The sequence below is a fragment of the Sciurus vulgaris genome, assembly GCF_902686455.1.
Source record: "Sciurus vulgaris genome assembly, chromosome: 5".
NCBI lineage: Eukaryota > Metazoa > Chordata > Mammalia > Rodentia > Sciuridae > Sciurus > Sciurus vulgaris.
The window spans coordinates 110,358,722-110,430,652 of record NC_136465.1 but is presented as its reverse complement, the minus strand read 5'-3'; the positions used below and the strand labels follow the sequence as shown (position 1 = coordinate 110,430,652).

The 71,931-nt window shown below is 38.7% G+C and overlaps 2 protein-coding genes across 4 annotated transcripts in view; both read left to right on the top strand.

The window, feature by feature from the left end:
* ENDOU (endonuclease, poly(U) specific) overlaps positions 1-9,805 on the top strand; it is a 20,791-nt gene extending 10,986 nt beyond the window's left edge. The window contains exons 4-10 of the mRNA XM_079139631.1: positions 199-336; positions 893-1,064; positions 1,434-1,633; positions 5,478-5,591; positions 6,194-6,300; positions 6,995-7,137; positions 7,996-9,805. Of these exons, the coding sequence (XP_078995757.1) occupies positions 199-336; positions 893-1,064; positions 1,434-1,633; positions 5,478-5,591; positions 6,194-6,300; positions 6,995-7,137; positions 7,996-8,116 (995 nt within the window). The 3' untranslated portion in view covers positions 8,117-9,805. The remainder of the gene's footprint in view (positions 1-198; positions 337-892; positions 1,065-1,433; positions 1,634-5,477; positions 5,592-6,193; positions 6,301-6,994; positions 7,138-7,995) is intronic.
* Positions 9,806-13,403: 3,598 nt separating this feature from the next.
* On the top strand, positions 13,404-50,560 carry RPAP3 (RNA polymerase II associated protein 3). Of its 3 annotated transcripts, none has more exons than XM_079139582.1 (18): positions 13,404-13,549; positions 15,214-15,316; positions 16,062-16,242; positions 16,963-17,103; positions 26,103-26,225; positions 27,062-27,189; positions 29,780-29,901; positions 30,574-30,644; positions 32,006-32,131; positions 33,884-34,011; positions 38,453-38,574; positions 39,975-40,045; positions 40,157-40,258; positions 44,457-44,695; positions 45,979-46,165; positions 47,008-47,105; positions 47,561-47,661; positions 50,253-50,560. In XM_079139582.1, the coding sequence occupies exons 3-18, from the start codon at positions 16,093-16,095 to the stop codon at positions 50,336-50,338; spliced, it is 1,995 nt and encodes a 664-aa protein (XP_078995708.1). In that variant the 5' UTR covers positions 13,404-13,549; positions 15,214-15,316; positions 16,062-16,092; the 3' UTR covers positions 50,339-50,560. The 3 variants fall into 3 exon arrangements, with proteins under 3 accessions (XP_078995708.1, XP_078995707.1, XP_078995706.1); XM_079139581.1 differs by having other exon boundaries at positions 15,145-15,316; XM_079139580.1 differs by lacking the exon at positions 15,214-15,316.
* The last annotated feature ends 21,371 nt before the right edge of the window (positions 50,561-71,931 follow it).

Here is a 71,931-nt window from a genome sequence, read left to right as displayed (position 1 = left end):
AACAGGCCAGAAAATAAAGTTCAGCCTTAGAAAGGACTTCCTGACTGTGAAGGGTGTGCAGGAACTAGGCTTGTTTGTTTTCCTTCCCTGGAGACCTCTAGCGAGAAGGATCGGAGCCGGCGGGTAGGGAGGGAGCGATGGGGCGCTCGGTGCGTCCTCTAGCTGTCGGACAGGGACACGCCTCTCCTTGGCTCTCAGGCTTGTACTCGGCACCCAGCTCCTGCCAGGGCCGCTGCCGCGAAGCCTTCGACAAGCACCACCCCTGCCACTGCAATGACCGCTGCCAAGAGTTTGGGAACTGCTGCAAGGATTTTGAGAGCCTGTGTGCCAACCACGGTCAGTCTGCTCCTTCAGCGTAGCCCCAGATACACAAGGACTCTCTCTAGTGCAGTGGTTTTCAAAGTGTGGTCCCTAGGCCCGCAGCACCAGCATCTGAGAATCTCTAAGAAACGCAAACTCTAGGGCTTCACCCCAGACCTACTGATAGAAACTTTGGGGTGAGCGCACCACTCTTTTTTTTGGTAATGGGGATTGAACTCCGGGGCACTTGAACACTGGGCCACATCCCCAGTCCTATTTTGTAGTTTGTTTAGAGACAGCAACTCACTGAGTTGCTTAGCACCTCACTGTTGCTGAGGCTGGCTTTGAACTTGAGATCCTCCTGTCTCAGCTTCCCTGGGATTACAGGTGTGCACCATCGCTCCGAGTTCAACACTCTGTTTTAACAAGCCTTTTGAATGATTCTGATGCCTGCCACAGTTTGAGAATCTTCCTAGGGAAGGGTGGACATTCTGTAGACATTCATGACAATGACGTGCTGATTTGAAGGGTCTTTAGGCCTGCCCTTCCTTCCTTCTGGCCCTGAGGTCACCCCTTCCTCAATTCCTCCCAGAGGGCTTCTCCCACAGCAGTGATGCCATAACCAAAGAGGAGCTTCAGAGCATCTCTGAGAAGATCTACAAGGCAGACGTCAACAAAGCCCAGAAGAGTGACATCGTTCTCAACAGCCAAAATCGCATCTCCCCTTCAGAGTCGGGAGACCAAGTGGATCGCTGCCCAGAGCCGTGAGCTCCCCTTGTCCTTTTCCTCCTCCCCCCAGAGTCTCTCCCCAGTCTTTTCTTCTTCTGATGCTTCAACTCTTTTCTCAAATCAGGCAGGATGAAAGGGAGAGGAAAAAAATAGTTCTCCAGAGACAAGAGTCCTCCTTGAAAGACTGTGGGTATACATTGGGAGGGTTTCTGGAATTGGCTGGGTTGAGGTCAGGGCAGAAAGTCCAGGAGATGAAGTGGAATAAAGGTGGCCTCATGCATAACCTTCAAGAGCACCTGAAGTCCCCCTCCAATCTGCGTGTACTGCCCCTGGGCTCTCTGGAAGTTTCTGGAAGAGTTTCTGCTGCATGTTCAGGCCCCTCTGTGGTCTTCCTCCTGCCCCAGGCTCTTCACCTATGTCAATGAGCAGCTGTTCTCCAAGCCCACCTATGCAGCCTTCATTAACCTGCTCAACAACTACCAGCGGGCGACAGGCCACGGGGAGCATTTCAGTGCCCAGCAGCTGGCTGAGCAAGGTGTCTTCCTCAGCGAGATCATGAAGACAGCAGTCATGAAGGAGCTCTACAGCTTCCTCCACCACCAGAGTGAGTGAGCCATGCCAGGCCCCATGAGGCACTGCTGAGGATGTGGGTCTGTCTGCAAGAGAGCCAGGCACCTCTGAGGACTCCACAGTGGGGGAGTTGGGAGAGCAGGTGAGGAAGCAGAAGGACCACACGGAGGCCAGTGCATACCTGGGAGGGACTGAGTAAGGCCAGAGGGGAGCCATGGAGAGATTATGGATCCCACTAGGGGCTGAAGAATCCTCTGTTTGGCTTAGAGATCACCTTCTTCCTTTTTCCTTCCCCTTCTCCTCCTCCTCCTTTTTCTTCCTCCTCCTCCTCCTCTTCTTCTTCTTCCCCTCCTTCCCCCTCCTCCTCCTCCTCCTCCTCCTCCTCCTCCTCCTCCTCCTCCTCCTTCTTCTTCTATACTAGGGACTGAACCCAGGGCATGCTAGGCAAGTGCTCTATTACTGAGTTACATACTCAGTCCTTTTCACTTTATTTTGAGACAGGAACTTGCTAAGTTGCCAAGCCTAACCTCAGATTTGCGATCCTCCTGCCTTAGTCTCCCAAATAGAGGGGATTGCAGGTGTATGCTACCATACCTGCGTCACCCCATCTTTTGATTCAGTGTTAGCAACCTTGTGGATCCCTCAGGCTTCAGGCTCAGGGTCTTCTGCAGGGCATGAGGCCCCCGATCCCCCCACAGGGCACTTCTCAGCTATCTCTGTGGATCCAAGTCACTTCACGTTTCAGGTATAGTCCCTGACTCTTTTCCCTCTGTGCACTAAGTCCAGGAAGGGCTTGGCTGACTCCTCGTATTTTTTCTGGGGAACAGCTACAGAAGATCAACAAAGGCTCAGAGAGGACCGTCCTACCAGAAGAATTCTGGTCGGAATGCCTCCAGATACAAATACATTCAAGTCAGACCAAAAAAGGTTTTGACCGCAGGACTTCTTGGCTGGGGTTGTGTTTGTCAGTGTCCTCAAGATTCCTTCCCTGAACTCCAGGCAGCTGGGCTTCTCAGGGGTGGCGCTGTCCAGGTCCCCCCGCCCCCCCCACCCCCCCATCTGTGGGTCGGCCTTAGCACAGCCCTGCTACTTCTGGTCCACTGTCTGCTGTTTTTAGGTGATGACCCTGACATGGGTGATCCCAGGAGGTGATGCGATCCTGTGCTGCCCCCTGGTGTTCTCTCTGTAGTAAACACATGGGAGTGGATTGAGCCCTTGGCTTTCCAATGACAGAAATGGAGGCCCAGCCAGGCTAGACACTACTGAGGCCACAAAGGAGTTGGAAGCAGAGTTGGCTCTGGAACCTGGGTTCCCGTGTGAGGTCAGGCTCTTCATTATTCACTCTCTTCTCAGCTGTCTTCCTTCCTGTCCAAATGCCACTCCCCTGACTCTCTTGCTAAGTTGCTTAGGGCCTCACTAAGTTGCTGAGGCTGGCCTCGAACTTGATATCCTCCTCCTTCAGCCTCCAGGAAGCAGAGAGAGCTCTCATTCCCTATGGACAAAATATAAAACCCGGAGTCACACCCCCAGTGACCCATATCCTCCAGTCACACTCTACCTGCCTACAGTCACCACCCAGTTAATCCATTCAAGTTGATTAAAGCGCCTATTAGGTTGAAGCTTTCTGAATCCAATCATTTCACCTCTAAACTTTCTTGTGTTGTCTCACACATGAGCTTTTGGGAGACACCTGATATCTAAACCATAACACCTTCTCCTCAGCTACCACTTAGTGTACACCATCTCTAACTTCTTACCTGGACAAGCATGAGCTTCAAAATTGGCCTCTCTACTTCCACTCATACAACTGCATTGGCCTTTTTACACACACAGAGTGATCCTTTAAAAGCAAAGCTCTGATCACATAATTTCTGTGCCTGAATTCCTTCTGTGTTAGTCAGTTTTGTGTCTCTGTGACCAAACCACCTGACAAGAACAACTTAGAGGAGAAGAAGTTTATTTTGGCTCATGGTTTTAGAGGTTCAGTCCTTGGTGGGTAAGTGCATTGCTCTATGTCTAGAAGGTCAGGATGGAAGGGTGTGTCAGAGGAGCACTGCTCCACTGTGGGCCATCAGGAAGCAGAGAGAGAGGGACGAGGGAAAGGGGCCAAAGAGAAGATGAATCCTTGCAGGGTATGACCTCAGTGACCCACCTCCTTCAGCCATATCACACCTACCTACAGTTACCACCCAGTCAATCCATTCAAACTAGGATGGGCTGATGAGATTACAGCTCTCATCATCTAATCAGTTCACCTCTGTATATTCCTGCATAACACAGGAGCTTTTTGGGTATACATCATCTCCAAACCATAACACTACAGTGTCTCTCTACTGCCAAGAAGCTATAGAGTTTTCAGAGGTGGGTCTCTGGAGCTAGGCTGCGTAGGTTTGAGTGCTGTGTCTGCCTCTTATGAGTTGTATCATCTGGTGTAAGTTTTATAACCTATATTTGCTTCAGTTTGCTCCTCTCTAAATTGGAAATAGCACTTATCTTACTAGCATGAGGTTAGTACTAATGTAAAGAGTCAGTATGAGAACTCAATATTATTATTATTATTATTTTAGTACAGGGACAGAACCCAGGGGCGCTTAACCACTGAGCCACATCCCCAGTCCTTTTTAATATTTTATTTAGAGACAGGGTCTTGCTGAGTTACTTAGGGCCTTGCTAAGTTGCTGAGGCTGGTTTTGAACTCACAATCCTCCTGCCTCAGTCGTCTGAGCCACTGGGATTATAGGCATGCACCCCTATGCCTGGCGGAAGGAGTCAATATTATTATATGAAACCCTTTAAAATGGTGCTGGGCACACATAAAGTGCTCTATCAATCTAAGATATTTTTGTCCTTATTACTCTGATTGAGATCTGGCCTTCTTGCTATGGCTTGCAGGATCTGGTCCCTGCCTATCTCTCAGGCTCCTTCTCCTCCTGTGCACTTTGCTCTAGCCACAGTGAACTTCTTTCAGTTCTTTGAACATTAAAATCGTATCTGCCTGGAGCCTTTACACTTACAGTTTCCTCTTCATGGAAGAGTCTTCTCCCCAGATCTTTGTGTGGTGAACTCCTTATCCTTTGGGTCTCTTGATTAGTACTACTTTATCATAAGGGCTTTTCTGACCTTCCTTTTCAGAAGACCCTTGTCTCAGTATGTTTTATGCTGCTATAATGGAATACCACAGACTGGGTAATTTATAATGAACAGAAATTTGTTGCCTTGTGGTTCTGGAGGCTGGGAAGCTCAAGATCAAGGGACTGTATCTGATGATGGCCTTCTTGCTGTGTCACCCCATGGCAGAAGGCAGAGACAAAGTGAGACAAAGGCAAAAGAAGGTCAAACTTGTTCTTTTTAAGGAAACCATCCCTTTGATAAGGAACCCCCTTCTGCGAAAATGACATTAATCCTTTCATGAGGACAGAGCCCTCCTGGCCTAATAAACTCTTAAAAATTCCACCTCTTAATCATGTCATATTGGATACTAAGTTTCTAATGTTTTGGGGGGACACATTCAAAACAGCATGCTCCAAACCCATCTAGCTGGTCATCACAGGCTACTGCACTTTAATATCTTCTTAGCACTTACCTGAAATCACATGACTTATTTAGTGTTTCAGTGTTTATTATTCGTCCCCGCCCCCCATCCCTGTAGTGTAAACTATAAAGATAAAGACCTGTCCTCATTTTTCTCTGCTGAATCCTCAGCCTTTAGATCTGGAGCTGGCACAAGTGGGTGCCTTGCTGATCATTGCTGAATGGGCAGTTGTACACATTCGTTGATTGATTGAACCCATGTCTCTCTTGACGTCCTGAAGCAGGTAACCCTTTTCTGCTTCCCAGCACCTGACCCCTGTTCTCATTCTCTGTGTTCCTCTTTGCAGATCGCTACAGCTCAGAACAAGAGTTTGTTGATGACTTGAAGAATATGTGGTTTGGGCTCTATTCAAGAGGCAATGAAGAGGCAGACTCAAGTGGCTTTGAACATGTCTTCTCAGGTGGTCACTCTGCTTGGAAAGGAAAGTGGGACAAAGAGGAATGACTTTGCTCAGGAGCAGGGCAGCCCTGACCTAGAAGAATGGATAGTCAAGTTGGCTGGCAGGGAGGGACGTGTCTACTATCAGGCCAAGAGGGAGGGGTCTGAGAAGTCATTTTGAGGGACAGTCTCTAGGGTATCTATGAGGGAAAGAAGACCAGATACTGGAGCTCCCAAGGGAGTACATCTGGAATGAACAAGTGTTTGGGGGCAAGGTTGTCTGCCTCTGAGTAGTCCTTTGCTTCCAGAGCTTGGCCAGCTGCTTCCTGAGAGGTTCATATTCTGTTCCCCACTACGCTTTCCCATAAGGCTCCCACTAGGCTTGGCTTGCTCCTGGAGAAATAGCTGAGAGGAGTATTCCAGAGTGGTCTCTAGGATCAGCCAAGAGGAGAGGATAGGGATGTGAGGGACTGGGGAGTGAGGCAAGGGATTGAGCAGGTGATCATTCTAGAAATCAGAGCCCAGATAAGTAAGATGACCTTGGTGGGGGGTGGGAGGAAGTAGACTGGAGGGAAAGGGTGGTTCCAGAAGCCCAGATCACCTACCCTGTACTCTGTATTATAGGTGAAATCAAAAGGGGCAAGGTCACCGGCTTCCATAACTGGATCCGCTTCTACCTGCAGGAGAAGGAGGGCCTGGTTGACTACTACAGCCATATCTATGATGGACCTGTGAGTACTTGGGCTGGAAAAGCCTTGTTGGTGCCCACACTTCCTGTCCTTACTGTGTTCAGAACAGTCAGTCTTGTTCCTCCCCCTGATTCTCACCTGCAGCCCAATGGGGATTGTGAATATCATGTCCTCATTTGTTGGAGAGCAGGTTTAGCCAGCCAAAAGATGGGATTCTCTTCCAGGGAAGGCTCCAGAACTGTAGGGCCAGGGGGCAGAGGGCACCATATCTGGGTGGGAGGCTGAGGTCAGGGGAGGATTTTTAGGGGGGAGAACCAAAGACATACAATTACCCATTCCCTGAATGTCGTTCAAATGTGGCTGGGAGTTTTGAACCTGGATAGTCTGAGCTAAACTCCATACATTTTACAAGAAAGACACCTTTGCTGCCCTGCACCAAAAAATAATCTGGGCGCAATGAACTGTCCTCTTCCATGTGCAGGGGCAACAGGGAGCAATTGCATCCCTGGTACTCTGGTGTGGGTCATATGGCTGCTGACTCTGTCCTCCTGGGCACTGTCAGCTCCTGACTGAGGGTCTGAGTGGGGCTCAGATACCTTTATTTAAGGAAGCCAATCTGACTGGAAGACTCCTCATAGATCCTCAACAACTACTGGCCAACGGTTGGCAATTGGAACCTTTCTGATGCTACTCTGTGTCCTTCACCAAACCCCCTTTGCTGCCCTTCTCTCTGCAGTGGGATTCCTACCCTGATGTGTTAGCCATGCAGTTCAACTGGGATGGCTACTATAAGGAAGTGGGCTCAGCTTTCATTGGTAGCAGCCCTGAGTTTGAGTTTGCACTCTATTCCTTGTGCTTCATCGCCAGGCCAGGCAAAGTGTAAGTACTGGGCCAACCACAGAGCTGGGGCACAGGCCTCAGGCTGTATTCAGCCAGCACAGCAATAAGAGATCTGGAGTCTGCCACTCAGGGGCTGAGAGGGCTTGGACAAATCACTGTACTGTGCCTCCATTTTATCCCTTGAGCAGTGGTTAGATGAGATTGGTGGCTGCCAAATTACATTTTAGCTGTAGAACCATCTCCCTTCCTTTCCCTCAAGCGAAATCTTATGTAGGATCTTAATATATATAAAAGTTAGAAATAGGTTGTCTTGGGGGCTCCAAGCTTCTGTTTTTGATTCTTGAGGCTGTTTGAGGGAAATAGAAGAGTTGGTAACAACTGGCCCCTCAGGTTCCATATCAGTTGGAGACTTTGGGTTCTACTACTTTAATTTTTTTTTAAATACTGGATTTGAACCAAGGTGTGCTCTGCCACTGAGCCACATCCCCCGATCCTCTTTTTTTTAATTTTATTTTGAGACAGGTTCTCATAAGTTGCTGAGGCTGACCTCAAGTTGCAATCCTCCTGCCTCAACCTCCTGAATCGCTAGAATTATAGGCATGCACCACCACCTGGTAGGGTTCTCCTACTTCTGAAAGCTGAAGCAAACATTTAATTTCTGAGCACTTCAGTTCTAGAATCTGGGATTTTAGAGTATTGTTCTGGGAATGCTGAGGAGCACTCCTTCTTCTGAAAACAGAAAATTAGGTCTAGATGCACAGTTGCTGCAGAAATCTGTGGCAGCTCTGTTTTATAGGATGGATTTCTTCTGCTTGGGTTGGGCTGGGTCCTTCTAGCCTGGAGAAAGAGGCAGGGTGGAGTAGTGGGCCCCTCTGATTTCATGATCTTTCCCCACAGGTGCCAGCTAAGCCTGGGTGGATATCCTTTGGCCATTCAGACCTATCCCTGGGACAAGACTACCTATGGAAATGGCAGGAAATACATTGCCACAGCCTATGTGGTGTCTTCCACCCAATAGAGCAGAACTGTGAGCCAGAAAGGGCCATGTGGGCCGGAGGGGGTGGGGGGTTCTTGCAGGACTGAGGTGCTGTATACTCTGGACTGGAAAAGGGAGGGAAGAGGCTGGGAGGAAATCCCACATGAGTGAAACAGAACCCCCAAACCAAAAACGCCTATACAGAAGGAGAAAAGAAACAAATTTGAGAATGCAGAGAAACAGTCAAACATTTGCCATCCAGTATCTTAACAACATAGACTAAGAAACAAAGTCCAGGTGGAGGTGGTGGAAGCCCTTGATGATTCTTTGCTCTGATGTGTGGTGGAACCACGAGCAAGTCCTTTGGCCTCACAGTGCCTCGTGCTTCCCTCTAACGTAAAGGGAAGGGGTCTACCCCTTTTCCTGTTTTGGGGGTTGGCGAGAGGACAAACCTGATGATATATTTACGGAGGTGTTTTCAATTGTTCTCAGGAAGAACTGCTGATAGAAATAGAAGATTACTTTAATGGCTGTTATTGTTTACAGCTCTGCAAACTGCAATTTGGCCCTGTGTCAGGGGCCTCAAAGAAGTCAGGCCACAGAAACCAACCAGTGGGCCTTTGGTCTTTTCTAGTGTGAGATCCTTTTGGAACAGAGTCTGGGACAACTCTGCCATAGAACAGAGCAGAGTGATGGTTGGGGCAGTGAGTGGGCTGGGGCGGGGCGTCTTCCTTCAGGTTCGAGTGTTTTGTGGCCAACTCAGTATCTGCTTCCAGAAGCTTCCTGTTTATAGATAGTTAGTGCATTTACACTCTTAGGTTTTGATCCCAAATAGTCTTTTTTTTTTTTTTTTTTTTTTTTTTTTAATAGAATTCCCTTAAGAGGAGGATTTAACATCAGAAAAAGAAAGGAACCTACAACTTGTTCTCTATTAAGGCTTAGCCAGCTGCTATAATTTGAATTACTGTAGATGGGAGACCAGGGAAACTGCTCTCTGTCTCCACCACAATGATGCATTTCTCCCCTGGGCCCACTTGGAGCCAGATCCTGCTCCAGAGAGTCAGGCCTGCACCCTGGCTTAGAGGGGTCAGTTCTCCAATGAAAGCTATTAAACAAAACAAAACAAAACCTGAAACGTGTCTCTTCTTTCTCTATGGCTCCCTTGACTGTCGGTCTCCCTGCCTTCTGGAGGGAATGATACTTCTCCCTTCATGTCCTTGCAGAATGGCTTGGAGAAAGTGGTATGTGGGTGAAGTCCCTGAAGGTTCACCAAGTCCCTCTAACCAAGAAGGGGAGAGAAATCTTCCAGGTGCACTTTTAATGTGAAGCATGGAAGGAGTATCATGAATAGATAATGGGGAGGTGAGTGGTAGACAACTATTGGCCCCAGTGGCAGTAACCAGACTCCTCTGTCACATCCACAAGGAACAGAAGGACATCCTGGATGCAGTTTCTGTGGCTGCAGAGGCTGACCAAAATAAGAAGAGAGATGTTAAAGGGACTTCTCACCTGTTGACAGATAATTTAGGACACAATTCTAGGAAGAAGTCAGCCAAGAAGGGATACCTCTAGCAAGTTTCAGAGTGCATATGAATCAAACAGGGTCTTGTTCTATCCTCTCCTGGGGTGTTCACAATCCAGAGGACAGGACAAGGGGTCAGGAGAGAATAGTTTAGTTGCAATCTCTGACCAATCTAGTTACTTACTGGTTACATGGGCAACTTTCCTATTCAATCATCCTTATCAGTAATTTGGTGATAATATTCACCCTGTTGTAAGATAAGGAATGTAAAATAATGTGCTAGCTATTCATCATTCTTTATGTTATTGTGGTTTTGTAGTTTGAGACTGGGTTTCCCTATGTTGCCCAGGCTAGTTTTGAACTTCTGGGCTCAAGTGATCCTCCTGCTTCAGACTCCCCAGTAGCTGGAGCTACAAGTGTGCACCATCACACTCAGCTTATCATTCTTATTTTTCTCACTTATTATGTAAATGTCATTTTTTACTATGAGAGGCAATTCCTCTTCCCTGTGATCAGCCTTATTCTTCATCTACTGGTGTCAGTACTTGTTACTCCTTACAGACCTCTTTAGAGGTCTTCCAGGAGGATAAGTAGGAGACAGATAGACAGAAATGTAGGAGAGAGTACTGTACTCCAGGGTCTGGACCTTAGCTTTGCAAGACAGGGTGGGTAGGAACTAACATTTGTTAATCTCTTACCATGTCCCAAGCTCTGCATTTGGTAGGTATTTTTATCTTCACCATTTTAATTTTATTGAGACATTTGAGATTCAGATTAAGTCACTTTATTATTAAGTAGCAGAATCAGGATTTCAAAATCCAATCCTTGTCCTCATGAAGCAGTGAGCCTGGATTTCTAGTAGAACCTACTCATTTATTCATTTTTCTGTTTTTGTGATACTGCACATTGAGCTCTCGCAGTGGTAGAGGGGCACTCTACCACTGAGCCACATCCCCAGCTCCTTTTATTTTTTATTTGAGACAGAGTCTGCTGAGGCTGGCCTTGCACTTGCTATCCTCCTGCCTCATGAGTAGCTAGGATTACAGATGTGAGCCACCACTCCTGGCTTCAATCATTATTCTTTTAAAGAATACTTAAGGCCTGTGACAGAGGCTGCTGGTTGCCCTTCAATATTTGATCTTCTTTTCTTCTTTATTTACTGAATTTCCAGTTTTTAGAAGAGCATATGACTACCAAGAATAAAAACTCAACTTCCCTTATAGCCAGGAGTGGCCAGGTACCTAAGTCCTGGCCAATGGCATGTAAGAGGAGGCCTATCTTAAAGAACAGTGGACATAATCCCATTCTTGCCCTTTTCCTGCTGACTTGATTTCAGAAAATTGCTGGAGTTTGAGCAGCCATATTGTATCGTGAGTGAAAGCCATGTGCTGAAGGTGGTGAAGCAGGAAGGTATTAGGAGCCCGGCCCTAACACTGAGATTCTCATACCAGTCCTGAATGGCTCATGTTTGGTCTTACATAAGAAAGAAATAATCTTCTGCTATATTTAAGATACCTTTATTTTGGTCTTCTGTCACATGCATCAAAACCATATATATTATTTCTGTAATAGGAAATGTCAAGGTGCATAAATTTTCTTCCTAAAATTATTTAGCACCCACTTCTTAAGGTTTATATTAACTGTCAAAACCTTCCCACATTAAACTATTTGAAAGTTTAATAATTGTTTTGGCATAAAATTAACAATTCACAATCATTAATTGTAGCATTTTACTGTTGCAATATAAACATTTATGTTTATTTCCAGTGATCATTTTGATTTTAACATGTAAACTACATAATGAGATTGTCTTTTTGAAACTGACTGTTCTGTTATTAAGTAGTTCAATTGAGATGACTGGGGTTTATTCTTGGCAAAAATAAATAAAGAGATATAAAAGAAAGGTATGATTTATTAGTCTTATTAAAGCCATTTGAAAACAATTGTCAATAGAAACTGAGAGGCCTATATGCCCTCTATAAAAGAAGAGGACCCATGTCTGAATTCACAGGGGAGAAGGCTACCATTATAGACACTGTCCCCTGGCCTTGGGAAGCCTCAGAAGTAGGTGATGCTTGACCATCAAGCATCAAGACCATTCAGTTAACTTTTCTCTCTTTGATTTTATATTCACTAAGCAACCTTTTGATAGTATGTGAAAAGAAAGGGAGCTGAAGGAAGAGAGAGATTTCATTACCCAAGGGCCTATGAAGTTTTACTAAAGCAGGTAGTTGGTTCTCTTTTCTCTCGTCTCAATCAACTTTGCAAGAATTAATAAAAATAAAGTAATTGCTTTGTTAAGAACATTAATAAATTAATATCTGCTTTAACCTGACATTATTAATCTTAAAATACAGTACGATTTCTTCAAAACCATTTATCTATCTCCAAACACAACAACTAAATCATTCCATTAGTAAACATTTTGATAATGCATTTAATGATTTGACTATTAAGACTTCCAAATAGAAAAATATCCAACAATTAAACAATGGGAAACAAGCGACCTTGTGAGGGAGGACCCTGAAGTGGTTTTTTATTGACCAGGTCCTGGGTTAGTGTTTCCTAGCCTGAACTGCATAGCAATATCCTATGCTTTAAAAATTTGTGAAACTGAGGCTACATTACAGACTAATTAAATCAAAACATCTGGGATAGGATTCATCAATCAGTGTGTGTGTGTGTGTGTGTGTGTGTGTGTGTGTGTGACAGAGAGAGAGAGAGAGAGAGAGAGAGAGAGAGAGAGAGAGAGGGAGGGAGAGATTCTAAGGTCTATCTATCTATCTATCTATCTATCTATCTATCTATCCATCCATCTATCCATCCCTAAGTGATTACAATGTTCCATCAAGTTTTGAGCATCACTGATGGGAATTTTGGGGACAATGTTTGAGATCAAAGAGTTGATCCAATTTGAAAGTCCGTTCTGTTTGTGTTTTGGTAGTCTTCTAATCCTGCCCTCTTCCCTTCTCATACTAGGGTCTTGCACGTGTTAGGCAAGCGTTCTACCTGAGTTTCATCCCCAAACCTTTCTGTTTTGAAGCAGGGTTTCACTAATTTTCCCCAGGCTGATTTCCAATTAGCAATCATCCTGCCTCAGCCTCCCAAGTAGCTGGGCTTACAGGCGTACACCACTGCGACTGGCTTGTGTGGATTTCTAAAATTATTTTTGTTTTATTTTACAATTCTAGAGTTATCATGGCCGTGAAAGATGGTTCACTCACAAAGAAAGCAGAAGTGAAAAGTGTTAAACGCTTCATATTCTCTCTTCTGAGCTAGAGCATAAAGACAGACCTTAACACTGACACACATCATACAATTAGAAAGGGAATTTACTTATAAAAAGAAAAGGGAGGCAGACAGATGGTTTGCCAAATACAAGTACTTAAAGGAAAACACAAATCCCAGAATACTGCTAGGGTTACCAGTTTACGTCGGTCAGTTCACTGTACAGAAACAGTAACTCTTATATGATTACCATACACACGGAGGTCACGACATAACGTTAGACAACACAAGACAAATACTAGGGATACGACTGAGGGAGGTCCAAGGAAATGTTTAATTAAGGCTTTATTGTTTTGGAACTCGGATTAGGTCAGGATGACTCTGAAGTTTTGGGATTCTCTCGTGCTAGTTTAGTCACACTAGAAGGTGGCAAAAAGGACCAGACTTCTCTTTTACACACCATACCGCGCAGCAGATCTGCCCCGAGCCAGGTTCCGAGTCTGACTTCTGCGCACGCTCCGGCCAGGCCCGGGGGCGGGGCGAGGGCTCGCGGGGCCTTATGGGAAGGGTCAGGGGGGCGGGGCGGCGCGAGTGGCGGTGGGTCTGAGCGGCTACGCTGCGCCGAGAACGGTCTGGGGAGTGAGCGGGTACCGCTGTCACCACGGGCTGCGGGGACCCTCTGGAGTCTCCTAGCGGACGGAGGGCGCGCCGTGGGTCTGTGCGAGGTGGGGCTGGCAAATGCCGCGCGGCAGTGGGGCGGCGCGGCGATGCCTGGGGTAGCGGCGTCCCTGGGAGCGCGTTCTCGGGAGGGGCTCGCTGCGCGCGACCCGGGATGGGCGTTCCGATTTGCTGCCGGGGGCTGCACAGCCTCGCAGAGGCTTTGGGGTATTTGCGTCGGTCTGGATGTCAGGGCCACCCTGGGACAGGACCACCGAGGGGCCGGCCCCCTTTTGGCAGGGTGTGCAGGGTTCGCTCAGTTACGAGGTGTGAAAGTGATACCCTGGGCACTGGAAGTTTCTGGTTGCTGCTAGAACCTAGTTCCGCCGCAGGTTCAGTGTGAGCAGTTGTGGCCTACGGGAGCAGCTGGGGCGGATGGGTGAAAAGGAAACGCTTTCGACCCCCCTAGGGCATCTCAGGGTCTTGCTGCGCTTGACATTTTTTTTTTTTTTTTTTTTTGAGTCCTCAGCAAAGTATTGCACTGGTTCGTTTTTGAATGAGGGGCACTTGTATAATCAAACATGGACACTGCTTGAAAGCAGTTTAGGCTTAATTTAGTTGTTGAGGCTTGGTTAAGAAGACCCATCTGACTCTGTAACTCTTCCTCCTTCCCTGTGAAATGAAATCTTTTTTAAGTGTTCTAAATAAATTCCTTTTCCGGGCCTTTCTTTTTCTTTCTCCAACCTTCTCCTCCTCCTTAAGGTTTGAATCTCCCTCCACCTTTTGGAGGACTTTCCCTATCACTCATCCTCTCTCCTCCATCTTCTTGTTCTTTGTACTCCCAATATCCAGACAGTATTCAAGAGCAGGTCTTATTTTATTAAAGGCAAATTTAGTCTAATGCCCCCAAATCTCATTTATTTAACTCATTTCCACCCTTTAAAAATCCCATTAAAATTCAGTAATTTTGTAGGACTAACTGTAATATACTCTTTTTCTCTGTATGCCCTTTGTACATTTGGCACACTGCTAACCTCTCCCATTTTCTTTCGTTTTTCTGAAGCAGTACTGTCTGTTTTCTTCCAAGCTCTCCAGGTGCTGTCCCTGGTTTTTACTGTGTTGGCACCTCTTCCTCTGTTCCCTAAATATTAGGAAACCTTTGTGCTGGTGACACCCATATTTATCACTAGTCCTTTATTACTATCTATGGGTATTTTCTTTTGATATCCCATGAGCACTCAAAATCGGCATATCCTAAACTGAAAAAGATTTGTTGGGGCCATTGGCCCTTCAACTCTGAAATCCCTTTTCTTTTTTTAAAAATTGTGTTTTCTAATTCAAAATGACTTCCAAGCCAGAATTCTAGGACTTTTGAGTTTGCTCCCCAATTTCCCAATCTAACCAGTCATCAATTCTTTTTTGTTTTACCATCTTAGTATATATTTCAGAATATAGGTCAGATCTCATGGCCTGTCATTTCAAAATTTTTCCCATATCTACCTTTTTAACCTTCATTGTCCCTCATAGTTCCTTACTCTGTCATTCTGCTCCTCCTCGTTAGCCACTTGACTGGCCCTTTGTGAAACCCAGATAAAGTTCAAAAGTCTCTTGGGATTCTTGACTATCAGCCTACCATCTTTTTTTTTTTTTTTTTTTTAATCAGGGATTGAACCCACAGGTGTTTAACCACTGAGCCACATCTACATCCCTTTTTAAAATATATTTTATTTAGAGACAGGGTCTTGCTGAGTCGCTTAGGGCCTCACTAAGTTGCTGAGGCTGGCTTTGAACTCGAGATTGTCCTGCTTCATCCTCCTGAGCTGCTGGGATTACAGGTGTGCACCACCTCCCCTGGCTCAACATCTCTTTAGGTTCTTTTCTTTCCATGTATATTGGTCATCTATGAAATGGTGAATAATCATTAATTAGTTAGATTTCAGAAGAATAAACCAAATAGAGTCCCCAACTTACAACTCTAATCATAAATTTGAGGATTTCTCAGTTTTATAATGGTGATGAAGCAATATGCATTCAGTAGAAACGGTAGTTTGAATTTTGTTTTTTTTCCCTGAATTGGCATGTGAGGTACAACACTCTACTGCAATGCTGGGTGGTGCCAGTGAGCTGCAACTCCCACTCAGCGGTGGGATTAGACCAATGAACAACCAGGAGAGTAAAGGACTGATACTTTATAGTGTACTGTGTTGCTAAGCTACTTCAGTGGGTTAGGTTTATTAACCTATGAAGTTCCACCATTGCACACATGGAGAGCAACTGTTAAAAAAAGAAACTTAAATTGAGCAACAATTTTTGTAGAGTTCTATTTTTAGAGAAAATAGGTGAGTGATTAGAGTTTGAAAAAATATGCATAAAACAAAAAGGACATCTAAACTCTATGCTTTTCAGCCTATTTTAATGTATGTGTTTCAGTTTCATAAAAATATTTGCAAAATTGAAAACTTAGAATTTAGTGGGTGAAATCATTTTTGACTTAACAATATTTTCAACTTATGATGGGTGTGGGTATGTAACCCCATTGTAAATTGAGATGCAACTGTTATATTATTTAATTCTTCTCAGAGGTTGGTTGTTCAAAGCTCTGCAGGCCATAATGACTTCAAATAAAGCAATTGAATTACAACTGCAAGTGAAACAAAATGCAGAAGAATTACAAGACTTTATGAGGGATTTAGAAAACTGGGAAAAAGACATTAAACAAAAGGATATGGAACTAAGAAGACAGAGTGGTGTTCTTGAAGAGGTAAAGAATTCCTAATTTAGTATCTACCAAAACTTTATTTTCAAATAAATCATGGCTTTTTAAAATGTTTTGTGAAAATTGATGCAGTTTGCTTCACTGTCAACATTTTTTTGGAAATTCTGCTTTTTAAAAAGTATTTGTTGTATTACTATAATATTTTAAATCTTAGTGAACAGTGATAATACTTAAATAAATAGCATCATAAAATGTATAGGAATGGGTGTGTGCACATATGAAAATGACATATATAGGTTACGTATTTAATGATATGGTAGTATTCATTATTGGCATAAAAATGCAGATAGTGCCTAGGTTCAGTTAGATAGTTTCTTAAGACTGTATTTAAATATGGCTAGGTTTTTTTTGTATTGCTTGTAAAGATGTGGAAGCACTTCAGTTTGCCTTTGAATGACTGCTCATTTTTTATTCTAAGTCTGGAGATCAGATAGTTTTTGAAGTTTGAATTTAGGATTATAAATTAAAGGTATAATTAGGATATCCAGATAATAATGCTTTCCTTGTGACTGAACAATGTGCAGCATTCATCAAGGGATGAATTAAACTTTTCAAGCATAATTATCATTATTAGTAAAGATGGTAAATTGGTATTTCAAAGCACTTGAAAATTAAATAGATAAATTATTTCTTATATGAAAATATCATTTAGTGAGAATTTTAAAAAAATTGCTAGTTGTACTTAAAACTTACTTTTCTCCCTAGAATTTACCTCCTATTCGAAATGGGAATTTTAGGAAAAAGAAGAAGGGCAAAGCTAAAGAGTCTTCTAAAAAAACCAAAGAGGAAAACACAAAAAATAGGATAAAATCTTATGATTATGAGGCATGGGCAAAACTTGATGTGGTAAGTTAGTCTAATCATGTGCTTCTGATATTTGAATACAATTTTCTTGGAGTTAGCTAATAGTCATAGATTAAATGAAAAATAATAAAGAGTCTTTATGACTTGTGTCTTCTATTATAGACTGTTTTATGTGGAATAAAAATTTAATCACAAGGCTTTTTAGTTACGTAGATTAGTTTTTCCTTGTGTAATCCTCCTTCCCTGAGTGGTGACTAAAACAGCCAGAATTCTTTTCCTTTTTCCTGTTTAATTTAATTTTATTTTTTTTTTGGTGGTATTGGGGATTGAACTCAGGGCCTTGCATGGGAGGCAAGCACTGTACCTGTTTTATCTATTTTCTATTTTGCAAAAACAGCATGTAGAGGCCCCATTGTACTCTTCACTCAGTTTTTCTCACTAGTTATATCTTATTAACTACACATTGTACAGAATCAAACCAAGAAATCAACATTGGTGTAATGTATATATAGTTGTATGACATTTTATTGTGCCTAGATTTAGGAAGCCTCCATTGCAACTAAGGTACAGAAATGTCACATCACCACAAAGGTCTCCTGTGCTCCCCTTTTGTAGTTATTCCAGCCACCCATTTTCCCTGTCATCTGTAACCTCTGAACAGCCAGGATTCTAAGGTAGTGATACTTCAAGAAAAAAATGACTCTGACAATACTTTTTTAATGAGTGAAGGACCTGTAGAATACTCCTGAGGGACACCTTTGTGTCTAGGTTTAGAGCTGAGGTTGTGTGACAGTAAAAGCAAACTGGTCTTAGTCCCAAAAAGGTGTGTTTCACCCTTCTAATCCTGAGATTAAACAGTGGGTTATGTGTGCCTCCCATCTCCCACACATGACACACAGTGTAGAGAATTACCACTAGTGCACGCTCTGCCTCAGAACCTTCTTCCCAGAACTCCAAGTAGCCACAGTCATATCAGTCGGTGAAAGGAAACCTGTTGGTCTGCCTTATTTGGGACTCTTACCCACTTTAAGAGTTGATTTGGTTGGGGGGCGTGTGTGGAAGGGAGTTATGTAATAACCAAATATACATTCCTTTTATTATGTAATATTTGATCCTTACCAAAGAATATGTGGAAATATACATTCTAAAGCATAATAAAATGAATACATGAGTCCACCATCTAAAAGATAATTTCCCCAGTAGTGTCAAAGCTGTGGATGTGCTCTCCTTCCCTATCCCATTTTCTTTTTTCACCATACCTCCAGAGACAGTGATGGTTTTTATTTTTATGTTTATTATTTCATTTGCTTTTTGGCTTAACATTTTTACTGAAGTATAATATACATGAATTGCCCAAATCTTAAGTATGGCCTCCTGAATTTTTTAATTTTTTTGATGCTGTTGATTGAATCAGGGGCACTTGACCACTGATTCACTTCTTCAGCCCTTTTTTTGTATTTTCTTTAGAGACAGGGTCTCACTGAGTTGCTTAGGGCCTTGCTAAGTTGCTGAGGTTGACTTTGACCTCGTGATCGTTCTGCCTCAGTTTCCTGCACTTCTGGGGTTATAGGCCTGTGCCTCTGTGCCCAGCTAGCCTCCTGAATTTTTACTTCTGAGTACACGTATGAATCATCAAGATATATAGCATTTCCAGCATCCCAGAAGCCACCTTGTCAGTTGATAACCTCTCAAACGCAGCCATTCTTCTGACTTCTCATACTATAGAATAGCTTTGCTGGTTTTGGAATTTGATATATGTATTGTATACAGTATGCACTCGTGTATGACTGCTTTTGCTAGTGTCATCTGATAATGATCTATATTGTGAATAGCAGTGTTTTATTCTTTTCCGTGGTTGACCAGAATTCTGTTGTGAATATATTACTATTTGTGTATCCATTCTGTTGAGACACATTTGAGTTTCCATTTCGTAGCCATTTTATATTAATAAACCAGCTATGAGCATTCTCATTCAGATCATTTTATGGAGATAAGCACCCAAGAGGGGATTTGCTGATTCATAGTTTATACATATATTTAGCTTTAGAAGATGCTGCTGAACCATTTTCCCAATTAGTTGTGTTGTATTTTCCTTAATGAAACCAAGTCTTATTGACCCAAGAGAGAGCTGACATTCTTAACTAGTTACTTTGCCATCTGTTTCAGTATTGTCCCAATGTAAGAGAAGAATAATTTTGGGTCTTGAATTTATTGCTGTTGGGCACATTTTCTGAACATACAATTTTTTCTTCTTGAGTAACATATGGTCTGTGTCACTTTGCCCCTATATAGCTGGTTCCTTTTTATAAGTCAGTGTATTCATATAATGTTCTTTTGTGAAAGGCATCTCTGAAGATTTCTTATAGAGATGCTTCCCATAGTCATTTACTCATTTAACATGTGTTGAATAAGCTCTTTTTTTTTTTAAGATTTATTTTTATTGTAAACAAATGGGATACATGTTGTTTCAGTTTGTACATGGAGTAACAGCATACCTTTTGCATAGTCATATATTTACATAGAGTAATGATGTTTGATTCATTCTGTTATTTTTTTCCTTCCCCCTCACCCCTCCCACCTCTCTTTTCTCTCTATACAGTCCCTTCTTCCTCCTTTCTTGTCCTCTTCCCACCCCCCATTAAGTGTCATCATCCGCTTATCAGTGAGATCATTCCTCTTTTGGATTTTTGAGATTGGCTTATCTCACTTAACATGATATTCTCCAATTTCATCCATTTGCCTGCAAATGCCATAATTTTATTATTCTTTATAGCTGAGTAATATTCCATTGTGTATATATATATATATATATACCAGTTTCTTTATCCATTCATCAATGGAAGAGCATCTAGGTTGGTTCCATAGTCTGGCTATTGTGAATTGAACCACTGTGAACATTGATGTGGCTGTATCTCTGTAGTGTGCTGATTTTAAGTCCTTTGGGTATAGGCTGAGGAGTGGGATAGCTGGGTCAAATGGTAGGTCCATTCCAAGTTTTCTAAGGAATCTCCACACTGCTTTCCAGAGTGGCTGCACTAATTTGCAGTCCCACCAGCAATGTATGAGTGTACCTTTTTCCCCACATCCTCTCCAACACCTATTGTTGCTTGTATTCTTGATAATTGCCATTCTAATTGGGGTGAGATGGAATCTTAGTGTAGTTTTGATTTGCATTTCTCTTATTACTAAAGATGTTGAACATTTTTTCATATATCTGTTGATTGCTTGTAGATCTTCTTCTGTGATGTGTCTGTTCATTTCCTTAGCCCATTTGTTGATTGGGTTATTTGTATTCTTGGTGTAGAGTTTTTTGAGTTCTTTATATATTCTGGAAATTAGTGCTCTATCTGAAATATGAGTGGCAAAGATATTCTCCCATTCTGTAGGCTCTCTCTTCGCATTGCTGATAGTTTCCTTTGCTGAGAGAAAGCTATTTAGTTTGAATCTATCCCAGTTATTGATTCTTGCTTTTATTTCTTGTGCTATGGGAGTCCTGTTAAGGAAGTCTGATCCTAAGCCAACAAGGTGAAGATTTGGACCTACTTTTTCTTCTATAAGATGCAGGGTCTCTGGTCTGATTTCAAGGTCCTTGATCCATTGTGAGTTGATTTTTGTGCAGGGTGAGAGGGGTTTAGTTTCATTCTGTTGCATATGGATTTCCAGTTTTCCCAGCACCATTTGTTGAAGAGGCTATCTTTTCTCCATTCTCTATTTTTGGCACCTTTGTCTAGTATGAGAACATTGTATTTATTTGGGTTTGTGTCCATGGCCTCTATTCTGTACCATTGATCTACCTGTCTATTTTGGTGCCAATACCATGCTGTTTTTGTTACTATTGCTTTGTAGTATAGTTGAGGTTCTGGTATTGCGATACCCCCGGTTTCATTCTTCCTGCTAAGGATTGCATTAGCTATTCTGGGTTTCTTATTCTTCCAGATGAATTTCATGATTGCTTGCTCTATTTCTGTAAGGTATGTCATTGGGATTTTAATTGGAATTGCATTGAATCTGTATGGCACTTTTGGTAGTATGGCCATTTTGACAATATTAATTCTGCCTATCCAAGAACATGGGAGATCTTTTGATCTTCTAGGGTCTTCCTTAATTTCTTTCTTCAGTGTTTTGTAGTTTTCGTTGTAGAGATCTTTTACCTCTTTGGTTAGATTGATACCCAAGTATTTTATTTTTTTTGAGGCTATTGCAAATGGAGTTGTTTTCCTCATTTCCCTTTCAGCTTTTTCATCGCATGCGTATAAAAATGCTGTAGCTTTATGTGTGTTGATTTTATAGCCTGCTATTTTGCTGAATTCATAGATGAGGTCTAGAAGTTTTCTGGAGGAGGTTTTTGGATCCTCTAAATATAGAATCATGTCATCCGCAAATAGTGACATCTTAAGTTCCTCTTTTCCTAATTTCTTTAGTCTGCCTAATTGCTCTGGCTAGAGTTTCGAGGACAATGTTGAATAGAAGTGGTGAAAGAGGACATCCCTGTCTTGTTCCTGTTTTTAAAGGGAATGGTTTCAGTTTTTCTCCATTAAGAATGATGTTGGCCATGGGCTTAGCATAAATAGCCTTTACAATGTTCAGGTATGTTCCTACTATCCCTATTTTTTCTAGTGTTTTCAGCATGAAGGGGTGTTGTATATTGTCAAATGCTTTTTCTGCGTCAATTGAAATAACCATAAAATTCTTATCCTTAAGTCTATTGATATGATGGATTATGTTTATTGATTTACGAATGTTGAACCATCCTTGCATTCCAGGAATGAACCCCACTTGATCGTGGTGCACAATTTTCTTAATATGTTTTTGGATACGGTTTGCCAATATTTTGTTAAGGATCTTTGCATCTATATTCATCAAGGATATTGGTCTAAAATTTTCTTTCCTTGATGTGTCTTTTCCTGGTTTGGGTATGAGGGTGATATTAGCTTCATAGAATGAGTTTGGTAAGGTACCCTCCTTTTCTATTTCCTGGAATACTTTGAGAAGTATTGGAATGAGTTCTTCTTTGAAGGTCTTGTAGAACTCGGCTGAGAATCGGTCTGGTCGTGGGCTTTTCATGGATGGAAGATTTTTAATGGCTTCTTCTATTTCATTGCTTGATACTGATCTGTTTAAATCGTGTATGTCCTCCTGGTTCAGTTTGGGAGGAGCATATGTCTCTAGAAATTTGTCAATTTGTCTTCGGTACTTTCTGTTTTGTTGGAATACAGATTTTCAAAGTAGCTTCTCATGTTCTGTATCTCAGTGGTGTCTGTTGTGATATTTCCTTTTGCATCATGTATTTGAGTAATTTGAGTCTTCTCTCTCCTCTTTGTTAGTGTGGCTAAGGGTTTATCTATTTTGTTTACTTTCTCAAAGAACCAACTTTTTTTTTTTTTTTTTTTTTTTTTTTTGGTGCTGGGGATCGAACCCAGGGCCTTGTGCTTACAAGGCAAGCACTCTACCAACTGAGCTATTTCCCCAGCCCCCCAACTTTTTGTTATGTCAATTTTTCGAATAGTTTCTTTTGTTTCAATTTCATTGATTTCAGCTCTGATTTTAATTATTTCCTGTCTTCTACTACTTTTGCTGTTATTCTGTTCTTCTTTTTCTAGGGCTTTGAGCTGTCATGTTAGGTCATTTAATTGTTGATTTTTCATTCTTTTCTGGAATGCGCTGCATGCAGTGAATTTTCCTCTTAGTACCGCTTTCATAGTGTCCCAGAGATTTTGATATGTTGTATCATCATTCTCATTGACCTCTAAGAATTTTTTAATCTCCTGCCTGATGTTTTTTGTTATCCATGTTTCATTCAATAGCATATTATTTAGTCTCCAAGTGTTGGAGTAATTTCCTTTTTTTTACTTTGTCATTGATTTCTACTCTGTCCATTATGATCTGATAGAACACAAGGCAGTATCTCTATTTTTTTTTGCATTTCCTAAGGGCTGCTTTGTGGCATAACATATGGTCTATTTTCGAGAAGGTTCCATGTGCTGCTGAGAAGAAAGTGTATCCGCTTGTTGATGGAGGGAATATTCTATATAGGTCTATTAAGTCTAGGTTATTGATTGTGTTATTGAGTTCTATGGTTTCTTTGGTTGGATTTTGTTTTGAAGATCTATCTAGTGGTGACAGCAGTGCGTTAAAGTCGCCCAGAATTATTGTGTTGTGGTCTATGTGATTCTTGAAATTGAGAAGGATTTGTTTGATGTACAGGTATGCACCATTGTTTGGGGCATAAATATTTACTATCGTTATGTCTTCCTGATTTATGGTTCCATTAAGCAGTATGAAATGTCCTTTTTTATCCCTTCTGACTAACTTTGGCTTGAAGTCCACTTTATCTGATATAAGGATGGAAACCCCCGCTTTTTTACTGAGTCCATGTGCGTGGTAGGTTTTTTCCCATCCTTTCACCTTTAGTCTGTGGGTATCTTTTTTTATGAGATGAGTCTCTTGCAGGCAGCATATTGTTGGGTCTTTCTTTTTAATCCATTCTGCCAGTCTATGTCTTTTGATTGATGAGTTTAGGCCATTAACGTTCAGGGTTATTATAGAAATGATTTGTATTCCCAGTCATTTGGCTTATTTTTGGTTTTTAAGTTGGCTTGTTTTCTCCTTTGAGTGGTTTTTCTCTAAGGTAGTTCCTCCCTTTGCTGTCCTCCATTGTTGTTTTTCATTTCCTCCTCATGGAATATTTTGTTGAGAACATTCTGTAGTGCAGGCTTTCTATTTGTAAATTCTTTTAACTTTTGTTTATCATGGAAGGATTTTATTTCATCTTCAAATCTGAAGGTTAGTTTTGCTGGGTATAGGATTCTTGGTTGGCAACCATGTTCTTTCAGAGCTTGAAATATGTTGGTCCAGGCCCTTCTAGCTTTTAGAGTCTGGGTTGAGAAGTCGGCTGCTATCCGTATTGGTCTCCCCCTGTAAGTAATCTGATGCTTTTCTCTCGCGGCCTTCAAAATCCTATCTTTATTTTGAATGTTAGGCATTTTCATTATAATGTCCCTTGGTGTGGATCTGTTGCGATTCTGTGCGTTTGGTGTTCTGTAAGCCTCTTGTATTTGATTTTCCATTTCATTCTTCAGGTTTGGGAAATTTTCTGATATTATTGAATAGGTTGTTCATTCCTTTGGTTTGTATCTCTGTGCCTTCCTCAATCCCAATAATTCTTAAATTTGGTCTTTTCATGATGTCCCATAGTTCTTGGAGATTCTGTTCATGATTTCTTACCATCTTCTCTGTTTGGGCAACTTTATTTTCAAGATTAAATATTTTGTCTTCATTGTCTGAGGTTCTGTCTTCCAAGTGGTCTAGTCTGTTGGTGATGCTTTCCATTGAGTTTTTTATTTGGTTTATTGTCTCCTTCATTTCAAGGATTTCTGTTTGGTTTTTTTTGAGAATCTCTATCTCTTTGTTGAAATGATCTTTTGCTTCCTGCAGGTGCTCTTTCAGCTTATTGGTATTATCATTCATTGCCTGCATTTGCTCTCTTATCTCATCCTTTGCTTCACGAATCATCTTAATCATGTATAATCTGAAGTCCTTTTCTGACATTTCTTCTAACATACTGTCATTGGATTCTATTACTATAGAATCTAGATTTGTTTGGATCATTTTCTTCCCTTGTTTTTTCATGTTGTTCATGTATCTTCCCCTCTAGCGCTGCAGATCTGGGGTATTGCAGATTTTCCCCTATAGGCTTATAGTGGCCCTATAGGTTTCCAAAACCCTTTCTTTAAGGGGAGATAAATATTAGCAGTGCCCAAATCAGACACTATGCAATCCTAGACCAAATAGCCCCTATGGGGACAATATCAAAATTGTCATAATAAACAAAGTGTGTTCAAATGTTATCTTCGGTAAAACAAACAGGTTTACCATAATGTCTGCAGTTTCTAATGGAGGACAAAGAGGATGCAGAGGGATGAAGAATATAGCTGTTAATGGGATAATAAAAGAATATACAGAAGTTCTAGAAAATAGAAAGGGTGAGAGTGTAATCAAAAGAAATTGGATGTTAGCATGTAAATAAGGGAGAAAGCGACTCTGAGGGAACAGGTAAACAGAAGGAAAAGAAAGCAAGAAACATAAAGAAATAAAAAGTTAAATTTTTTTTTTTTTAAAAAGGAGAAAAAAGAAAATCTACTGTATAACAGTCATATACTAATGGAACCTCCCAGTGTTCAGTATCCTGATGTATGAGAGGTACCTAACAATGAGCTTCAAGCCTCCAGCAGGCATCTCAGAATGGGATTTGCCCCACCTGAAGACTGGAGCTATGGCATTTATGATATGTCCAGTAAAAGTACAATTATTTAAAAATATTTTAGTAAAATCATCCTTTTAGCATAAATGATAAAAATGTGATTTTGAAAAATCCTGGTTGGTCTATGAAATTATTTATTATTATGAAAAAGAGTGTGTCTTTATACTTGCTTTGGTAGAGTTAGCTATATTTTGTAATACATAGGTAAATGGGGTAATATAGAGAGTGAGAGCTCTCTGGAGGAGGCAGACAGCCTGAATTCAGATACCTATTCAAGTCATTTACTAGCTGAGTGACCTTGAGTAACTTGTTTTTTAGTTCCCTCAAATGAAAAACATGAGTAAATTGTATGAGTAAATGAGTATATTGGATCAGGAGTTAGTTGTGCTCTAAAAGTGGTTTTTGTTGTAAAATAAGGAATACTTTTTAGAAAAACTCTTTCTCTCTGCTATTGGGTGTTACATACATTAGTTTAGAGTTACTTGAGACTTATGTTAAGCAATAATACCTCACTGTGAATAGCTTGATATAGGAGTAATTTGTAGATTCTATTGACTTAGCTTACTTTATGAATTCAAATTCAGATTCTTTTTGGATTTTGGTTTTCTAAACACGGGCACCTTTTTTCTCTGGATGTATTTTGACATGAGAGGTTATTCAGATTGCTGCTTTTATTGGCCTTTTAGGTCTTTAGGTTGTAATAAGTTAAAGTCATTTAAGGGTAATTTATTTCTCCCCATTGGTCATGCAATTATGAGCACTTTTCTCCTTACAATTTAAGGACAGTATCCTTGATGAGCTTGATAAAGAAGATACTACCCATGATTCTGTGTCTCAAGAATCAGAGTCAGAAGAGGATGGGATTCATGTAGATTCACAAAAGGCTCTTGCTCTAAAAGAAAAGGTACGTTTTAGCTTTAGGTTCCTTCAGTTGAGCAAGTTAAGTAGAAAATCACGTGAACTCTAAAACTTCTTCAACATGCTTAGGGATTGTCTCATAAGTTGTTATTGGCTATATCCCTGTTGGGAGGCAGTGTGCATAGTAGTTAAGAGTATGTTCTTGGGGCTGGGGAGATACCTCAGTTGGTAGAGTGCTTGCCTTGTAAGCACAAGGCCCTGGGTTCGATCCCCAGCACCCACCCCCCCCCAAAAAAAAAAAAAAGAGTTCAAAGAGTACGTTCTCTAGATCCAGATTAGTTACTTGGTTATATTTGTGGCAAGCTCTTTGAACTGCTTGTACCTCAGTTTTCTCAACTGTACAGTGAGATTAATGTTTTTATTAAACTTCAATGGGTTGTTGTAAGCATGAAATGAATTGTATACAAAGTGCTTGGGTCATATGTGGAATTGTAACATGGTTTGTGGTAGTAGACAGAAAAACTTGAAGTCAGTGTGTGATTCTTAGCATAAATACTATATTCCACCCTTCCATTTCACAGGCCATCTTTGGTTACTTTTTGCAGTGTTAAAATTCCTCTGAGATGCCTAATTTCTGTAAAATCAGTTATATTGCTTTTCAAAATGGTGGAATTTTTTCCAGATTAAATTCATCTCGATACCTTTCTTTTGTTAGTTTCTTTGGGTCGATATTGTCAATAAAAATATACTACTCGATGTTTTACTTACTACTCGATATTTTACTTGTTCTTCTGCCATAGTTTTGTGTTGCCATACAATGACTATTTGGTGAATTTCAGCACTCATATAAAGAACATTTTGCTCAATTTTCTTGTCTTTCAGGGTAATAAATACTTCAAACAGGGGAAATACGATGAAGCAATTGAGTGCTACACAAAAGGCATGGATGCTGATCCATATAATCCTGTGTTGCCAACAAATAGGGCGTCAGCGTACTTTAGATTGAAAAAGTAAGGACTTTCCATAAAGTGTGCAAATGGCTTATTGAAAATGTATTGCATTTCTTTTCCACTGTAAACTCTTACATTTTAATTCTCTTTATTTATGTAATTCTCTTTATTTATACTATTGTAAACATCTGGGTGCTCTAACTATGCTCCTATTGCTAACTTTACTAAGGTGGTCCTCTAAAAGTTGAACAATGATATATTTACCTAATTCATAAAAGAAAAATATCCTGTTGGGTAAAAAAAATGTTTGGTAATTAATTTCCCTCTGTTTGAAAAACTACGTATCCACTATTTAATCCAGAGAATTTTCATGATGATAAACGTATGTTCCAATGTTTGTCTATCTTTAAATCATATTCTTTAAGTACGTATTTTTAATTTTTTTTTTAAATTTTGATTCATTTGTACACAAATAGGGTACAACTTTTGTTTCTCTGGTTGTATATGAAGTAGAGTCACACCATTTGCATAATCATACATGTACATAGAGTAATGATGTTTGTCTCACTCTATTATCTTTCCTTCCCCCACCCCTTCTCCACCTCTCATTTTCCTCTATACAATCCATCCTTCCTCCATTCTTGCCTCTCCCCCATTATGTGTCATCATCCACTTATCAGAGAAATAAGTATATTTTTTTTAGTTGTAGATGGACACAATACCTTTATTTATTTTATTTTATTTTTTAAATTTTTTTTTTTTTGCGGTACTGGGGATTGAACTCAGGGCCTTGTGCTTGCGAGGCAAGCACTCTACCAGCTAAGCTATCTCCCCAACCCTATTTATTTATTTTTATGTAGTGCTAAAGTACATAAGAGGCAGGCGCTCCACCACTGAGCCACAACCCCAACCCCTTTTAAGGACATATTTAATGTTGAGGAACATAAAATGTGTTATTGTCTTATGCAGGATACTGGCCTATCACAAGAATTTTTTGAAAAGACATTCTTCTTTTTTTTTAAAGGTACTAGAGATCGAACCCAGGGTGCTTAACTACTGAGCTACATTCCCCGGCCCTTTGTATTTTTTTTTTATTTTGAGACAGGGTCTTGCTAAGTTATAGAGATCGTCTTTGAACTTGCGATCCTTCTGCCTCAGCCTCCCAAGTCACTGGAATTACAGGCCTGTGCCACCATGCCTGGCTCATCTCTATTCTTTACATTGGTCTGTTGCCTGTTCCTGTTCATTCCATACTATATTTGATTATTATACTGTAATAAGTCTTGACATTTGGTGTAGGGCATATTCTCCTACCTTATTCTTCAGCAGTGTCCTGGATATTCCTGAACTTTTTTGCTCAGCAGGTTAAATTTTAGAATCATTGTCTCAAATTCCTCAAAACATCCTGTTGTGATTTTGATTAGGGTTTTTTTTTTTTTTTCTTCTGTGTTTGTGTGGCGCTTACAAATGTGCTCAAAAGTGGGTGGGCAAGCCTTTTACTCCTGCCAGAAAGGCATGCTATTGGAACCTGGCCAGCAAGCCTGCCTGCCTGGGTGGGCAGTCCTCCTGCTTTTATCCTTAACACAGTACTTGCTGCCCTTTGCCCTGATTGAAGGAGCTTGGGGTACAGTCTATGCAGTTAGCTAATTTTAAAATTGGGGCAGGCAAATGGTAGGGCTATAATTAAAATGGCTATAAATGAATCCAATTAAGACTAAATTCTTAATTCTGAAAATGGACCACTGGACATTGTACTTCTCACATATTGAACCCAGAGCCTGATGTGTGATAGGCAAGTGCTCTGCTTCTGAACTTATATCCCTGGCCTTGAGTTTTCTTTAATGTCTTTAAAGATGGTCTTAAAATTTTCTGCATTAATGTTTTTTATGTCTTTGCTAGTTTTTGTTGTTGTTGTTGGTGGTGGTAGGTAGTGGTGGGTGGTCTATAGTAAAGCTGCCACCTTGGTAAATTATTTTTAGCAGTGTGTCTAGATTGCTTTGAGTTTTCTGTGTGGGCTATCATATCATCTGAGAATCATGTCAGTTTTTTTTCCTTCATTCCCAGTTTTCTTACCTTGTATTTCTTGTGGAATTGCATTGAGGACTTCTAGTGAAATACTGAAAAAAAAAAAAAAAAAAAAAAAAAAAAAAAAAAAAAAAAGTACTATTGAACCTTCTTGTTTTTCATATTAAAGTTTTGCCATTAAGAAATATTTCTCTTGCCAGGTGAAGTGGTGCACATTTATAATCCTAGCTACCAGGGAGGCTGAGGCAAGAAGATTGCAAATTTAAGGCTAGCCCTGGCTATTTAGTGAGACCCTGTCTAAAAAAAAAAAAAAGGACTGGGGATGATGTTGCTCAGTGGTGAAATGCCCCTGGGTTCAATCCTTAGTATCCCCCACCAAAAAGAAGAAAGTACTAGTAATGTAACTCAGTGGTTCAATACCTAGTACTGGCGGGGGGGCGAGAGGTGGGGCGGGAAGGAAGAGAATTATGACTTTTAAGTAGTCTTAAGTAAACAGAGGCAGGAAATGTGACTTTAATTGAGAAGAACATCCCTTTTTTAGGGATTTCAGAAACAAACTTTGAAAATGTTGGTTTAATAAATGATTTTTATTAATTTCACTTACTTTAATTTTCTTAAATTGCAGATTTGCTGTTGCTGAGTCTGATTGTAATTTAGCAATTGCCTTAAGTAGAAGCTATACAAAGGCTTATGCTAGACGAGGTGCTGCTCGATTTGCTTTGCAAAAATTAGAGGATGCTAAAAAAGGTATTAATATTTTTTTAGGTTGTCATTATCTAAAAACTTTTAAAAAGAATACTAAATGATTAATTACAGTTAATTACCCAGAGAGCTTTCCATGAAATATTTGAACAAAACTTATTTTTGTAATTTAAAAGGTGTCTTATTTTGGGAAAGAAAACTTCATTTGCCATCAGTCAGACTTGGGTTCAAATTCTCATTTCACTGTGTACTGTCACACCATATGTCACTAGTATCTTTTGTGATGTTCAGTTTCTTATCTGAAATAGATGAAAACATCTTGTTGGCTGTTGTGAGGCAAGAGAGTGCATATAAGGCTCTTAGCATGTTTTAATTTATTTGTAAATTCTAAGTCTTCTGTTAGTTCATAAAAATAGATTTGTGTAGTCTAAATTACGAAGTCTGAATAAAGGTGATGTCTAATAGATTTTATTGCTGCTTGGTTTAATGTTGTACACCTCATAATGGCAAATATTCTTGGAGCTGGTGGAAGATGGTTTGTTATAGAATTCTGTTAGAAATTCTGTCCTGGGAAGAATGAAGAAAGTTCAATAGCTTAATGTCAATATTTCTTAGTTTTGCTTTCATTTTGCTGTAGGATAATTATCTATATGTCACTTGGCAACAAATGATTATTGTAGTTTTTTAAAAAATTCTTTTATCTTCTGTTTTCCTAAGATTATGAAAAAGTATTAGAATTGGAACCAAATAACTTTGAAGCAATGAATGAACTCAGGAAAATTAATCAGGTAAATTACAGCCATTTAAGTTCATTATTTACAACCTTTATTTGATGAAGTTAAAGCTTTTTGCATAGATTTTATACTACTAATTTCTTAATATAAAGCTTTAAAATATTTTTTTGTACCAACAGAGTTTTAAAAATGCATTTGCAGGGCTGGGGATATAGCTCAGTTGGTAGAGTGCTTGCCTTGCAAGTACAAGGCCCTGGGTTCAATCCTCAGCACCGCAAAAAAAAAAAAAAAATGCATTTGCAAGTTAGAGGCAGTGTAATGGAATTTAAAGATCCTTAATTGATCATTATGTTTAAAAGCTGGCTGAGGTCTTTAGAACTACTACTGTTTCACTTTTTTGACAAATAGCAATTATTTTTTAACTCATTGATTGTTTTGTTTTGCTTTTGGTGTGTGCTCTGATTTCTGTACTAAGCTTTTGTATATATCTTTGATTTTAAGTTACTTCAACCTTATAGTTTGTATCATAGCAAAAATGATACTGACTTTAACAGGAAATAGTTTCAGTGTAACATTAGTAATTGTAACATTATTCAAACATTATTCAGCTGTGATGTATAGTATTGAGCAGTTGCAAATTCCTTTCAGTTTGCCTTTGAATCAACCTTACAATTGTTTTGCCATCTTTGAAACATTGAGAAAAAAGTGATAATGATTGGGGAAAATATGCGTTTAAATACTACCATTACTTTTCAAACATAAATTCTGCTGGTAAATATGTCAACTTCATTATAAATGTGAACTGTATTATTGTGTACATTGTCTTAGGTCAAGTAATGATTGAATATTAAATTTGAGAAATTTGGGGTGAGGACCCCCACGCCGCCTCCCCACCATACTGGAGTTTAAGTACAGGGTCTTGTTCTTGCTGGGCAAGCATTATACCACTGAGCTACATCCCTACCCCCTGCACTTTTTATTAGTAACACGGTCTCAGGAAGTTGTCCAGGTTGACCTCAAACTTGTGATGCTTCTGCCTCAGTGTCTCGAGTAACTGAGATTAGAGTCATATGCCACTGTTCCCAGGTGATATGATGTTACTTGACTGCTTTGTGTTTTGAAAACAGCCTCTACAGTAGTGCCTGACCTGTTTAGAAATTCAGTAAATATTTGTTGAATAAACAAATGAACAACTCTCTTTAGTAGACACTATTTTAATTGGGAATAAGAAGCACATTAAATTTGTTATACATGAGAATAACACACATTTTTCTTTTTTAGTTAGAGAATTAGAGTAGAAAATATTTTGTCAGTTATTTGAATGTAGCAGAAATTCTATGTATTTGAGTAATTTACATTTTAAAACCAAGTATGTATGCATTTTGTATTATTTGTTTAACTGCTGTGTCTTCTAGGCTTCAACATTCAAAGAAAACTCATATCCAAAGGAAGCTGCTATAGTGACTAAGTCAGCTGATAGAGAGAAGAAACAAATTGAAGAACAGAAAAATAAGCAGCAGGCCATTTCAGAAAAAGATCTGGTAACCCAAAGGGATTCCAACATAAATTAAACATGTTTTGCTGAGTGTTTACTGTTAACGTTTTGTGTGTGTCAGTTAAGTTTCTGTCTTCTTTAATGTTATATTAAAATTCTTGAATAGGAACTGGAAATTACATATACTAAAATCTCTGGAGCCTACTAATTCATAATTTGAGTAATTGATGACAATACATAAATTTTAAAATAATTATAGAACAAACTACTTATGAGCATTTTAACGTAGATTTACATATAGATAGTTATAAATGTAATAAATAAATTACAGCTCATTCTTGTAATGTACACAGGGTACATTTCACATAGTGAAATTTCACATAGTGTAATTCCTGTACATGAGTTGAGAAGATTTAATTTGATGTCTTTATAGCTTTTCATGAGCCCACAGAGGATTCGTAATAAATATTTATGGAATGATTGATGATATCTGAATGATTATAAATAATTGTTACATTGCAGTAAGGTTTATTTTCTATTTAGGCACATTAATGTTACTGAAGAATGGACTGTACAATTCTGGAACAGCATTATTTCACAGAAATTAAGGATGAAATTCTTACATACAGTTTCTGATTTATCAATGACAGTCTAACATTTGGACCTTTATTAAAATGTGTTTTTACATTTATGTTTTGTATAATATTCAGAATAAGGGTAAATGCTACAAAGAATTATAGTAGATATATTCCCCCCCCCCCTTTTTCTGAAAAGAGGGTAACACTATTTAAAAATAAAATAACCTATACTTGTTTTCAGTGGCTGTAGTGGCAGGGCTGTGGAGCTTCAGGGCTTTAGGGTGGTACTGCTTCTGCTGCCTGCGACCTAGGGCCTAGTGTCTGTAAGCAGTTTAGAATTCACTCTGTAAGTTTGATAATTTTAGCTTACGCATTGAGCTGATAATAGGCATTGAGGAAGAGAACACGTGCTGTAGGCATGGGCGTTCCAGACTGTCCTCTGGTGCAGGAGGTGAGATGGCATACCTTGCGGAGCTCAGAGTTGGCTTACTAGAAGCTAAGTACCTGTAAGGAGATACTGGGGCCTTGGGAAAGAAGATGACCATGAACTTGCTTTTGTTATGATTATTGGTCAGGATTACTGCCCATCCTCTGCAGCCCCATTGAGGTTCAGAGAGGCCAGGAAGGATGTGGCCCAACTTTACCCTGTGTGTGCTTGGAGGAGTGCTGCCCACCCACCTTGGCCAGTGCCATGTGCTGCTGCACAGGACTGCGGCCGCCCGGGAACTTGCTGGGACCACCTTCCTGTGCAGGGGGGTTTGGGCTAGGGACGGCATAGAGGTTTTCTTTGTAGTCTCATTCCTAAATTGTTAACTGTACTTGAATTATCCTGGTTTGGGTTATTTAGGCCACATGGGGAAAATACGTATGGGAGTATGGCAGAAAAGAGTTGCTTTACCTATAGAGCGAAGTTCATTTGTTAGCACCAAAAACATGGGGATGTATGGTTGAAGTTTCAGAATTTAAACTGAAACAGTAACTAAAGTTTTAAAAGGTGTTGAAATACATTAAAAGATTTGCTTAATGTGCAAAAGAAAACTTATACTAGAGTCTAAAACATATCTCAAGAACTAGATTTTTAACAACTAAAATGTACCTTATACTGATTTAATATTGATGAATATTCAACATTCTAAGAAAGTTTCTAACAATTTGAATTCAATTATTTTTTTTCCTGTATATTTTTTGGTTCTTTTATATACTTGTGTTCAAAATCATAGGGGAATGGATTTTTCAAAGAGGGAAAATACGAAAGAGCAATTGAATGCTATACTCGAGGAATAGCAGCAGATGGCGCTAATGCCCTTCTTCCTGCTAACCGAGCTATGGCCTATCTGAAGATTCAGAAGTAAGTATTGGTTATATTGTAATGCTTTTCAGGATAAAAATGTATCATAATTTGACATATTAGCTATCCAATAAGTTAAAGTTTAGTTTATTTAATTTTGAGTATTTAGTTAAAGCTAAATGAGAGGAAAAAATTAAAAGGGAAAGAAATTGTGCATGTGGTATAGTAGTAGGCACATAGTACTATTCAGTAAATGTTCTTTTTAGTATTTTCCCACTTTTAATAGTTTCACATTATGCAATTTAGTCTTATATTATATGGTTTATGGATGTTGTTGTGAATCATTGATTTTAAAATTATTCTTAACCTTAAAACCCTTATGACAAAGTCTTATTTGGAGGTGTTTTATATGCATATAAAAATGTATAAGAAAAGAGAACTGCTGTCATTGAAACTGCTGCTGGATGACATAACTAAACCTTGGTCCTCTGATATTAACCACTTTTTTCTGGGTGTGCTTGGGGCTCTGAGTTGAGTGCTCAGTAGTATAATATCTGATGGCTGAAACTAACTTACACTTCTGTGTCTCTTGTAATAATACTTCACACACTAGTGCCAGAATTTATAAAAAGAGTTTATAAATGTTATAAATAGAGATTAGAAATTTATTCAGTACCATGGACCTTTTTGACTGCATGGTATTCTCAAGATATTATTTTGAAATGCATAATTATCCAGCTAGGATTACAGAAAAAACCAGTTGTATTGAAATAACAGTTTTAAGAGTATTAAAATTTGTGGTTATTAACTCACTATAAAATGAGAAATTGCACTTAAAATATAGATGAATTAAAAATTTTAAATGACATATTGGAAGGTTTGAATATGAAAACTAGGCTTTGGGTGATCTTTACACATATTGATCAATAAACAGGTGTGGATAAGGAATACTCAAAAACAATATAGATGTTTAAGTTACCAGTATGATAACTCATGACTTGATTCTTTGGCATCTGAATATCTGATAGGGGCACAGTTGCCCAGGAGTTGACCAGCTGTCTCAGAAGTGTCTATAGATAGGGTACCATAATCACATGCAGACAAACAGCAGGTTAAATTATTGCTGTGATTCTGAGATAATGGTCAGCATAAATAATACTTTGAGGTATCTATAACAGTTACAATATGATATGAAAATATCTGATTTTTGTTGGTGACAGTTATAGTACTGTTTTTACTACTGTGGTTGGTTGTCTGAATTTATAATTGAAAGAAATTTCACTTAAAAGGTTAGTGAAAAAAAGGTTGTTATATTTTTCCCCATTCAAGTTTTTACAAAAGGACCTCAGGTTAGGAACCCTATTGCAGAGGTAATTTTGGTTATATATTTAGCCTCATTTAAATTAGAACTAGATAGATTGTTTTGTTGATTAGTCAGAGATCATTGCATCTCTTGCTAGCTTATGAAAATTTGAATTTTACTCTTTAAAGGTAGTGCATTGGTTTAAAAATTGTAAAGCCTGAATTCTTTGCTTTGATTAATGCCAATAAAAATACCTTCTTATAGTTGAGGAATTATATTTGCATTTATAAGAGCTCTAATTTGTCGTATTAGTTTTATTGCTTTAGTTGACAATCATGTTAGAGCATACTATGACAAACTAGCAGAGTATTATTTTAAAAGAATTATGTTACTTTTATTTGTAAAGTCTTTTAGATTCATATTTAATATCAGAAGTTTTCTCTACCACAAGGAATCTCTTGTCATGTATTACAGACTAGATGAACAACATCCAAAGGAAAAACTTTTTAAACTTGAATAGTTCTTATTTTAGTCATGCACACTGTAGCTTGGGTTCCCACAAACTGTCAAATTAAGGCTTATGAGATTGACAGGTGGGAGGGGAGAATTAGTAGTGTAGCCTTATCTGGCAGCAGGGGGTTAACAAGGAGTAAGAAGAAATTCACCTAGGTTGGGCAACCACGGTTTCTAGAGAACATGGTTTCCCGAGGTGCTAGTCTACATGAGTAGGGCATTAGGGAGCTCAGCAAGACATCCTTGAGTTACAGTGGTTGAGTGTCTGTGAGCTGGTGGGTTGTGGAATGGAGGTTGATGGATGGTGAACTTCAGAAGCTCTGGATTAGAAATGGGCTCAGAAGTTTGGGATAGTGCTTGAGGATTGAACAAGAACCAGTTTTACGTCTTTTGTTAGAGGGAGCAAAGCATAGATTTAGAGATATGATTAGAGGAAAAGGACCCAGTAGTATTAGATACTTGATATAGGAAACAGTATTGAGGGTTGGTCACAGAAATAAAGTAGAATTATGGCTGCCAAAACAAACTGGGCTAAGACTTGGTTTAGCATAGAGGTCACCTACTGCTGATTAGGGATGGAATAGAGATAGAGCAAGCAGACCTAACTGAAGTTCAGGACTCAGGAGCTAGGAAGGGACTAGGAAAGGACTGTTTACTGAACTAACCATCTTTATTATTTCTGTTTTTGATTAGTTTGTCTTCTCTGAAATCTAAGAGGTGCTTGTAGATTGGATTTTTCTAAATCCAGGTTATACTTTGAGTGTGCACAAATGATATTTAACAATTTAAGAAAGACATATCAATCCATTGTCAAAGAAAAATCTACCTGTTCTTAAACTCACAGTTTCAAAATAATTGTGGATTTTCTTCAGCTCTAAAATAGAACATGTTTTTTGAATATGCAGTTATGGCTTCCTAAACATTTATCTTCTAAATTTTCTTTGCATTGGGCTGTTTGGAAGTTTTCTGATTTACTTAGCAAACATTTATCGAGCCAGAATTCATCAGGTGTCCTGGTGTAGGCGTTATGGAAGATATTAAGTGTACGTATATTAAATATACAGTTGTTTTTAAGCAACTTGGAGTTTGGAGGAAAAGACAGGAAAGGAGACCATAATTATTAGAATACACTGTGATAACGATGTGAGGACTTATCCTATGGGAGTTCACAGTAGGAAAAACACTGGCACAGACTGAATCTGGGTAGGGGAATGCATGGAAAGCTACTTAAGGAGCTCAAACCCAACTGAAGTCTCACATAGTAGTATGCGTTAGTGAGGTGAAGAAACAGGTGATTGTCCTAGGACAGATTGGGAGTGGGATAGTTCATGGCTCTTCTGGAGGGGGCAGTGGCAGAGGGAAGGCCTGAGAATCAGGTCCCTGACTTTGTTCTCTGCGAATGAGTTTGACTTTAATCTGAAAAGTGGGGACCATGCAAGTCTTTTAAAATGGGAGAATGATACAGTCAGGCAAATGGGAAGTAAACTGGTAATGGGCATTTGCACACCTATTCTTTTTTTCACAATGTACAGTGAATTAAATTCAAGATGTTCTTTCCTTAGAAATTCTGATTTTACTCATGAATCTTGTTTTAAGGGTAAGATGGCATTCATTTAGGCCTTGGGGAGAATGTAATCAGGAATTTTTTTTTAAATATGAAAATTTTCAGACTCATAAAAGTACTGTAGTAAGTCCATGTAGGCAATATCCAGGTTCATTTTCTTTCTTTCTTTTTTTTTTTTTTTTACTGGAGATTGAATCTAGGGGCATTTTACCACTGAGCTATGTCCTTAGCCTTTCTAAATTTTGAGATAGGGTCTTGTTAATTTCTGAGTGGCCTTGAACTTGGGATATTCTTGCCTCAGTCTCCTGAGTCGCTGGGATTATAGGTGAGCACCATCATGCCCCGCCCCATCATCTAGTTTTTAACAGGCCATACCTTCATCATATTCGTTTTAGCTCCTCCTGCCTCCTGCCGAATTATTATATAGAAAATAACAGACATTGTGATATTTATCCCAAAGAAAAATCTATTTCATACATAATCACAATACCGTTATTACTTGTAATAAATTAATATTCATTAATGCCATTTTAATATATGGGAATGTTTGAAGGTTTTTTGTTCTCTCTCTGTGAGTGTTTAGCTCTTTTTAGCTCTTTGTTATAGAAATGAACCTAATTTGATTACTGGTTGCTTAGCTGAGTAGTATTTATGCAAAGTATCTTATGATAGGCTATCATGTACATAATAGATCTTGAGTTTTTTGTGGGTTGTTTTTCCTTAAGTGATACATACTATGGATAAGGTTAGTGAAGTTTTATGAGGAGACTAATGCCAGTTATAATCTTAGAACCTGTTATATTGAGGGTTGGAGAGGGGATGGCCTGCCAGCAGTGGTATTCTTTTGTCACATCTACTCATAGTTTACCATTGTGAATTCCACCTTTCCAGCAGACTTTCTTCTAACTTTCCCTTAATCTGGTACCTTCTCCCTCCTTACCAGATGGTTATAAGATTTAGTGAGAATGAAAAATGTGAAAAATAGTCTTTTTTCTCAAATACAGATTTAGGAGTTTATAATTGAAATTAGATATGTGTTTTTTAAATTAGAAACTCAGTTTTTGTGAAAATTTTCTGTAAGCTGCATGTTTTCCAGTTGGTAATTTTATTATGTTTGATAGATATGAAGAAGCTGAAAGAGACTGCACACAAGCTATTTTATTAGATGGCTCTTACTCTAAAGCTTTTGCCAGAAGAGGAACTGCAAGAACATTTTTGGGAAAGATAAATGAGGCTAAACAAGGTAAAACTTTATGTCACACGCTCATCCTGCTGAGACTCGCAAGGAAACAGGGATTTTTGTTGCTTTCCCATGGTTCAAAGATGCCAAACTTAGGAAAGGCTTGTTTTCTCCTACAGTTGTGCTTGTGAGTAGGTTTGAAGGGCTGCACCTTCCATAGGGCACCTGATTATTCTTTTCTTTATACTACTCTCTTGGCTAATTGCCAATTAGTATTATTGAAAAATTTGAATTGTAGATGGCAAGGAAAAGCAAGAAACAGGCAAGAATAAGGAAAAAGAGAATCAGTAGGTAGCGGGTGGAGGATAATGTGAAGGCTATAGTGATATTCCTTTTTATTTTATTTATTTATTTATTTGCAGTGCTGGGGGATTGAACCCAGGGTCTTGTGCTTGCAAAGCAAGTACACTACCAACTGAGTTATCTCCCCAGCCCTCCTTTTTATTTTTGATGCTTTTTTCACCTAATAATCTTGTCTCAGGTATTCATTTTGTATTCTTTTCAAAGAATCGACATGGTTCCTTTATATTTTGATTTTATTTATTTATACTCTTTATTTTTGGGATTTAATTTGCTGTTTTTCTAGCTTCTTGAGGTCAGTACTTTTGATTTTCAGCCTTCTTTTCCAATTTGTGCATTTTAATGACAGTTCCTCTCCAAATCTGGCTTTAGCTGCAACCCATGTGTGTGTGTGTGTTTTTTTCAATGTGGTAAAATACACATAAACTCAGATTTACTATTTTAACTATTTTAAGTGTATAGTTTGACATCAAATACATTTATAGTATTATGCAACTAACACCAGTGTCCATCTCTAGAACTTTATCACCCCATTCTAAACTTCTGTACACATTAAAGAGTAATTCTTCATTCTTCTCACGCCCTGTCCTTGGTCACCACTATTCTATTTTCTGGATCTATGAATTTAATTATATTAAATATCTGATAGTAGTGGAATCAGAATAGTGTGTGTCCTTTTTTATCTGGCTTAACTCATCTTCAGGGTTCATTCATTATATGTATTAAAATTTCATTCTTTTTTTAAAAAAGCTGAGTGATATTCCAGGGTAGGAAATTTTCTAATTCTGCCTTGTGTGGTAAGTTACTCTGTCATCTCTATCAGTGTAAGCTTTGGTAAATTTGTTGTTGTCTAGTCCTCACTTGTATTATCTGTAAAATGAAATTGGAGTGAAGGTTACATGAAAATTCATATAAAATAAATAGAGCAGCACATAGTAAATGTAAGTCCTAAAGTCAGCCATGATAAATGTTAGCTCACGTGTTTCTTAGTGTCCTGAGTAAAACTTCTTGAGACCAAAATGGGATTATTAACTAAGCGTCATGTCTTGAACTTCATTAAGTATTTTTATTACTTTGTTGTGTTTTTCTTTAATTCATTTTAGATTTTGAAACCGTGTTACTTCTGGAGCCTGGAAATAAGCAAGCAGTAACTGAACTTTCCAAAATTAAAAAGGTAAGGTATTTTTTTGACCTAAATATGGTCATGTTTTCTGAAACGTAAGCTTACTTGTTGGTTACATAATTAACTCAATTTTGATATTATGGTTACAAATTTATTTTAAAGGAATTAATTGAGAAAGGACACTGGGATGATGTCTTTCTTGATTCCACACAAAGACAAAATGTGGTAAAACCCACTGATAATCCACCTCATCTTGGATCAGTTGTAAGTAAAGCACTTTTTTTTTCTTGTTTAAATATCTGTGTTTTATTAATAGAATTAGAAGCAAACTATTGAATTAATAAATTTAAAAAAATGTTGAAAGCTTTTTCCTGAGTGTTTTTTTCAGAACCTTTTAAGAAATGCTTCTTAGGATTATTGGCATAATAAAATTAGGGAAAAGTCAACTGTTTAGCTTTCTAGAATAACTTAATTTAGTATTTTATTTAAATATTTCTACATAGTTTTCTTATGTAAAGGAATTTTAAACAGTTTTACATATTTTTTTCTTTTTGGTACTGGGATTGAATCCAGGGGTGCTTAATCACTGAGCCACATACCCAGCTCTTTTTTTTTTTTTAATTTATTTATTTTGATTCATTGTACACAAATGGGGTACAACTGTTGTTTCTCTGGTCCCAGCTCTTTTTTATGTTTTATTTAGAGACAGGGTCCCACTCAGTTGCTTAGGGCCTCGCCAGGTTGCAGAGGCTAGCCTTGAACTCGATCCACCCTTTTTGGCCTCCCTAGCCACTGGGATTACAGATGTTACAGGTGTGCGCCACTCACTGCACCTGTCCAGTTTTACGTTTTATAGCAATCAAATGTTTTTTATTTTTATTACTCTTTTTTTTTTTCCTGGGGTTGGGTTCTTATTATAATAGCTTGCACACTGTTTTGGGCATACTGTAGTTTATCATTAAGTCCAACAAGGCTAGTTTTTCCGTACAACATTGGAACAGAAAGAATAGCATGAATTTAGCAGGTCTGTGCTGAACCTCTAAAATTGAATTCATTTAAGGTAAATATGTTATATATATATGTGATGTGACACTGGTAATTTCTAACATTTACATAGTACTTGTAGTATATGTGTGTGTAAACTCAAACTTGTAAGATATAAAACATGTACAAAAAATACACAACACAAATTAAGACTTAAAGAATAATTATAAAGAGAACACACATGAAACCACCAGCCAGATCAGGAAATTGAAAGTTATCTTTCCTCAAAAACCTTACGATGTGCCCATTTCTGATAAAAATCCTTTCTCTGACCCTCAAAAGTAACTCTTGTGTCTTTGCTAGAAATAACAATTTTATAAGGAATTCAGAGCAGGTATTTTTATCCTTTCTATAAGGGACAAAAGTGAGACAAAGGAAGTTTGTTTTGCTATATTCATAGCTCAGATTGGAGCAGATAGTTGATTCCTTAATTTAATACTTTTCCAGTGTTGCTGCTGTGTTTCATGTGTTTTCAAGTGCCAGGCATAACTCTTGTTGCTTCCATGTATTCGTTTGCTCCTATTCTATTCTTGGTGATTAAATGTGATTTAAACTTTCACAACTTTTTTTTTTTTCTTTCTTTTTTGGTACTGGGTATTGAACTCAGAGTTCTTTACCACTGAGATACATCCCTAGTCCTTTTTATATTTTTTATTTTGAGACAAGAGTTTTGCTAAGTTGGGTGCTGAGGGTGGCCTCAAACTTGTGATCCTCCTGCCTCAGCTTCTTCCCAAGTTGTTGGGATTTACAGGTGTGTGCCACCATTCCTGGAAATTTATATCTTTATAAGACTTTTTTTTACAAAAATTTATAAAATTTTGCATGTTTACAAAAGTCCTTTGTTAGACATTTCTGTCCATGATTATAAAGATTTTGCCATATGGTATATCAAATATCAATATATGTAATGTCTCATGACCATTATACCCTATGTAATTTTTATAAATTTGTTGGGTTCTCCTCTCCTTGACTTTAAAAATCAGTTTATATTAATAATGGTGAAAATGCAGCATGAATTTATTTTGTGGCAGTATCTCAAAATCTTTATGAAATAAAAGATTTAGGAGTGAAGTATTTTATAAATAATCCAACACAAACAAAATTAGTATCCTACTGAGAAGGGAAATAATTGCTGTTTATTTTTATAATAGATCTCTATGATAAAAACATGAGCAATGATTATTTTAAAAAACAGATGGTAGAAGTTTGGTATAATGCCTTTGAGGCTTGATTTGAGGCCCACTTTATAAACTTTGAGATCTTGAGCAAACTATCTAACCCCTATTATTTTTAGTTTTTCTCCATAAATTTAGAGTAACTCAGATTAGTTTATATGAAAGGAAGTAATGTGGGGTGGTGGAGAGAAAGAGTGTGCATGCCTTGGGATGATTCAAGTGAGAAGATAGGCCAGGAGAATGTACATCAGGGCCTGGGAGTCTGGGAGTACTTTCTGCAAATCTCAGCAGGGACCTGCAGGGGCCTTTTGGGTAGTAGTAAATCAGAGTTTTTCCTGGTCCCTTAATCTACTAAATTATTTTATTTTGTTTTAGTTACTTAAAAAAAAAAAAAAAAAAATCTTTGTTTCTCCATGTCAAAAGTTCACCTTTCTCCCTGGACCCATTTTCTCTTTTTTGACTTTCAGTTCTTTATTTTCCCTTGAAATGGCCATAATATAGAGCTAAATAAAATATTGTACTTCTGAGCCATCGTTTTAAAAAAGGAGTGGATTGAGCCTTTCGTATATTCTTAAATTTTTTCTTTTTGTAGCAGTATCTTATGGTTTACTCCTATAACCAGCATACTCCACCTGGTACCCCCTACCCCCATCTTCAGTGGTCCTCAATGGCTCTCAATACCCATTGGTCTACATGGGGTAGAGACCATTAAGAAATGCATTAATTATAATCATGTTTATACATCTTTTGTCAATAAAGAATTTGACTTTAAATGGGACCACATTGACTTCTTACTGTTGGTTGTCAGAAATTATTGTTTATTTTATTTTTATGTAATCCAATTTTTTATTAGCACATTATAGTTATACATAGCAGTAGAATTTATTGTTATATATTCATACATTTTTAATACTAACATGTCAATTCTTGGTCAGTGTCTTGATAGAAAACTGATTGATAACAGTTCTCAGTAGAGAAAAGGCCTTATATTACTGTCCTTTAAAAACAGAATTGCTAACAGGATTGTGTTATAAATTTGCTTTTAGCTTTTTCATTTATGTACATTCATGTAGTAACACTGAGTTGTTACCATTAGCTCTTACCATGTTAATAGAATGTTTGGTTTTGACATTGAATTTAATTTGTATGTCAGAGTTTTTAATATTCATAATTTTTCTTTTATAATTCAACTATGCATTTGAAATGAACATTTATGAGTATGTTAAGGGAAGTTTTTCAGTCTTTAAAATCAGATTTGGAATATATACAAAGTAGAGAAAGTAAACCATTTCACTTATAGCTACAACTGTTTATCAATATTTGTCAATTTTAGAAGGAGCTTTTCTTACCTGTTTCATTTTTAAATACCCCTGGTGGTATAGTAGTAACTCCTTAATGTCTGATATGATGATGTAGTCAAGAATAGTGTTGTATTTTACTAAATATAAAAGAATACTGTAAGTATAAGAAGAAATTGAAACTATTCGATACTTCAAAGTAAATGTTGGATGCTATTTATTTTAAATTAGAAAACCATTATGGATAACTCTGATAAATTTTGTAAATATTATTTGACAAATCTACAATCTGGGGCTGGTTTAATTCATCTGCTACCTATTCAGAGAATGTACTTAGATTTGCATGTTATTCTGTTTTGTATACAATGTTATTGTCTTTCCTTGTTCTGCTTGCCTTCAGTTAAACCATGGTACTGCCCAGTGTTGTGGTCATGTATTGTCTGTGCTCTATTGTCTCAAGAATGAAGTCCAAACTCCTTGACATGGCACACAGGTCTCTGTATTAACTGTCCAGACAGCTTTGTCTGTACCATCTCTCCCTTGTGCCAGCTACACTGGACTGCTTCCCTGCCCTTGCAGCAGGCTTGCACTTGGCCATTCCCCTGTCCTTTTTCCTTCCGTGAAGGCTTCCATGATGCCACTGTTTACTTTCCTTCCTGAGTTCTCTTGGCATTTTATGTTTTCTCCTTTTGTGCACATCCCTTGCCTCGTAATTACTTATGTGTTCATGTCTTTCCCTTCCATTTAATCTTGTGTAGGATAGGTGCATAGCTTTTATTCTTTGTATTCTCAGAGTGTTAATTCCTAAGTCTGTCTAGCCACCAAATTGAATTTACTTATAACTGGGATTTTAGCTTTAAGAACACAGCAGCTTTTTTAACTTGTGACCTTAAAATGGGAAACCTTTAATGTGTTGATTTAAAGAATTGATTTTAATTGTTTTAGAAACCACTCAAGAAGGTTATTATTGAAGAAACTGGTAATTTGATACAGACTATTGATGTGCCAGATAGCACTACTGCTGCTGCTCCAGAGAGTAATCCTATTAATCTAGCAAATATAATAGCAGCCACAGGCACTGCCAGTAAGAAGAATTCAAGCCAAGATGACCTTTTGCCCCCAAGTGATACTCCAAGAGCAAAAGTATTGAAAATAGAAGAAATCAGTGATACTTCAACATTGCAGTGAGTAGAAATACTGTTATTTGATAATCATCTAGAATGAGAATAATTCCAGTAGAAAATTGATATTACTAAGAAGACTTCTGACCTATTACTACAATTTTTTGAACTGCTCAACTTTAGGTTCTAATAATATTTTTTATTTGTTTTTACTGTGAGAGAGATTTTGCTTAACAATAGTCGTTTATTCCTTTACTGGAGTTGGGTATTCAGAGATGATGTAGATATAAGAAAGTGCCCTAATTGAATTGATTTTCTTAATTTTCTTTTCTAGAACTTCAGTATACATATTTTACTATTTAATTCAATGAAAAAATTTAGTATTTTTTTAAAAAGCTCCATAAAAAATGAAGACAAAAATTGAGATACTCTCTTTTTTTTTTTTCATACCCATTAATATTGAAGACTATTGGGCACTCTTTAAATTTTGGAATTAAATTTTGAATTAAATAGTTCATATGAGTTTCCTGAATATGAAAATACAGAAGATACAGACTGATTAGATTTATTTTGGGTTATTGATGTGTCTTTTTTTTTTTTTTTTTTTTTGATACCAGGGATTGAACTGAGGGACACTTGACCAGTGAGCAACATCCCCAGTCCCATTTTGTATTTTATGTAGAGAAACTCATTGAGTTGCTTAGCACCTTGATTTTGCTGAGGCTGGCTTTGAACTTATGATCCTGCTGCCTCAGCCTCCCAAGCTGCTGGGATTACAGGTGTGCGCCACTGTGCCCTGCTTGATTTGTCTTACATATAATTTTATAAATAGTTTTACATTGCCATTTAGCAAACCTGTGAATTTTCAGTTTTTTGCTTTATTTTGAACTTTGAATGTTCATGGTAATTTTACTTGAAGAGGTAATATGGATTGTGGCAACATAGTAAATGTCTAGCTTTTGTAAAACAAAAAAAAGGAAGGAGCATTTTTCTTCTTGGAAATACTTTGTAACTGATAATTCATATTTATGAAAGGCTGAGTTGTAAGTGTGTGTGACAGTCTTGTAGAAGAGATGGTGTTCTCAGGGGGTGACCAAGCTAGTCACCTAACAGATGAGAATAGTCATTGTGTAGCCAATGAGAGTAGTCATTGTGTAGCCAGAATATGAAAATTTGCAAGGGCATAGTCTATTTTGTCAAAACTATATATATTGTTAGTCAAAAGAATTTAATACCTGTAGAATACAAATAGATAATACATTAGAAATGTAAAAATCTCTAGTGCAGTTTTCTCTATTGAGCTCTATTTGTGATTCATTTTTAATTGTTTGACTAAAATATTTCAGACCTCAAGTCAGTTTGAAACAGGACATTAGCCAGTCTTTGAGTGAGAAGATTTCTACAAAGGGAGAGCAAGTACCTGCTCAGTTTGTCACATCTGCTCTGCCTCCAATTCCTGCCAACTCATTCCAGCTTGAATCTGATTTCAGACAACTGAAAAGTTCTCCAGATATGTTGTATCAGTATTTAAAGGTAAGAGAGAGGAAGCTAGTAGTTCTCCTGGAAGTAAAAGATCAAAGAACTTTTATTACTAAATAATAATAGTGTGATGTTTGTTTTTTTATTTGATGTAATTTTAAAAAATGCTTTTTTTCCTTGATGGATACATATTATCAGCCTTGCCAGAACATTTTAAAATATTTGTAACCAGGGAACCTTGGTTTTCTCCTTTGGAAATAGATTCTGTGTTAAATTCTGGTTTCTAAAATAACTCAGTGTAATTATAATTTCATTTCTCATATAGCTTAAGCTTAATCTTTCGTCCTTTAAGCTGAAATACTTTGAGTGACTTCTGTTTGCCAAGTAATTCACAATATTTAGACAATTATTTTCCTGAAAATAAATGAGCTTTTATTTGTTTCAAGGTAAAGAATTGAATCATAAGAACTTTAATAATAGATTAGACTAGAACTTAAAAATAATAGAACTGAATGATAGATTTGCATAGTGTTTTTCAAGTACAGTGATAGCTAACTCCCTTGGAATTAGGTAATAAACTGTCATTTCAAATGTGTTACCTCATTTAATTCTCCTTTTAAAAATTTTTAGTTCTGGTTCTTGCTCGTTGAGAGTACAGATGTTTCGTGTAGAGTGGCGTCTGTATCTTCTGTGCATGTGATTTCTTTTTTTTTTCCTGGCTAGAACAGAGAGATTATCTTGGAATTCCTGTTATTGTTCTCTCAGAATTGCATTTAAATGTTCATTGGATATTAATGCATTATAATTATTCTTACTACTTTTATTTAAACAGTATATGAATAATTTGTGAAAAGTGAATGTTGCCACAATTTAATTTTCTAACTCTTTTTCCCAAGCAAATTGAACCATCCTTGTATCCTAAGTTGTTTCAGAAGAATCTAGATCCAGATGTATTTAACCAAATTATTAAAATTCTGCATGACTTTTACATTGAGTAAGTTGAATATTTCAATTATGCTCTCATTGTAATACTGTGATGATTTGGAAAAGTCATTCTTTGACATTAACATTTTGTACATAGCAAAATAAACTTTCTAGTAAATTTTAACATGACAAATGATAGAGAGATGACAAGTGTAGACAAAAGGGTGAAAGCTTAAGTGGGAGGAAAATGGAATTAATTTTTGTTTTGTAGAGAAGTAGAATGTGAGAATGACCAGCATTAGAGTAATGGTTTCTGTGTGCAAAGCTCTCATGAAAGAATAGTATAATGTTTTCAGCTGATTTAAAAAATGTCATTATTTGGGAACTTAAAATATAAACAGTATCCAGGGAAAATATAAAATTGACAATCTTACTTGTGTATAATTAGAAATATTGTGTTATTAAACAGAATTAAATGAGTTACTTTTAACTGATTATTGGTTTTTATTTTTTGGATTATTTCAGGAAAGAAAAGCCATCACTCATCTTTGAAATCTTACAAAGACTTTCTGAACTAAAAAGGTTTGATATGGCAGTAATGTTTATGTCAGAACCTGAGAAAAAGAGTAAGTTCTAAAAAACTTTTCTGTTTCTATTTATTCTTATATGTTTCTTTATTGTTCAACAAATGACAACAGACATTTATTATGTATAAGGTGTATGTAATTACATATAAGTTAATTATAATTACATTGTTAGTAATTGAAATACAATTGAATTAAGTACAATTAAAATTATATTTGTTAATCCTGACAGTATTAGCAAGTGTAGGTGTTATTACTGTTCTCTCTGCTGGTTTTTTTTTTGTTTTGTTTTGTTTTTTGGTACCAGAGATTGAACCCAGGGATGATTAGCCACTGAACCACATCTCCAGCCCTTTTTATTTTTTATTTTGAGATAGGGGCCTTGCTAAGTAACTTAGGCCCTTGCTAAATTGCTGAGGCTGGCCTGAACTTGTGATCCTCATGCCTCAGCCTCCCAAGTTTCTGGGATTACAGACATGAACTACCATGCCTGATCTATTCATCTTTTATAGAGGAGGAAACTGTGTCATAGAGAGGTTAAGGAATTTGACCAAGATCACGTAGTTAAAGATACACCCAGGATTTGAACCCTGGCCATCCTGTTCTGTAGTCTGGGCTCTTCTTGGAAATGTGGTATATGGCATAGTAGTTGAATTCTTGCCATCATGGAGCATGTATCTGTTGGGCCAGGCAGGGGCTGTTTAATCCATTTTGAGGGAGGTAATTAATTTTTTTGAGTTTGTTTGACTTCAGCTGAATTCTCAAAGAAGTTCAGGAGTCAGTTATATGAAGGAGTTGGGAAGAGAGTTTTGGACTGAGGGAATAATGGGTGCTAGAAGTTCTGCACAGGAAGAGCAAAGTTTAGAGAATTAAAAGTGCAGTGTGACTGGATTATAGATTTGGGGGAGTGGGTAAAGAGTGGCAGGTAATGAGTTTGAAGAATTGTGTCCCTTATATATTTTCATATCTTTTATTTATTTTCATGTCAGTCTTTAGCATAAAGGGTTTTGGAAACCCTAATTAAAGTAAAATTAAACTGTGTGAAAACTTCATTTACTTAGAGTTTTGGAATGTATTCTGGTTTCAGAGAAAGGAGAAAAATCATACAAATACAGGAGTATCAGTTTTTGGTTTTAAAAATTAGCAAAAGCTAAGTGTATCATTTTCAGAACCTCCTGTATCTAATATAGTTGACTCCTTATTCTTTGTTTCTAGAAATGACTGGATGATTCTTAATAAGAAAAATACTCTCGTACTTTGGGAAGTAGACATGTAATTTAGAGATTTAAAGAAAACAGAATTTAATCCCAAAGCTTCTGCTTTATTTTTAGTTAGCCAAAAACATTCCCTGAAATCTCTGATATGTCACTAATATTGCTGTTCTGACCTTATCACTCTGCCCCCAACTATCTTGCTTTACATTTTTTAATATGCTAAACTGCCAAACTTATTTTAACCTCAGGAACTCTATATTTGACTGTTCCCTCAGCCTAGAATTTATACCTTCCCACATATCTTCACCTTGGTGCTTCCTGGCTTCTTTCAGTTTCACCTCACACTTTCTTCACCAACTGGTTAAAATGACTGCCTACCTCCCATCATTGGCCCTCACTGTTTTCTAACCCTGCTTGATTTTTCTTCCTAACACATAACTGAGAGTGTTTCATGGAAATGCTTATTATTTCTCCTTCCCTAACAGAATAAAAGCTCCATGAGAGCAGGAACTTTGTTTACCTTGGTCAGTGGGCCTGAGTGCTAGTACATAATAACTTCTCACTATAAAGTGTGTTTAATGGATTTCTTGTCTGTCTAATGTGATAGTATGTTCAGGGTGTACTCAGAGAATGCAAGCTGGTTCTGTAGATTGACCTACCAACTGTATCATAGTTGGGTCACAACTTTCTGCTAAGTTAAATATGGGAAGCATTTGGAATGGTTCTGGCATGTAATAATTAAGCATTCAGTAAAGATAGCTGTTGTTATCTACATTTATATTGCCATTTTCATTAATAATGGCAATAGTTCTCTAATTTAATATTGAGAAACATAAACTATGTTTTCCAAAGTCGAGTGTGGACCACTCAGGTAAGAATGATGATTTCATGATTCACAGACAAACCTTTTTAACCTTGTATTTATGTATTTTATTATTTAATCTAAAAATGTATTACTAGTCCATCAAATGTGATTTCATAGATTTTCGCTAATTTTCAATTTATATTAGTGCTATAAAATTTTAAAATAAAATGCCCTGAATTTGGAAAAAAAATTAAGTAAATAAAAGTGTATTTGTTAGAGCAAAAACTTTTTAGGCTAGTACAGAATAAATTAAGTTTATTCTGTAAGGTTAATGTCATTTAAGGATGTAGGGGAAATTATGTACTGCTAGAGCAAATATTTTGGAAAGAAACATTGAATTATTGTACTTTTTCATTCTCAGGTTGGTTTTTTAAATATATGAATTGGAATTTATAAATAAGTCTAATTATTGCTTTTAAAATATAAAAAAATTATGTGACAAATCAGATTACTCCTTTTAGTTCACATTTTGCTTAAAATTAAAGCAAATTAAAACATTTTTTAAAGTTTTTAAAAAATGAGATTAAAATGGAGTTTCTTTTTTTCTCTTTCAGTTGCACATATATTGTTCAATCACATAGACAAGTCAGGATTGAAAGATAATTCTGTTGAAGAACTCAAAAAAAGATATGGTGGTTGACATCTATTTTTACTAAAATTGTTGTTTTTGACTTCCACATGTAAATTTTTTTCTACTGAAAATAAAGTGTTTTGGTTTTTAAGAAAATAAAATCATATAGGAAAGAACTCATTTTGGACATAAATTAATTAGTTTAAAGTGAATTGTGGTCTAACCAGTGAGAAGTGTATTCTGGTAAACTATTTGTAAGTCTTTCTGAAAATAAAAATATAAATAATGACATTTATTTGTAAGCATCATTATTTTGTTAATAAATCATTTTAACTGTTTAGATACATTATTTAGTGCTCATAAATGTTACATTTTTATATTTTCATGAGTTTTTGTAATTGTGACAAAGCTGCTTTATTAGTATGTGAATAAAAGTTACCTTTATATACAGGGAATTGGGTAGATAACGAGATTTTCTTTTTTTGGTCTAAATTAAATAATTGCTTCATCCACAGGTGGAAATCAAGCCAGGTTTCTCAGCTTCTCTGAAGGTCTTTATCCTGTTTACCTCTCCAAATCCTATTTTATGATGCTTGTAGCTTATAGCCTTTCAAATCACAATTCAGCTATCACTTTAGAATCATCTGGTTGCGCATAGAGCAGTAACTGATCATGAGTCCTTGAACAAGTCCTGCACATTCTGTAACCCTGATCCTGTTGGCCAAACCTTTTGCTTGTGAGGTGCTGGGTTTGGGTTTTTTTTTTTTTTTCTTTGGTGCCAGGGATTGAACCCAGGGTCACTTAACCACAGAGCCACATCCCTAGCCCTTTTCTTATATTTTATTAGGGACAGGGTCTGGCTGAGTTGCTTAGGGCCTTGCTAAGTTGTTGAGGCTGGCTTTGAACTCGTAGTCCTCCTGCCACAGTCTCTTGAGTCACTGGGATTACAGGCGTGCACCATTGTGCCCGACTTGGGTTCAAGTCTTGACTTTGATGTTGGAAGTTTAAGGTTTGGGGGAGTTACTTGACAGCTGTAAGCCTCTTATTTCTTACAAGGCATCATGTGAGTGTTAAATTGGAGAAGAGCTTAGGAAAGTTCCTGGGTCCAGTAGCAGCTAGCAAGTATTAAGACTTTCTGTGGTCTTATTTAGGGAGAGATGCTTTTGCCTTACATAATCCTCACAGTAACCCTACCTGGTAGGTTGTTTCTACTTCCATTTTACAGGTAGCAAACAAAGTCAAGAGAAGCAATCTAATCCCTCAAGGTCATGTAAACTGTAAGTGATATAACCAGGATTTAAACTGAGGCCTTCCTTTCACCTGAGGTGATGGTGTAACCATGGAGGAGGAGACATCTAGGCTCAGAGATGAAGGATTAGAAAGAATAATCCAGGTGACCAAGCAGAAATCATGGTCTTGGTAGAGAGAACAGCCTAGAATGGAAGAGCATGAGAACAGGGCACATCAAAGGATTTGTAGGTAGGAGGGTGTCTGGGGCTTGGCAGTGGGGAGATGGGTGAGGAGGTCGGAGCCAGATCAGGAAGGATTTTCTTAAAGTGACAAAAGAGGTCCGTTTTCTGAAAGTGTTGGGGAATCATGGGCTTCATTTTACAAATGAGGAAATTTAAGTATATATGGGTTATATAATTTGCCCCATTGTCACCTTTTTAACAAGCAATAGAGCAAAGATATTGTACCAGTTAGTCTGATTTCAGAGTCTGCATACCCAGTGACTGTTTTATACTGTATTCTCTCCTTGGAGGTATGGAGAAGGCAGGATGGGTTAAATATGTTTAAGGAGGGAAAGTCAGGATTGGTATTTATTCATTTGTCACTCAGTCATTCTTGAGTGTGTATAATGTGCCCATTGAGGGACTAAGCCCTGGAGAAAACAGTTTTGCTCTCCAGTAACTCCCAGTGCAGTGGGGAGTCAGATGAGCAATTGTAGAACGGTGTCATGAGTGCCCTGAAAAGGCTTGGAGAGGGTGCTCATGGAGCACGGAAGGTCAACTCAGTCAGACCGGATGGGGCAGGGAAGGAGGGGGCAGCAGTTGACGTGAGACTGGAGATGGATGATCCAGGAGCACAATGGGAAGGAGCCTGTCCAGGCACAGGTAAAGCTCATGTGGCATAGTTAAGGGCTCCTTGACTGGCTGTAGTGGTTGTGGGCAGTACACACACGGTGGAGGTTTATGTGTGGAATAGTTTGAGTTGACTGGCCACGTTCTCCTTCCTTTTGCTTTTCATTTATTTATTTTTCTTGTGTGCACATCCTGACTATATAATCAAAGTTTAAGTTTCTTGAGGGTTGTGAAGTTGTTTTATAGGCTATTAGTGTAAACATTGGCCTTGGCCACAACAGAGGTTCAGCTAGGTTTATTGATTAACCTGTTTAGATTACCACCATTTTCTGTAGATTAGATTGCAATTAGTGGGTGTCTTCTCCCATTGTGGGTATTTTATATTGGATCTTTAACTCAAATTCTCTAGAGAGTTTTACCCCTTACAAGTTTTTCAGTGTAATCACTTAAAAAGGAAAGATGAAGCTTTACATGGTATTGATTATCTTGACTGACTTGATGATATTTTGTTGAATAATTTGGGGTAGTAGAAAGGCTTAGCCAAAAATCATTTTAACATGATTGTTTTATTAAGTTTGAAACTTTAATTCCCCCCAACCCTGAACCATAAGAATGAATAATCTCACTTCAGCTTAGTCCCAACAGCAACCCATCTAGCTTTAAGACTTTTAACAAGGCAGGTGATACCTTTTAATTTCACAGAGCAGTCCAAATGCTGTCCTCATTTTAACCTGGTAGCAGCAGGTTAAAATACCCCTCCTCTCTGAAAAAGGCTGTGTCTAACATTGGAACAGCTGAAGTGTCTGGAAATCTGATGCTGATGCTAACCGTGGAGTTTAAAATTAACAAAAAAGTCTCTAGATAATTTTATTTAATAAATGTTCATATCTGTCTGCCTGCCATTTTGTCTCCCCAAAGTTCATATGTTGAAAAGTAATCACCACTGTGATGGTATTAGAGGTGGGGCCTATTTTGATTAGGTCATGAGGGCTCAAGATTTGGACACTCACCCAAGAGCTGCCCTGCCCTACTGTGTTATGTGAGGTTATAAACAAGATAAGCTGTCACCAGACACCTAATCTGCCTTGATCTTGGACTTCCCATTCTCCAGAACTGAGAAATAAATTTCTGTTGTTTATAAAGCTACCTAGTTCATGATATTTTGTTATAGCATCCTGATCAGATTAAAGCTTTAGTATATCCTTATTTTGTAGTAGGCCAAACAATAAAGGCAAGATTAGTGTGGGTGGGCAGCTTTGGAGGAGGCCATGGTTAGTACTGAGGGGACCTCCCAAGGGCTGGCCTTTTGGTTTCACTGGGGTCTTCTTTTACACTGAAATCCAGGAATGTGTCTAGGAAGTGTATTTAAAATGACAGTGTTTCTTCAGTTTATTTAACTTCTGTGATCATAACATGCCAGTCAAACATATTAGAGGTAGGACACAGTTCTTGGAGCGGACACAATCAGTCCTGTGCTTGGAGAGTGACTTGCACTGGGCTGATCACTGCAGAGGAGCCAGATGGTGATTAATGAAAGACTTAATGGAGGGATTTGAAAGATGATCCTGAAGCTGGCCATTAGGGTAGAAGACTGGTGATGGCTTGGAAGAGGTGGGGTGTGAGCAGGCCTATCAGTATAGGTAGGATCTGGGTAGGTGGAGGAAAGTAAGGCTTCTCTATCAAGTGATCCATCTTAACTGCCGGGAGGTACTGGTGGGTGGCAAAATGGTGGGGTGGAAATTACTGTGACACATACAAGGCCCAGAGCTATTTGCCCTGGAGACATCTTGGGGAGGAGAACTGTAGTTGTCATTTAGTTTGTCTCCTGGAGGATCTTATATTTTGTATGAGGACATTTTAGTATTTAAATGTTTTGCTTTTGACATATCAACCCGAAAAGCTGGGGGGGAAATGGGAGCAGACACTTTTGGAATTGACATAGATAAAACTAAATATTCAGGCCTCATTAGATTTCTTTGCATTTACTCTTTCTTTAGAGGATAGTGTAAATGAGGAACATATAACTGAGTTCCAGGGGTTTTGTTAAAATACTTGTGGTTTGCTCTACTGACTGACATTTTAAGTTATCCCAGCCACTGAATATATTAGTAATGACCCTGAGGCTGATGGTGGGGGAAAATGTCCTTTTATAAAACCCTTGGGTAAAGCAGATGGAATCAGGGAAAAAAACGAACAGATTAGGGTAGGGCCAAATAAGAAATTGAAAAGCATGACAAATGTCATCATTTCAAAGTTTCTCAGCTGCTAAGAAGTTACTGAAATATATTAAATACTTTTCCAGCCCCTGGCCAAGTTCTCTTTTGGTAAGGAGTCTTGCTGCAGTCCTTTTCCTCCCTCAGGATGGAGACCAGTTTGCACAGGGCAGTCTCCAGTAGGCACTCTAGACGTACATGTACGCTGAGTAAGAGGTAAGTACAGTGTGATTACCTCAGTCACGGCAGTGATTTGAACTTGACCATAAGGCAAAAGTAATTCTGAGTTTGATTTTAAGAAAAGAAAACTGAAAAAATAGTCATTCTCAGCCTTAAAGAAGAATGTAATGATGGCATTTGCAGGTAAATGGATGGAGATGGAGGATATCATGCTAAGTGAAGTAAGTGAATCCCAAAAAACCAAAGACTGAATGTTTTCTCTGATATGTGGATGTTAATTCACAATAAGCAGGGGTGCAGGGGGCTAGGGAAAAACAGAGGTACTTTAGGCAGAGGGGAGTGAAGGGAGGGGGAGTGAGGCAGTAAGAAAGATGGTAGAATGAATTGGATATTATTACCCTATGTACATATGTGATTACACAACTGGTGTGATCCTACATCATGTACAACCAGAAGAATTCTCCTGTCATGTATGACTAATTAGAACAAATAAATACCATTTGTGGACAGTAAAGATTTTAAAAAAAGCCATTCTGTAGCTAGAGTGGTGGAAATACATGAGGGCAGATGGCTGAGTCATTCCATCAATCATGCACTAGAATAGATTTTGCAATATCACTGAGAATACATTTGAAACTGTCCCAAAGAATCAGGGACATAGTAGAAGAGTTTTGTTGCAATAATATCCTCTGTGCTGTATTGATACTTTGACTCAGTGTATTTTATTTGTCCCTTGCAGCCATCTAGTGAGATATTTAGTGCAGTTGTTACTTGGACCCAGAGAGACTTAAGTTACTTGCCAGAAGACACGTGAAAGTGACATAACTCAGAACTCTGAGGGTTTCAGAAACCTCTGTTAGGTCTCCCTATGAAAATTGTGGACTTTATTCTGTCACCATTTTAGTACCTCAGACCATTGGAGTGTGGATTCAGGGGTGCTGTGGAGTGAATGTATCCTCCCAGATTGTTGTGTTGAAACCTAAGTCCCAGTGTGATGGATTTGCATGTGGTGCCTTTGGAAGGTAATCAGGCTATGTAGAGCCCTCATAAAGTTAGTGCCACTGTGAGAAGAGTCAGGAGAGCTTTCTCTCTCCCTCTCATTATCTTTACTCTCGACCATGTGAGAAGATGGCCATCTTCAAGAAGAGAGCCCTCATCAGACACTGAATCTGCTGGTGTCCTTATCTTGGACTTCGCAGTGTCCCGAACTGAGAGAAATAAATGTTTGTTTTAAAAGTCACCCAGTCTTTTTTTTTTTTTAATGCAATTTCATCTAAGACAAAGAATATGGGAAGCATTAGTCCTTTTCCCAGTACTTTAGCACATGAGCCCTAGCGGTTAAAATATACCAGATTGAACTTTGAAGAGGAAGAGTTGTCACAAAAATGCAGTTAAGGGTGTTTTTAGGACCAGGGAGGTGTGTGTATAGTGGCAGTGGCTAAGCGTCTGTCTGACACTCAGGTCTGTTCTAAATACCAGCACCCAGACACCAGTTTCTCCTCTACTTCCTTTCCTTTCAGCTTCCAACATCAGCAAATTGTTTTGATGTTTACTTTATGGGATCCATTTAAGTAATAAAACATGGTGAGTTTGGTATTCACTCTCACTGGGCTTATTTAATATGCATTTCTTTAACAGATCACAGTCCTGGTAGCTCTGAATTATGGAGAGGTATATTTGCAATGGCAAAAAGGCAAGTTAAGACAAGATGTCATAATTTTGTGGCCATTGGTTTTGATTTCCATACTCAATCCTATCCTTTCTACTCTTTTGAACCAACCCTTCTGTGAGTGTTGAACATCCTTGGATTCTTTGTGAGTAGTTATTATTGGTGAGACAGGTATTAACATTTTAGGATGGTGAGGACCAAAACCAAGGACATCCACAATTGTGCCCAACAATATGTAGCAATGACAGAGGTGTCAATCCGTTTTCCAGCCCAAGTTGCCATTGACCTTATTTTACCCTTAACAGCTTATACGGTTCAAGACCCAGGGCAGTATTACCACTAGAGTCTGGCAGTGTGGAAGCTCTGCTTGACTGTAGACTTGATCGTGTTCTCAACTCTGGCTCTAGATTAGCCACCTTGGCCAGATACATTTCCCTGCTTGTTGCTGGAATACTTGAAGAACCTATCCTAGACTTCTTAGACAAACATTTTAAAATTAACCCAGGCATTACTGTAATTCAAAAATGGCAGCATATGAGCTAATTTTGCATTAGCAGAGATGATTTATTTGATCCAATTCTTTCACCCTCATGCTTTGGAAAGTAGGATCCTGAAGGAGTCTAAAGACAGCCTTGGGAGACCAAAGCCAAAGAAGGATTTGAGGCAGTACAGAAGTAAAAAGGGTATTTAACTGGGGAAATGGAGAAGGAGAAGAGAAAGGGAGACAAGTTTTCTACCTCCTGAGTTTTGCCTGAGTCAGACTAGAGAGCTTAGGGCCTCAGGCTGAGATGTTGATCCTTCAGACCTGAGGCTAGTCTTCATGGAGAACAGGGGAACCTCTGCAGAGACTATAGGCTGGAGGGGAGAGAAGAAGAGAGGAAAGAGAGAAAAGGGACGGGAGGTGTTGGGAGGGAGGGGTTTTCACTTCATCTAACCTAGGCCTGTTGGCTAGGAAGTCTGGTCTTGAGGCAGAGTGAAAAGTAGCAGCCAGTGAACCAGGGGCAGCAGTGCCTAGCTCTAACATTCTTCTATGTCCCACAGTGACTGGATGGCATCCCCAAGTGTTGGGTAAAACCTTGTTCAACTCGGCCTTCTTGTCTCAGTTGTGCTGGAGAGGTGAGAGGGGTCAGGCGAGGCCCATACCCATGCCTGGTCAGCTTAATTAGCTGTAGATTACCTGAATTCAGGATTAAAACTTTCATCACCATTGTAATCGACATTGATTAACTACCTCACCCTTGATATGCAAAGTCATAAGTACAACGAAGAGTCAATTTCATGTCTAATTCCTCTTCATAAATCTGGCACTGCTGTTTACTTAGCTTGGAGCTGGAGACTTTTTTAAGGGCTGCATTATTAGCTTTGGTCCAGGAGATGGCACTGTGCTTTTCATTTTGGGACTGCTGTGAATTTTCACACTGCTGACTCCCATAAGCTGCTATATAGAATAAGGGGTGCATTATGAATTTCATGATGTAATGTGTTCATTGGCCCACTATATCAAAACATTAACAAAAATCAAATTTGAATTATAGTAAGGTGGTTGCATAAGTTCATAAAGTTACTTATTTTTATCAAATAGTGAATGCGATATGATACTGGATATTCAGGAGGTAAAACAGAAATATAAAAAGCCATCATCACTTAAAATCTATATGTGGACTTGAAGGACTAATAAAAATGAAACAAAAGAGAAGTATGTGTCAAATGAATCAGGAGTTAGGAGAAAAGAGTGATTACTGTGGTCTGACATCAGCAAGATTTCTGAGCTGCAGGTGGCATTTAAGAGGATGGGTAGGGACTCCTTCACAGAAGATGGTGAACTAAGGGTATTCATTTTTCTCTTCTCTCCTTGGATCCTAGTAAAATAATAGCAAACAATCACAAAAGGATAAATCAAACAGCAAAAAGAGAATAGAGCATTAGGAAATGAGACAGTGGTGAGCTTTGAAAAGAGATGAGGGAATTATAGAAAGGATTTTTTATGAAAGAGCATAATACTGGTGTTATGGGGTGAATTCTCTGCTGATTCATATGTTGAGGTCCTCACCCCCAGAACTTCAGAATGTGATTTTATTTGTAGACGGAGTCTTCAAAATAGTAATGAAGTTAAAATGAGGTCGTTGGGGGGTGAACCCTAGCATGATTATTGTCGTTGAAAGGAGACTAGGACACACATGTTCAGAGGGAAGGCCATGTTAAGACACAGACAGAAAGCAGAAATCTGTAAACTGAGGAGATAAGTGTTGAGAAGAAATTGCTTATACCTTGATCTCAGATGATGATGACAACTCCTCCTCTCCCTCCTCCTCCTCTCCTTCTTCCTCCTCCCTCTTTCCTTTTTTCTTCTTTTTTTGGTACCAGGGATTGAACCCAGGGACACTCAACCACTAAGCCACATCCCCAGCCCTTTTTAAATTTTATTTTGAGACAGGGCCTCACTAAGTTGCCGAGGCTGGCTTTGAACTTGAGATCTTCCTGCCTCGGCCTCCTGAGTTGCTGGGATTTCAGGTGTGCACCACTCTGCCCGGCAATCTCAGACTTCTAACTTCCAGAATTGTGAGAAAATAAGTGTCTGTACTTTAGGCCAACCCATCTGTGGTACTTCATTATAGCAGCCTTAGCAGACGAATGCAGAGAATATTCTAGGCTCTGGCTAGGGAACACCAGGTGCAGTAAAGAGTAGGTGTCTACTACTTATTTTGGGAAATTCCCAGTTATTATTGCTTCAAGTTTTTCCTCTGTTCCTTTATCTTTTTCTTATGTGTATGTTATATCTACTTGAATTGTCCCACAGTTCTTCAATATTTTGTCTTTTTTGCTCTTTTTTCTTTGAATTTTGATTTGGGAAGTTTTATGTTCTACATTTAGGCCTCTGATCCATTTTGAGTTAATTGTAGTGAAAAATCTCTCTGATGAGTGTGCTGGCTTGGTCTTCTAGCATTTTGCTTGAGTAAAAGTGGTGAAGGTTGACACCCTTGCCTTGTACCCAGTCTTAGGAGGAGGAAGACTTCATTTCACCATTGAGCATAATGCTAGCTGTAGTTTCTTGCAGATACTCTTTATTACATTGAGGAGAGACCAATTTCTATTATTCTGAGACTTTTTATTAAAAATGAGCATATTGAATCATTTCAAAGGCTTTTTCTGCAACAATTGTTCTAATTGGATGATTTTTAAAACTAGCCTTTACTATGGCTGATTACATTGCTTTTCAGGTTTTTTTTTTTTTTCCCCCTGCAGTGTTGGGGATTGAACTCAGAGCCTTGGGCTTGCAAGGCAAGCACTCTACCGACTGAGCTATTTCCCTAGCCCACTTTTCAGATATTGAACTAGTCTTGTGTTCCTGGAATAAACCCCAGTGTGTCATGGTTTATATTTCATTTTATAGCGCTGAATTTTATTTGCTAATTTTTAAAATGAATTTTTTGTATTCACATTCATGAAGGATATTGATCTGTAGTTTTTTGAGGGGGATCTGTTTTTATGTCAGAGTAATATAATCTTCAAAAATGAATTGGGAGTCAAATGTTGTGACTCATGGCTCATGAGGTCAAGACAGAAGGATGGCCAGTTTGCGGCCCATCAGAGTAAATTGGTGAGACTATTGTCTCAAAACAAAATAAAATAAAAATGGTGGTGGATGTAACTCAGTGGTTTGCCTAGCATGTACGAAGCCCTGGGTTCAATTCTCAGTATTAAAAAAAGAAAAATATCTTTTATGTTTTGTTAGAGATTATGTAGAATTGATGCTAATTTTTATTTAAACATTAGGTCAAATCTCTAGTGAAACAATTTGGGCCTATAGTTCTTTTTTTTTTTTTTTGTGAGTTTTAAATTTGCAGTTTCAATTTTCTTAATATTACAGGGTTATTCAAATTATCTGTTTCATATGAGGTGATGTATGGTAGTTTGCATTTCTTAAGATTTTGAGTCTTTAAATTTGATCTACTTGTCAAATTTTTGTACATATAATTGTTTTTATTCCCTTATTATTCTTTAATGTAGATTCTATGGGGATAGGCTTCATTCCTGATATTGGCAAATTGTGTCTTCTTTTTCTCTGTATAATTTCAATTCTTTTAAGTTTGTTGAGGTTTGGGTTATATCATTCCTAAAACACATTTTTATTGGACATAGAATTCTTGATTTACAGTTCTTTCCTTTTTATACTGAAAAGTATTTTGCTACTTCCTTCTGGCTTCCATGCTTTCTGATGAGAAATCTGTCTTTTTTTTTTTTTTTTTCCCTACAAGTAAGTTGTCATTTTTCTCTGGCTACATTTAAAATGTTTTACTTTTTATTTAGTTTTAAGATATTTAACTGTGATGTGAGGTGGCATGGGTTATTTTTGTTTGTTTTTTTGGCTTATCATGTTTTGGGGTTGCTTAGCTTCTTGAATTTGTAGGTCTTTGTCTCTTGTCAAATTTGGGGATTTTCCAGCCATATTTAAAAAAAAAATTGTTTTCAGGCTTGCCATCTTTTCTGTCTCCTGAAACTGAACAAATTAATTTAGTTTTTTTTTTTTAATAGTCCCACAGGCCCTTGAGACTCTGTTCATTCTCTTCAATCTATTTTCTCTGTATTTTTCATATTGAGTAATTTGCAATTTTCTTTCAATTCACTGCTTCCCCCCTATGTTTCCTCCTCTTCCTATTCACTGAGATTTTTGTTTTTCAGTTATTTTATTTTTCAATTCTAAAATTTCCACTTGATTCTTCTTTATAACTTCTATTTCCTATTTTTATTTGTTTCAAGCAGATTTGCAATTACTTATTAAAGCATTTTTGTCCTGGCTGCTTTAAAATCTTTATGAGATCATTGTAACATCTCTCTCATCTCAGAGCTGATATCTATTGTCTTTTTTTCATATAGTTTGAAAATTTCCCTTTTCTTTATATAATAAGTGATTTTAAAAATTGGAACCTGGACATTTTCATATTATATGGTATTTGGATCTTAAATCTTGTTTCAAAAGATGATTTAAAGTGGCACTTCTTTGGCAGGGGAGAAACCAGCCTGTTTTTATTGTTAAGCAAGGGTGGATGTCCATGGCCCCCAATCAATCTGTGTTGACATCTGTGGGGAAGAGACCTGGAGGCTCCTTACTGCTGATTGTTTCCTTGTGTGGGTCTCCATTGACACTGTGTTAGGGGTGGTCTTATTCTTGCTGGAGTGAAAGTCTTGACTCTCCAATAGGCCTCTTTGGACACCACCCTATCTGGGAGTGGAATGGGCATTTCATTACTGCTGGGAAGGAGTAGAAGTCCAGGTGCCCCATGTGGCGTCCACTGATACCTTGAAGGGTGGTGTGCTTGTTATTTGCCAGCAGGGATAAATTTTGTGCTCCTAATTTGGCATTCTCTTATACCACCCCCTAGGTGTTGGAGCTCTGCATTAAAAACTTATGAGGGTGGGAGCCCATCGACTTTTGCTACGTGAATGATGGTAGGGCCACAGATTTTTCTGTGGTATTTGTTTGGAGTAGAGAAATTGTTAAAGTTTCTGTCGTGATCAGCTGATCCTTTATCTAGAGAGAGAGGCTTTTGGGGGGCTTATTTTGTAGTACATGCCCATTGATGTTTCAAAGTGCTGGGTGTATAGCTCTGTTTAGGATGTGAGGCAAAATGAAAGTCCAGGGAATTCATACTATGTTCTTCGTGTTCCATGTTCCCTAGTCCATCTGACTTCTTCCTTCTGCTTTTCAGAATCATCTTATATTTGATTTATATGTAGTATTCAGGGTTTGAAAGTCATATTTAGCAAGAAAATAGGGAAAAGTATATCTACCACTAATTGTTTTAAAATATTTAATGTATTTTATTTTCAAACTCCATACTATCTTCTGAATGTTTACCCCCGTGCCCCAAATTCTTATATTGAGTCACCAAGGTAATGGCATTAGGAGGTAGTTTGGGAGGTGACTGGTCATAATGGCAGAGCCCTCATGAATGGGATTAATGTCCTTAGAAAGAGGCCTTAGAGAGTCACTTTGCTCCTTCTACCAAGTGAGAAGGCAGTGAGAAGGAATCATCTATGAGAGAATGGGCTCTCACCAAACATGGAATCCACCAGCCCTGCTATAATGGACTTCACAGCTTCCAGAACTGTGAGAAATAATTTTCTGTTGTTTATAAGTCATTCAGTTTATAATAATTTGTTATAGCAGCCCAAATGGACTAAGACAATCTGCATTTCCCTCCTTCTCCATGCTAAGTCCTCTTGTATCTTTGAAACATTTTCAAGTGCTTTCCTCTCCATTTTCACTTCATAAGCCTGGGTCAGCTCACCATCTTCATAGTTTACTACAGGATCCTCCTGATCCATCTCCCTGCTCCCATTTTTGCCTCCACAACTCATTTTCTGCATTATGGTCAGGGTAAACTTTTAAAAACATAAATCAATCCTTGTTACTACCCTGATTAAGAATCTCTAAAATAGGTTTTCCTTACACTTTGGATAAAATATGAACTCTTTATCATAGTCCATTAAACCTTCATATGATCTACCCCCAATTTCTGCTATGGCATCTCTTCCACTCCTCCCCCAAGTAACATTCCCATCACACTTGCCTCATTTTTCTCTTGAGTACTTCAATCTTATACTTGCTTCAGGGCCTTTGCACTTGAAGTTGCAGAGCCTAGAATATTCTCTTCCCAGATCACACGAGGTTACTTCCAGTCATATGGATGAAACAGCTTACACATCACCTGCTTTACCTAAGTACCTTTTTTTTTTTTTTTCAATCAATATCCTGTTTAACTTTCTTTAAAGTCTTCATCTCTAATATTTTCTGGCACAGTTATTGTTTACTAGCCATTAACTATTTTTTTTTCTCTCTCTGAGTCACAAACTCCATGAGATTAAGAAGATTCAAAGATGATGAATCAAGGGCACTGAAGAGCATCCTACTTCCTTTGGGCAGCTATAACAAATTACTATAAACAAGGGATTTGTAATTGCCTGTGTTGTTTATTGGGATACATTGGGAAAAGTTTCTAAATAATCTTACTAAATAGATGGGTCTAATAAACTCCTAATGAGCTAATTATATACAAAGATCTACATTTGAGTGCAAGACAGTATTTTACATTTGACATACCCTTAAATCTGGACACTGACTTTTGTTGTGGATACCTTTGTCATTTTTTGTAGAGGAGGGAACTGAGACTTGGAAAGATTCATTCAGCACTTCTCCCAAGTTAATGAGTTCAATTCCACCAATTTGCCTGAAGGCACTCGGATGCCGGGCACAGTGCAGGACAGTAGGAATACAGATGAGAATGAAGAGGGCTCTGCCTTCCTGTGGATCACAGTCTACTATGAGAGGCAGAGCACAAACCACCAGCTGAACTACAACCTATGTGAATCAACTACTTTAAACCTTGTTCCAAAGTAGGAAACAAAACACTAACAGATAAAGAATTATGTGACTAATTTTGCTGGATGGTAGGATGCAGATTTTGAAAAGCTTTGCAAAGAAGTGACATTTGACTTGGCCTTCAATGAATAGGATTTTTCCAGGTGCTGAAGAGGTGATAAGAGCTTTCCAGACAGAGAGAAGAGGGATATGAAAGCAGAGAAGCTGGAAAGAACACACATCCTGGGTTGTTAACTGTTCGAGAGCAGGCTGGGCTTTCACAGCATTTATTAAAGTCAGCATGAAAGTGAATCTGGCTGGAGAACTTAATTTTCTGGCTTAATTTTCTGAATAAATGAATTTTTGATCTATCTCCAAGAGTCAGTAAAAGTTCACTTTGCCTAATATTGGTACTTCCTGATCTTTCTGTGCTTTCCCTCCATTTGCCTCTCTATTTGAATGAAATGTGATGGCAGCTTGGTGAAATGGGGGTACTGGCACAGTGAACCTGCTCATGGCCCAAGTTTGCTTGTGCTGTGTTTGGGCAAGCCTTTCTTTCTCTCTGCCAATGTGACCACCTGGCATGAAATCCTTGAACTAGGTCTTCTTTACTGTGAATTAAACCTGATTTTTTGGATCACAAATATCACTGAGAAGGAAAACACATGAAATTATGGAGGTTAACATCTTCATAAGAAATAATTTGTCAATGGGCACCATGACACATTCCTGTAATCCCAGTGACTCAGGAGGCTGAGGCAGGAGGATCTCAAGTCTGAAGCCAGCCTCAGCAACTCAGTGAGACCCTGTCTCAAAATAAACAATAAAAAGGGCTGGGGATGTGGCTCAGTGGTTAAGTGCTCCCGGGTTCAATCCCTGGCACCAAAAAAAAAAAAAAGAAAGAAAAGAAAAGAAAATAAGAAATAATTTGTGTCTTCTCTGTGTGATTACTGCCCATTCTCCACAGGACTTTTGGTTGTGGGGAGAAGGATGGGAAGGAGAGGGATGAGTGCCAAATAGATGACAGATTTGGACCTGTATGCTCTGGTCCTTGTGAACTTTGATCTTCTCAACTCGAGTCTTTTATTTTACAGATTGACTCACTGAGGCACACTGCTAACAGTAGCAAAACTGGAATTAAAAAAACATGTCTACTTCTGAAGTTACATTGCTTCTCTTCACCCACCTCTTGCAGTGGTATGGGGTCACTTGGGAGGTGGGGTGGGAGCAAGGTAAGAAAAAAATGGAAAAGATGTCGGGCATGAAAGTCACACTCAACCTTGAGAATAGAACTGCCTTTCTGGCCCAGGTGTGTCCTGTTTGACCTTGTCTCTCTCTATAGCACTTGGAGGGGTAGAAGTATTGTCTAGTTAGGCTGATAGAAATAAGAAAAATAAATATGTAAAATAAGAATGTGCCAAGCAGCTATTTAAAGTGGCTTGCATACTTGCTTCCTATGGTGAATCCATGGCTTGGAGATAACCAGAAAAGTTTATTTTATTTTATTTTATTTTTTGGGGGGGGGGGGGGGTTTGCTACATTAGCAGCACGAGGAAGGGCAAAATATGAACCAGGCTAAGAGTTAGATATATACTGGCATGAGTCTATCATCCATTGTCCTCGGGACGACTGGTGTGATTCTTTGCTAAGTTGCCTCCCTACTCGTACCTGGGTCCCCTGGAAGCAGTTGGCATGACTCTTTAGAATTCATCACCCTAGCTGAATGTTGTGGCACATGCCTGTAATCCCAGTGATTTAGGAGGTTGAGGCAGGAGGATTGCAAGTTCAAAGCCAGCCTTAACAATTCAGTGAGGCCCTAAGCAACTTAGTAAGACCCTGTCTCAAAATAAAAAAATAAAAAGGACTGGGGATGTGGCTCAGTGGTTAAGCACCCTGGGTTCAATCCCTGGTGGGAAAAAAAAAAAAAGAATCTGTCACCCAGGAATGAGGACTCCAGTCCACAGGGATGTGGCTTCTCCTGTGTGCTGTATGTTTTGTCCTCTAGAAACTGAAGAGAATCATGCATTCAGCCAAGCAGGGAAGCTACTGTGCAGATGGTGAGTAGGGGCACCACGCACACTCCCACAATGGTGTGGCCATCCACTGCTTGCGTTGCAGGCATGCAGCATCGTGGCAAGGCCTCCGATCTGCAGTTCTCTGGAGCCCTGGTTGCCCAGTCAGGCTCTCACAGAGTACAGAGGAGGGGAAGGAAAAACTCTGAGCCTTGGCTCAGTGTCAGGGTCTCAGGTTTGCTACCAGGCATACTCTTCTGTACCTTCTTCCCTAGAGCTGGAATCTGCATTGTTCACCTTTTTCCCAGACATCTTATTCAGTGACTATTGACACTAGCCTTGGACACATCATCAAGTCTGCAGATGCAGGGAGGAAGGAGGCAGCACTACTCACTGCTGCATGGAAATCAAACCTCAGTGCCAGCGTCAGGTGAAGTCACTCCTTACTCACTCCAGTCACAAGAGCCTCCTTTCTACCTCCTGAACAGGCCTCAGGCTCTAACCTGGGTCTCCCTTTCCCCAGATCTTCACTCAGTTGCTTCCTTATCATTCTGCAGGTCTCGGCCCAAATGCTACGTCCTAAGAGAGGTCTTCCCCAGGCCTCCAGGTCGAAGCTATACTCGCCCTCTCGGCCACACACAGGCACCTGGTCACTCTCCAGGTGGCATGTCTGTCCTTGTCTGATTGCATTATCATGAGCTGATATCTCTTTCGCTTATTGGTTTCTTGTTTCTTTTCTGTTTCCCCACCTCTAGAATGTTAGCGTCTTATAAACAGCAACATTGTCTGTTTCCCATACTCCTAACCCTTTAGCTTGGAATAGTCTCTAGTGGTTGTTCATTGCATATTTGTTGAATGGATGAATACCATCCCTGCCTTTGTGTTTATAGTCTAGAAAGGTGGGGTAGCACCAGAGCTTAGACGAAGAATCAGCCACGGGGGGTTTAAGTCCTGGCTCTGCAGCTAACGACTCAAAGTCCCCAGACTTTAAAGCTGTCATCTTTAAAAAGGGGATAAGTATATCACCTACTTCACAGAGTGAAGATTAGATAATTTATCTAAAGTGCTTAGCATTGGATTTGCAACATAGTGACAATATATGTTGTCTTTTATTATTCCTGGGCAGTGAGCATACCATATGAGCATAACAGACTGTGTGAAGGAATACAATAAAATACTAGTGGGACCAGAGGGGAAGTGGAGAGTCAGCTGCACCAGATGAAGTGACAGCCATTTCAGACAGGTTTCATTAAGGAGCCAGACCCATCCAGTTAAGCTCATGACCCAAATCAACAAGCCAATATGAAGGAAGGATATTGGGGCCGAGGGTCCTCATACCAGGAGAATCATACCCAGGTTTTCCTTGGCCCAGCAGCTCTTGTCTATTCACTAGAGCCTAGAATCAGGCTCTTGGTTACAGTGGAGGCAGCAGTCATGTGGCAGTGAGCACACCATGGTTAGGGATGCTGATGAGTGGCTTCAATAATCTGATATGGAGGAGAATGACGTTCCCTTGTTCAGAGTTGGGTCACGTATTGGAGGAAATATCCTGGCCCTTTATCTACTGTCAGTTCCGATTTCATGCTTCTTTCTGCATGCTCTATCTAAATGAAATCTCCACTCCATTTGGGAGCCCTCTGGCTTTTAAGTCCTATTTTTGGAATAGTAGTCAAAACTTGAATCTCCTGAAAAAGAGCCCCTGTGGACTGGACTCCTCCAGGCACGGGCTGCTCTGCATACTCACTCAGACCTCCATGGCTCTGAGGGTGCCTTCTTCTTTCTCTTTGCCACTGGGAAATTGCGCAGTCAGTGACACCAGTGTTGTCTTCAAGCCTAGCCTTCATCCACCAGGAATGTCAGACCTCCCCCATGGGCTCTGAAGCCTAAGTCCCAAAGATGGCATTGAGTTTCAGCCTTTCAGGAATGTTTGACTCCTTTTTGGATAAGTAAATTGATTCTCAGCAAAGAATGCATGCAATAGCAAGCTCGGGGTCTCCCAGGGGTGGAAATAGATTAGAAGTTCAGGTTTATTTGCACATGGGCCTGAGTCTGTTGGGAAGGTCAGATGTTAACAATCCAGGTGCGTGGTGCTATTTTCAGCAGAGTTGGGGATACTGGGAGAACTGATGGTATTCCTGTGGGCAAAGTATAGAGCCTCTCTCCTGTAGGACTCAAGGGACCTGACAGATGGGGATATGTGGTGGGACCAAGGACCTGTGACTTTGTTTCCCCTTAGAGCACTGGCTGCTGACACCTGTGGACCTGGCTCCTAGGGTATGGGGATTGAACTTTGGAAACTCAATCTGTGAGTGGATTTAAGCCCCCCCCCCCCTTTTTTTTGTTGCCTTCAAAAAAGCTTAGAAAGCTGGCATTTCCAAGAGGACTTTTGCAAATTTCAAGAGCAAACATAAACTATAAATGAAGAAGGTACTAGGGACACAAGAAGTTCAATGTACACAATCCAGGTCTTTAATGCCATCCCAAGTAGCTCCCTCCCAGGACTCCTAGACCTGCACCATCCTGCATCCTGCTGTGTCCCCTTGAGTCCTGTCTTAGTCTGTTTTGTTCACAGTTCTGGGAGTGTTCCTGCTGCGTCATAATATGGCAGAAAGCATCACATGGCCAGAGAGGGTACGAGACTCCCTCACATTTAGTCAGTGGAGCCCTTATGACCTTAATGTCTCCCACTAGGACTCAGCTCCCAACACTCGTGCATTGGTGATGTTTTCCAATGCATGTTTTGTGGGGGACACATCCAAACCATAGGTGTCCCCTGGCCTCAGTTCCTCTACTGCACTTTCTTCCCTGATGCCAGAATCAGCTGTTCTGCTGTCAGTACTGGTTTTCCTGGATACTTTTGGTACTTCCAAGTCAAGGTCAGGGAAAATTGCTAATTCTGCCTCTTGCCTAGAACTTCCCACTCAGTTCTAGGTTCTGGGGTAAAGACTGACCTTTCTCCAGCCACCCAAGAAAGTTTTTCTGTATTTAGACAGGGAGCTTTGTTCTCAACATGTCCAAGAGTAAAATCACACACAGAAGATTGCCCATGAGAAATATCCAATTATGTTTTTTTGGAGAAATTCACTGATAGATGGTACTCCAGTGGGGGACATTTGGAGTGAAGTCCTGGAAAGACATAATTTTGGAATTTTTTCCTCTTCCTCAATTTCTTTCTCAGAATATATGTATTTTTGGTGTCATTCATCATATCCATGCATTTATTGGTTGTTGCTGATTATTCCTGTGAGCATTTGTAAACTTCTCAACAAGTGGATAGCTTACTGTTTGGGCTACAATAGAATAACAAAATACCATAAAGTGGTAGCTTATACATAACAGAAATTTGTTTCTCATGGTTCAGGAGACTGGAAATCCAAGACCAAGGCACCAACAGATTTGGTATCAGGTGAGGACCCACTTTCTGGTTCATACCTATCTCTCCCAACATCTTCACGTGGCCTCTGCAAAGGAACTTGCTGGGCTCTTTCATAAGGGCTCTAATCCCACTCATGTGCCCCCAAGGGTTCCACTGTCAAGATCTAATCTCCTTCAAATACCATCACGCTGGGTGTTAGGATTTAACATATGAATGTTGGGGGTAACTTCCCACATTGGATGAATGTTTCTTCCACCTTTGGGTGAGGTGGAAGGTGTTTCCTCAATGTATGCCGAAGAAGTGTCTGGATTGGTTGTTTTTCACCTTCACTCTAAAAATCAGCTTTGATACCTTTTATATCTCAGTGGGCCTCTTATTATTCTACCAAACAGCATTAACAAACAAACAACAACAACGCATTGCTTTTTTGCTGTTCCTTGACCCAGGGGCTGGTCAGCCATCCATCATTATGACATAGCCAGCGTTATTACAAATAGGTTCTATAATTCCAACAGCAAGCAAAGAAATTTGGACATATTAGTTAACCTATGCTTTACTTGCACATGTAATTTTTTTTTTTTCCATGTTTTAAATAGCAGCGAGTCTTTGCTGGAGATCCGAAAGGCCACAGAGTAGGGTGCTTGGAGGAGATGATGGTTGATGTGGCTGAAATGGGTTGGTATAGGCTGGTGCAGCTGAGGGATGGTGAGACATGAACTCAAGAACTATGGCATCAGTGGGGCAATTTTGGAGGGCATAGGAGGAAGGAAGTCTTTGCAGGCAGGGCGGTTTTGGGAGTGACTGCCCATGTTGAGGAGTTGTGGAGATGGAGTTGGAAACAGAATGGCAAATTGTGTACACTCTCAAGCATCAAGCCGAGGAGGCTAAACTGTAGAGGAATTTGAGCTAAGAAGTAATTTGATGAACCTGCCTTTGGGAAATTGATCTGACCACAGTGGGTAGGATGGTTATATTAATTTTAATTGTGAATTGTAGACCGCAGTATGTTAAATGGAGAGGCTGTAACACATGAACATTTTGTTTGCACAAGCATGACTCTTCTGTTGTAGCAGGAGAATTCTTTAGGAGGCTAATGGAATTTTTTTTCTCTCTCTGAATTTCCTTCTGTCTCTGATGCTTTCAAGTCATTAGTTGGTGCTGTGTTCTTTATCCCAGGGAAGGGAATGTGGTAGAGAGGTTTAAGTGTGGGAAGCTTCCTGGCTTTTGTTTTAGAAAGTCCAAACTTTGAGGGACAGGGAAAAGATCCTGAAGAATCAATAAAGGTCCTGACCAGAAACTGAAGGGAAGTGTGATTTCTCAGCAGGGTTGTGGCACATGCTTGTAATCCTTGTCACTAAAGGTGGGAGGATGTTAATTTCCAGGCCAGCCTCAGCAATTTAGTGAGACCCTGTATCTATCTACCTACCTACCTATAGGTATGTATAAATATATGTATGTATGTATGTATGTATGTATCTCAGTAGTATAGCACCCCTGGGCTCAATCCCCAATATTGCCCCCAATCCCCCCCGCCAAAGTGTGATTTCTCAAGGACTAGTAAAAGAAAAATCTCTAACTAGCATGTGTGGTCTGAAAGTCATGCTTGTTATAGGGTTGATTTAGCTAAGATGAAAAAATATTGGTTTACATGACTATTTGAGTATTTGATTAGAGGCAGTTTTCAACAGTCCATTTGTAAATCTGGGTGGAGCGTTTAGACTCCTTACTGTGGTGTGGTGAAAAAAGCCTTGGACTTAGGAGTGAAAACCTGTCTTACAGTCCCAACATTGTCTCACATTAGTAGTGTGACTTTAGGATGAGGTTGTCATCTACATATAGGATATTCATTTAAATTTGAATTTCAGATAATGAATAATAATTGGGACATTCACAAAAATATTATTTGGTACTTAGCATCAATTTCAGATAAGCAACACATACTTTTTAGTGTAAGTATGTCCCACATGTGTTTTCCCCCTAAATCAGGCAACCATACTTCGGAGACCAGGGGTGCTTAGCCACTGAGCCACAACCCCAGCCATTTTTATATATTTTTTTTATTTTGAGATAGGGTCTTGCTAAATTGTTTAGGGCCTTACTAATTTGCTGAGGCTGACTTTGAACTTGTGATCCAACTGTCTCAGCCTCCTGAGCTACTGGGATTACAGGTGTGCACCACTGTGCTGGGCTTCACCTCTTGACTTTTGACTGATAGCAGGATGACGTCAGACTTTTGAGGTCCCACTGAGCATGACAACTCTAGGTCACTGGCCCATGTAGACCAGTTCTAATTGAAATCTGATCTTACAGATTTTATAATTAGGGGGCATTATCCTTGTCTCTCTGAGTTCTGGGATCTGGTCTGTGTCAGGGTCATGAAAGTCCTCCCTTGCAGAGAAACTTATTTTCTTTTTATGGCATTTAGGGCTTGCATTTCTCCTGCAGATAACAGGTAGTTTACTGAGGAATGTGACATATCCTGTGAACTTCAGCCAATCAGGGCTGCAGGTAAATTGTTTTTTAAAAGAGAAGGCATGTGGGGGTCAGCTCAGTGGGTGCAGTTTATAGAATTATTAACTGCATGTTCCCTCCACTGTCTGTCCCCATCAACATTATCCAAATGAATCAAGGAGATCTGGAAATGATTCACTGAACCAAGAATGATTTATTGAGAGCTATCCTGATGTAATATCTTTTTCTTCCAGTTAGTTATCAGAAGGGGACAGGGACTGCCAAGTTTATCTAGGGAAGAAATTTACAAATTTTTCTGA

Excerpts from the sequence above, each read along its gene's own strand:
- RPAP3 (XM_079139580.1), top strand. The coding sequence starts at position 16,093 with ATGACTTCAAATAAAGCAATTGAATTACAACTGCAAGTGAAACAAAAT. Across the intron at positions 38,575-39,974 it reads GATAAATGAGGCTAAACAAG|ATTTTGAAACCGTGTTACTT; the intron begins GTAAAACTTTAT and ends AATTCATTTTAG. Across the intron at positions 40,046-40,156 it reads AACTTTCCAAAATTAAAAAG|GAATTAATTGAGAAAGGACA; the intron begins GTAAGGTATTTT and ends TTTATTTTAAAG.